Here is a 54926-nt window from a genome sequence, read left to right as displayed (position 1 = left end):
GTGCAAGGCCATCACCATAACCCACATGGCCGAACCTGGTGGAGTGGAGGAAGAGGCAGTGATCGCCACTGAGGAAGACCTCAATGGACGTCCACTGGCCTCCATGGAGTTTCCTAATGAGGAACCATGGGAATCTGAGGCTCACACTGAGGCCATAGAGATTCCATTGAATCTACTTCTACCATTCATGAGCTCTGATGAGTATTCTTCCTCTGAAGAGGATGAAGATGTTACTGAAGAACAAGTTGCTAAGTACCTTGGAGCAATCATGAAGCTAAAAGCCAAGTTATTTGGTAATGAGACTTGGGAGGATGAACCCCCATTGCTCATCAAAGAACTGGATGACTTGACTAGGCAGAGATTACCTCTGAAGAGACAAGATCCTGGAAAGTTCTCAATACCTTGCACCATAGGCACAATGACCTTTGAAAAGGCTCTGTGTGACCTAGGGTCAAGCATAAACCTCATGCCTCTCTCTGTTATGGAGAAACTAGGAATTTTTGATGTGCAAGCTACAAGAATCTCATTAGAGATGGCAGACAATTCAAGGAAACAAGCTTATAGACTTGTAGAGGATGTCTTGGTAAAAGTTGAAGACCATTACATTCCTGCTGATTTCATAATCCTAGAGACTGGGAAGTGTATGGATGAATCCATCATCCTTGGCAGACCCTTCCTAGCCACAGCAAAAGCTGTGATTGATGTTGACAGAGGAGAATTGGTCCTTCAAGTGAATGAGGACTCCCTTGTGTTTAAATCTCAAGGATCTCCCTCTGTAATCATGGAGAAGAAGCATGAAAAGCTTCTCTCAATTCAGAGTCAAACAAAATCCCCACATTCAAACTCTAAATTTGGTGTTGGGAGGCCATCATCATGCTCTAAGTATCTGTGAGGCTCCATGAGAGCCCACTGTCAAGCTATTGACATTAAAGAAGCGCTTGTTGGGAAGCAACCCAATTTTACTTATCTATGTTAAATTTTTATTTGTTATTTTATGTTTTCTGTAGGTTGATGATCATGTGAAGTCACAAAAACAACTGAAAAAGCAAAAAAATAGAATGAAAAATAGTATTAAAAATAGAACACCCTGGAGGAGAAACTTACTGCCGTTTAAACGCCAGTAAGGGTAGTAGAATGGGCGTTAAACGCCCAGTCTGGCACCATTCTGGGCGTTTAACACCAGAAAGGGGCACAGACCTGGCGTTTAACGCCAAAAAAGGGCAAGAAGCTGGCGTTAAATACCAGAAATGGGCAGCAACCTGGCGTTTAACACCAGGATTGGCAGAAAAGGGCGTTTTGTACGCCACTTGGTGTAGGGATGAAAAATTCTTGACACCACAGGATCTGTGGACCCCACAGGATCCCCACCTACCCCACCTCTCTCTCTTCTTCACCCATTCACCAATCACCTCAATACCTCTTCCCCAAAAACACCTCACCTATCAAATCCTACCCTCTTCTCCATAAACCCTTCACCAATCCACATCCATCCATCATAAAACCTCACCTACCTCACCATTCAAATTCAAACCATTTTCCCTCCCAAACCCACCCTATATGGCCGAACTCTAACCCTCTCTCCACTCCTATATAAACCCATCTTCACTCCCTCATTTTCACACAACATAAACACTACTTCTCCCCCTTGGCCGAAACACCAACCCACCTCCATCTCCTCCATTTCTTCTTCTTCTACTCCTTTCTTTCTTCTTTTGCTCGAGGACGAGCAAACCTTCTAAGTTTGGTGTGGTAAAAGCGTTGCTTTTTATTTTTCCATAACCATTTATGGCACCTAAGGCCGGAGAAACCTCTAGAAAGAAGAAAGGGAAGGCAAAAGCTTCCACCTCCGAGTCATGGGAGATGGAGAGATTTATCTCAAAGGTGCATCAAGACCACTTCTATGAAGTTGTGGCTAAGAAGAAAGTGATCCTCGAGGTCCCTTTCAAGCTCAAAAAGGGTGAATATCCGGAGATCCGACATGAGATTCGAAGAAGAGGTTGGAAAGTTCTCACCAACCCCATTCAATAAGTCGGAATCTTAATGGTTCAAGAGTTCTATGCCAATGCATGGATCACCAAGAACCATGATCAAAGTGTGAACCCAGATCCAAAGAAATGGCTTATAATAGTTCGGGGAAAATACTTAGATTTCAGTCCGGAAAATGTAAGGTTGGCATTCAACTTGCCAATGATGCAAGGAGATGCACACCCCTACACTAGAAGGGTCAACTTTGATCAAAGGTTGGACCAAGTCCTCATAGACATTTGTGAAGAGGGCGCTCAATGGAAGAGAGATTCAAGAGGAAAGCCGGTTCAACTAAGAAGGCATGACCTCAAGCCTGTGGCTAGGGGATGGTTGGAGTTCATCCAACGCTCAATCGTTTCCACTAGCAACCGGTCTGAAGTTACTATAGACCGGGCTATCATGATCCATAGAATCATGATTAGAGAGGAAGTAGAAGTTCATGAGGTTATATCCCAAGAACTTTACAAGGTGGCGGACAAGTCCTCCACTTTGGCAAGGTTAGCCTTCCCTCATCTCATTTGTCACCTTTGTAATTCGGCTGGAATTGACATAGAGGAAGACACCCTCATTAATGAGGACAAGCCCATCACTAAGAAAAGGATGGAGCAAACAAGAGATCCCACTCATGGACAAGAGCATGAGGAAATTCCTCATCATGAAATTCCTGAGATACTTCAAGGGATGTATTTTCCTTCACAAAACTATTGGGAGCAAATCAACACCTCCCTAGGAGAATTAAGTTCCAACATGGGACAACTAAGGGTGGAGCACCAAGAGCATTCCATCCTCCTTCATGAAGTTAGAGAAGACCAAAGAACCATGAGAGAGGGGCAACAAAGGCAAGGAAGAGACATTGAGGAGCTCAAGCACTCCATAAGATCTTCAAGAGGAAGAACAAGCCGCCATCACTAAGGTGGACCCGTTCTTTAATCTCCTTGTTCTTTATTTTTTGTTTTTCAAATTTTTATGCTTTATGTTTATCTATGTTTGTGTCTTTATTACATGATCATTAGTGTCTTAGTGTCTATGCCTTAAAGTTATGAATGTCCTATTAATCCATCACCTTTCTTAAATAAAGAGTGTTTTAATTGAAAAGGAAAAGAAGTGCATGAATTTCAAATTTTAAAACAGTTTAATTATTCTGATGTGGTGGCAATAATTCTTGTCTTCTGAATGAATGCTTGAACAGTGCATATTTTTGAATTTGTTGTTTATGAATGTTAAAATTGTTGGCTCTTGAAAGAATGATGGAAAAAGGAGAAATATTATTTGATGATCTGAAAAATCATAAAATTGATTCTTGAAGCAAGAAAAAGCAGTGAAAAGCTTGCGAAAAAAAAAAAGAGAAAGAAAAAGCCAATAGCCCTTTAAACCAAAAGGCAAGGGTAAAATAAAAAGGATCCAAGGCTTTGAGCATCAGTGGGTAGGAGGGCCCACAGGAATAAAATCCTGGCCTAAGCGGCTAAACCAAGCTGTCCCTAACCATGTGCTTGTGGCGTGAAGGTGTCAAGTGAGAAACTTGAGACTGAGCGGTTAAAGTCATGGTCCAAAGCAAAAAAAGAGTGTGCTTAAGAGCTCTAGACACCTCTAATTGGGGACTCTAGCAAAGCTGAGTCACAATCTAACAAGGTTCACCCAGTTATGTGTCTGTGGCATTTATGTATCCGGTGGTAATACTGGAAAACAAAATGCTTAGGGTCACGGCCAAGACTCATAAAGTAGCTGTGTTCAAGAATCAACATACTTGACTAGGAGAATCAATAACACTATCTGAATTCTGAGTTCCTATAGATGCCAATCATTCTGAACTTCAAAGGATAAAGTGAGATGCCAAAACTGTTCAGAAGCAAAAAGCTAAAAGCCCCGCTCATCTAATTAATACTAATCTTCATAGATGTTTTTGGAATTCATTGTATATTCTCTTTTTTTTATCCTATTTGACTTTTAGTTGCTTGGGGACAAGCAACAATTTAAGTTTGGTGTTGTGATGAACGGATAATTTATACGCTTTTTGGCATTGTTTATAGTATGTTTTTAGTATATTTTAGTTAGTTTTTATTATATTTTTATTAGTTTTTATTTAAAATTCACTTTTCTGGACTTTACTATGAGTTTGTGTATTTTTCTATGATTTCAGGTATTTTCTGGCTGAAATTGAGGGACCTGAGCAAAAATCTGATTCAGAGGCTGAAAAAGGACTGCAGATGCTGTTGGATTCTAACCTCCCTGCACTTGAAGTGGATTTTCTGGAGCTACAGAAGCCCAATTGGTGCGCTCTCAATTGCGTTGGAAAGTAGACATTCTGGGCTTTCCAGCAATATATAATAGTTTATACTTTTCTCAATATTTGATAGCCCAAACCGGCATTCCAAGTCAGCATAGAAATTCTGGTGTCAAAACGCCAGAACTGACATAAAAGCTGGAGTTAAACGTCCAAACTGGCACAAAAGTTGGCGTTTAACTCCAAGAAAAGTCTCTACACGTGAAAGCTTCAATACTCAGCCCAAGCACATACCAAGTGGGCCCGGAAGTAGATTTCTGCATCATTTACTCATTTCTGTAAACCCTAGGTTACTAGTTTTCTATAAATAGGACCTTTTGCTATTGTATTTTCATCTTTTGAATCATGTTTTTATGATTGAACCCTCTTTGGGAGGCTGGCCATTCGGCCATGCCTAGACCTTGTTCTTATGTATTTTCAACGGTGGAGTTTCTACACACCATAGGTTAAGGTGTGGAGCTCTGCTGTTCTTCATGAATTGATGCAAAGTACTACTGTTTTTCTATTCAATTCAAGCCTACTTCTTCTCTAAGATATACATTCATTCTTCAACTTGATGAATATGATGATCCGTGACACTCATCATCATTCTCACCTATGAACATGTGCCTGACAACCACCTCTGTTCTACTAGCAATGGCTTGAATGCGTATCTCTTGGGTTTCTAATCTAAGATTGGAACCTTCGTGGTATAGGCTAGAATCAATTGGCGGCCATTCCTGAGATCCGGAAAGTCTAAACCTTGTCTGTGGTATTCCGAGTAGGATCTGGGAAGGGATGACTGTGACGAGCTTCAAACTCGCGAGTGTTGGGCGTGTGACAGACGCAAAAGGATCAATAGATCCTATTCCAACATGATCGAGAACCGACAGATGATTAGCCGTGCGGTGACAGCACATTTGGAACATTTTCACTGAGAGGACGGGAAGTAGCCATTGACAACGGTGATGCCTAACATAAAGCTTGCCATGGAAGGGAGTATGAATGATTGGAAGAAGGCAATAGGAAAGCAGAGGTTCAAGAGGAATAAAGCATCTTCATACGCTTATCTGAAATTTCTACCAATGAATTACATAAGTATCTCTATCTCTATCTCTATCTCTATCTTTATTTTATGTTTATCTTTTAATTATCACTTCTCCATAACCATTTGAATCCGCCTGACTGAGATTTATAAGATGACCATAGCTTGCTTCAAGCCGACAGTCTCCGTGGGATCGACCCTTACTCACGTAAGGTATTACTTGGACGACCCAGTGCAGTTGCTGGTTAGTTGTGCGAAATTATGACAAAGTGTGATTCACGTTTGAGAGCTCCAAGTCTTTGGCGCCATTGTTGATGATCACAATTTTGTGCACCAGCCGTCTACATAGAGGTTCCATTTTGTAGGAGTTCCCGGGGTGTCAGCGTACTCAGCAATGAAATCAGCAAAATACTGAGGCTTGATGGTCGTCCGAGCTTCATATTGAAGATCAAACTCAGATAGCTCAACTGCACACTGTATAATTCTTCCAGCTAAGTCTGTCTTCTGTAGAATACCTTTCATAGGTTGGTTAGTCCAAACCTTGATGGTATGAGCTTGAAAATATGGGCAAAGTCGTCGAGAAGTTAGTATGAGAGCGTAGGCGAATTTTTCTAGCTTTTGATAGTTCAGTTCGGCCCCTTGTAGGGCTTTGCTGATGAAGTAGATGGGTTGTTGCCCACTTTTGTCCTCTCTGACTAGTGCTGAGGCTATTGCCCGACTTCCCACTACGAGGTATGATATGAGTGCTTCTTCTTTTCGTGGTCGAGTAAGGATGGGTGGTTGTCCCAGGAATTTTTTGAAATCCTGGAAGGCTTGTTCGCACTCTCTGGTCCATTCAAACCTCTTTCCCTTCCTTAGTGTGGCATAGAAGGGGAGAGATCTTATGGCCGATCCGGCTAGAAATCTGGACAAGGCTGCCAGTCTTCCGTTGAGTTGTTGTATTTCTTTGACGCAGGTCGGACTTTTCATGTTGAGTATAGCTCGGCATTTATCCGGGTTCGCCTCAATTCCTTGTTGTGTTAGCATGAAACCCAGGAATTTGCCGGCTTCTACTGCAAAGGTACACTTTGCGGGATTAAGTCGCATGCCATGCTTTCTGATGGTGTCGAACACTTTGGCGAGGTCGGACAGTAATGACTCCTCACTTTGTGTTTTTACCAACATATCGTCTACATATACCTCCATGAGTTTCCCGATATGGTCTGCGAAGACCTTATTCATTAATCTTTGGTAGGTAGCTCCTGCATTTTTGAGTCCGAATGGCATGACGACATAACAGTAATTTGCTTTTGGGATTAGGAATGTGGTCTTTTCTTGATCAGGTAGGTACATTGGGATTTGATTATATCCCGAATAAGCATCCATGAAGGAAAGGTACTTGTATCCAGAGGAGGCATCTACTAGAGTGTCTATGCTTGGGAGTGGATAGGGATCTTTTGGGCAGGCTTTATTCAGATCGGTGTAATCAGTGCACATCCGCCATTTCCCATTTGACTTTTTCACCAATACAACGTTGGCTAGCCATAGTGGGTACTTGACTTCTCTTATGAATTCTGCCTCCAGTAGAGCTCGTACATGTTCTTCCACAGCTTGGGATCTCTCTGGTCTGAGCTTCTGATGCTTCTGTTGTACTGGCCGAGATCCTGGGTATACTGCCAGTTTGTGGCACATTAGTTTGGGATCTATGCCCGGCATGTCTGCGGCCTTCCATGCAAAGAGGTCGGCATTATCTCTTAGGAACTGTATCAGGGACTCCTTTATGTCTCTTTTCAAAGTTGCCCCAATATTTGTGGCACATTAGTTTGGGATCTATGCCCGGCATGTCTCTTTATCCGGGATATCTCCGATCTGGACTTCCTCAATCTCGTCCTTCGGTTGTGGACGAAGTTTTTCCTGGCCTCGAACTCCTCCGAGTTTGATACTATTGATTTCTTCTCCTTTGCCTCTAAGGTTCAGACTTTCATTGTAACAGCGTCGCGCCATTTTCTAGTCTCCTTTTATCGTGGCTATCCCTTCCGGGGTTGGAAACTTCATGCATAGATGTAGAGTCGAAACTACTGCGGCAAGCTGATTTAGCGTTGTCCGACCTATCAGGGCATTGTAGGCTGAGCTCACGTCGACTACAATGTAGTCTATGTTGAGTGTCCTTGATCGGGTTCCCTTTCCAACGGTTGTGTGTAGTGATATATATCCAAGGGGTTGGATTGGAGTATCTCCTAGTCCAAACAAGCTGTTCGGGTATGCTCTGAGCTCTTTCTCTTGTAGGCCGAGTTTGTCGAAGGCAGATTTAAACAAGATGTCCGCTGAGCTTCCTTGGTCCACCAACGTACGGTGGAGATTAGCATTGGCCAATATGATAGTAATGACCATGGGATCATCATGTCCCGGGATGATGCCAGTCGCGTCTTCTTGGGTAAAAGTAATAGTAGGGAGGTCGGGTGATCCTTCTGCTCCCCCAACATGATATACTTCCTTAAGGTGCCTTTTGCGGGATGACTTGGAGATTCCTCCTCCTGCGAATCCTCCATTTATCATGTGAACGTGCCTCTCCGGGGTGTGAGGTGGTCGGTCAGCTCGTCCGACCTCTTCGTCCCTTCTTCTTTTTCTGGGTTCATCCGTTTTGTTGGCTACGTATCGATCTAGTCGCCCCTCTGTTACCAGTTTTTCTATGACATTCTTTAAGTCGAAGCACTTGTTTGTAGGGTGTCCATAGATTCGGTGGTACTCACAGTATTCTGTCCGATTTCCCCCTCCTTTTTTGCTTTTGATTGGACGAGGTGGTGGAATCTTCTCGGTATGGCATACTTCTCGGAAAACGTTCACAAGAGATACCCGAAGAGGGGTGTAATTGTGGTATTTTTTAGGCTTCTCTTCGTGTTGATCATCTTTTTTCTTGGACTCTTTATCCTTATCCCGGGAGGAGTAGGAGAATCCGGATTTCGAGGTCTCTTCTAACCGAGAATTTTCTTCCATGTTGATATACTTCTCTGTTCGTTCTTGCACTTTATTTAAAGATGTTGGGTGTTTCTTTGATATAGAGTGACTAAAGGGTCCTTCCCACAGGCCATTGATGAGACCCATGATGGCTGCTTCTGTTGGTAGGCTTTGTATGTCCAGGCATACTTTGTTGAATCTTTTCATGTAAGACCGAAGACTCTCCCGATCTTCTTGTTTGATTCTTAATAGGCTTGGGGCGTGCTTGGCTTTGTCCTTCTGAATGGAAAATCTGGCAAGAAAATTTTGGCTAAGTCATCAAAACTTGTGATGGATCTGGGAGGTAGACTATCGAACCACTTAATAGCTATTTTCGTTAAGGTTGTCGGGAAAGCTTTGCAACGAATAGCGTCCGAGGCATCAGTGAGATACATTTTGGTTCTGAAAGTGCTGAGATGATGGCTTGGATCCGAGGTGCCGTCGTATGAAGTCATGTCGGGGGCTTTAAAATCCTTCGGCACTTTGGCTTTCATGATCTCTTTGGTGAAGGGATCCTGATCTTGGTGGAAGTTATCTTCGTCGTTGGGGCGAGTAGTTCTGGTCTTGAGGTCGGCTTCCAGTTTTGCGAGCTTATCTTCTAGTTCTCGGCGACGCCTAATTTCTCTCCGGAGGTCCGTTTCGGCTTCGCATTGGTGTTCGGCTTCCTGTTCGAGCTGTTTAAGCCAATTTTGTTGTTCTTGGAGAGCTTCTAAAATTTCTGTATTTGGAGAATGCTTTTCTCGGTTTTGCTGAGATGTATCTTTGGGTGTGGTATCCGCGTTTTTGTGTGGTGTCCTGTTTTCTAAATCAGAGTTGTGATCATTGTCAATGTCGTCCGACATGGTGATGGGATGACTTCCAGGTCCCCGGCAACGGCGCCAATGTTCCGAGGGTTACCTGAAACTGAAGGTTGATCTCGGATGAGATCTGCTGTGGTGGCCGGAGCTGTCGTGTCCGAATTGTTGGATCTGGTGGCCGGAGCTGTCGTGTCTGACCTGTTGGAACTGGTGGAGCTGGAGATGCTGCTGATCCTTCGTCACCGGAGGGTGATGGTACCTGCGAGAGACTCCGATGCTTAAATTAGCATGGGCTTTAAGCAGGTTTTTTAGTAGAATCAGAGTATGAGTTATACATGGGTGCTCCAGTGTATTTATAGTAGTGTAGGCTAACCTTTCCGGATAAAATAAGTTAGTTATCTTATCTTATCTTCTGAGTGAAGTCATCTTATCTTTAAGGGGAACCGCCCTTATCTTTCTAGGCTTTAGTTGCCTTTAGATTGGGCTATGTCCCTTTATTTGGGCCTGCTTGGGCTCCTTGTAGCGATTTGGCCGAGATCTTTAAGAAGAGGTCGGGAATTCCAGACCTGAAGAGGTCGGTCGACTTGTCTTTAATCAGCCCGGGTCGTACAGCTCGACCCAGGGTATGAACAATAACCATCACTCATGTTGTTAACATAATTTGCTCGTTACAACCTAATTCGTCCCATATTACTCAATAACTATATCTATTATTCAAACAATAGACGTTGATCCATTACCTATAACTCGGCTAATGAAACCTTTACCTTGGCCCGAAGAAGTTGTAACTCGGCCCATAACTCAAAAACATAATAACACTCAACACAACAGCATGATGACTCCATCATATGTCATCGCCAACAATTCAATGAAATAGTCAAAATAGATGCTGAGAATATCACGGTAACCACATCACAATCGTAGCTTATGATTTGCTAATCGAATATATTCGAAATGCTTAGTCTATATAAGGTAACATTAGGTCAGGGTAAAAGACATCCGAAAACCTAATACTCACTCAAGTCACTCTAGACTCTCTTCTTTGTATTATTATTGACTTGAACGTCGGAGTACCTTTTACAAGTACCAACTCCGTCTGGTGCTCTTTGGAGTCTGGCGATAACTCATCATGGAGAAGGCAGGACGACATCTCCCTTGGCTGCTACTTAGGAGAAAAGCAATGGTAAAACAATCGAGAAATTGTCAAAAACTTTGAAGGAAAAGGAAACTAAGTTGACAAAGATAATTGAGGTTGTTAAAGCGAAAGATCAAGAGATATCCGAGGTTAAGGGGGCAACGTCAAAGTTTGGAGGAGAAAATGAATTCAGCCGAGGTTGATAAAGCGAAGATGGTGGCTAGGATAAAAGAATTGGAGAATGAAGTTTATAAAATATTTTCTTAGGAATTTGACCGAGCTAGTAGTTAGATTAGATTGCTTGAATTCGAATTGCGATCCTTAGTTAAAAGGATGAATGACCACTCAACCAATCTAAATTAATTTTTTGATCTACCTTCTACCTTTTAGTTTAGTGTCGTAATATAGAATGGGTCCTCGTATCTTAGCTTGACCAGTTCAAATAATTTCTATTGCTGCGTTGTTAGAAAATGTGGGTGAGAGGGTTGATAGGCTGCTTAGTGAGTCAGTGTTATCTTGTTTGACTATTTATCCTGAATAATAATAGCACGTTGCCGAGTAGGGGTGGCAATGAGGAGGGTAGGGGCGGATTTTTGCCTTACTCGACCTCGTCCCACCCTACAATAACCTGCGTAAAATTCGTCCTGCTCCTACCTACGAGTAATAAAAAGTTAAATCCTAACCCGTCATGTCCCTACCCACTCCTATAATGATTAAAATCTAACAAATAAAACTGAGTTTTAAAATATATATAATATAAATTCGCAATCTAATCCTATCATATAGTGCGAATCGGATTTGATCCGATCTGATGACTCTGCGGATCGAATAATATTCGCAAAATTCAGATCGGATGCGGATAATTACCGTGGATATGCGGATATTATCCGATCCATGTACAGCCTAATTAATTTGATCCCCCAAATTGACTTCCGAACGACATACTAATCCTTCGACTTATTTCTGGGGTGAGTCAACAGTCAAACTGCTGATGTGACACAACTAATACCATGTGTCATCATCACTAACCCCCATATCATCACTAACTCCCACATCATCATCATCCTCATACATCCCTTCTCATCCCTAATCCCCTGAGCCATCACCACAACCATCATCCCTAATCCGCAACCACATCACCACCGCTTCCCTCCTCGACGAATTCCCCACCTTTTCTTATTCCTCTGTCAAGGATCTCCGCAAGGAGAAGTAGTACGCCCTTTAATGCGCCATCTCACTACCGTACTCTCTTTCGGCTTTGGGTCCACACCTTCCACATCCACAACCTCTGCTCGCTTTTGTTCCGGCTTCAGCATCCACTCTGTCTCTGTTCGGCTCTGCTTCTTCTGCTTTCACTGCGACAGTTCTTCACTCTTACCCGAAAACACGCTCTACTTGTTCTTCTTCAATGGGCAAATCTGATGATTGTACCAATTTTGTTCTTTTGTTTTTTATTTTCAATAAAAAATGAATAATATGCTTGTTGTTCATCAATGGCGGATCTGAGTACAGCAACTCTGTTCTTTTTTGTTTTCTAATGTGAAAAAAAAAATTGAATGTTGTTGTCCCTGTTAACTTCCGCAACTCTTCCTCTACAACCATTTTGCGGAGCTAATTTCATTTCCAGGACTGGTAGAGAGTCGCGGGAGGTTGATGGAGAGGGAGGCGGCGTTGTCGATATGGGTGCGGGAGAGGATGGTGGAGTCGTGGAGGTGGCAGTTGAGGGTGTCGAGGAGGGAGTAGAGGTCGCTCTGTGTCTTGATTTTTGTGTTGTATGGTCGCTTTCTGTCTTTTAGTTTTTATACGGTAAGGGTCTTTGGATGTAATTTGAATTAATTGCATGTTTTTTATGTTGGAAAAATTTTAAATGATTAAAAATGAAAAAATAAAATGCTTTATGAATTTTTAAGAGGTAAAGAGAAGATCCAGAAAGAAAACCAAGAAAAAAAATATTGAATTCATCCCCCCCCCCCCCTTTCAAAATCAACAAGAACCCCATATACTTGGTGACTTGGTCCCAGAAGCTGATTTCTGAGAAGTTATTTAACAAAATAAAATGTTAAACTCATTCAACACATTTTAATCGCGGTAAAAATTAATAACAACCTTCTCTTCTAAATTCTAATACATTCAAACATCATCTTTATCAGGTCAAGACCACTCCAGTTTCTTCTCCACCCATAGCCCCCATAGGTAACTGATTTAGCTAGCCATCACAAACCTCCCCCATTATCAGTCGATCAACCAAGTACCAAGATATTAATCAATTTCAAATGTACTGAACGTGCCTGTTATTGGGAGATTCCAATCCAGTAAATATTGATTTTAAACAAAAGACAATTACAATAGCGAAAAGAGGATTGGTTTGTCACAAATATTATCGGAAAACGAGCAAGAACAACCAATGCTCTTCTCATACCAATCCCATCAAAACCAGCAGAAGCAGGAGAACCATAAAGCCCCCCTCCCTCCCAGAGTGAACAAATGATATCCGAGATCATGCACCATGCAACTCCATATTAGAAACCTCTTGATTAGAAATTATACACTCAAAAGATGTAGCAACCATAAAGCAAGCAGCAGCAGCAACACAACTCTATAAAAGACATACAATATCTCATTGATTATCCAATAGTAAACAAACCATCTTCCTTGTCAGTACAGCATTGTCAAAGGACAAGGGTATTTGCACATACCAGCTTCACACTGTATTAGTGAGAAGCATAGTAGTTATTTTCATTTGGAGTTACTCAAATATCAAATTTACAAGAGTATCAACATTTTAGTTATTTCCTTGTCTCAGCACCCTCAAGATAGACAGGAACAGGTTCAATGTGTCAAGATAAAGATAGATCTTGCAAACATCCTAGATATATTAATGTGCACTAATCTTGAAATTTGGAAAACTAGATACGAAAGTACTGCATTATCATATGATGAATTAAGAACTCGAACCTGCATCATGCCGACCACGATCAGAGTGAAGAGGCAGCTGAACAAAAATGGACCAAGGTAACTGAAGTTAAAATGAAATTATTTATGAATTCTTAAAGAGAAGATATCGAAAGAAAATCACAAAAGAATATTGAATTCATCCCCTTCGAACCAACAAGAACCCTATACTTGGAGATGATTTCCGAACCGTAAATTATTTTTACTAACTAATTAAATATACTTTAATTTTGAATTATTTTTTTTTTAACAAAATAAAATGTTAAATTCATTCAACACTACATTTTAATCACGGTAAAAATTTGTAATAACCTTCTCTTCTAATACATTCAAACAAACATCATCTTAATCAGATCAAGACCACTCCAGTTTCTTCTCCACTCCTAGCACCATAGGTAACTGATATATCTAGCCATCACAACCTCCCTCTTATAAATCCATCAACCAAGATATTCGTCAATTTCAAATGGACTCAACGTGCCTGTTATTGGGAGATTCCAATCCAATAATACTGATTTTAAACAAAGACAAATACAATAGCCAAAAGAGGATTGATTTATCACAACGATGACTGGAAATCGAGCAAGAACAACCAATACTCTTCTGATACCAATCCCATCAAAACCAGCATAAGCAGGAGAACCATAAAGCCTTCCACCCTCCCAGAGTGAACAACAAATGATATCCGAGATCATGCAGCATACAACTCCGAATTAGAAAGCTCTTAATTGGAAATAATACACTCAAAAGTCAAAAGATGTAGCAACCAGAAAGCAAGTAGCAGCAGCAACACAATTCTATAGAAGACACATAATAATATCACATTGATTATCCAATAGTAAACAAACCATCTTCCTTGTCAACACATTACTGTCAAAGGACAAGGGTATTTTCATATACCAGCTTCTTACTGTATTACTGAAAAGCAAAAGAAGTTATTTTCATTGATTTTACTCAAATATCAAATTTACAAGAGTATGAAAAATTAGTTATTTCCTTGTCTCAGCACCCTCAAGATGGCCAGGAACAGGTTGAGTATATCAAGATAGAGAGTGACCGAGGCTCCAATGTACTCATCATAGGTAAATCGCTTGATCAGGTTTTCAGTGTCATAGACAACAAAACCAGAGAAAATAATGGCACCAACTCCACCATAGATAGCATTTGCTGTTGAGCCGAGGGGGAAGAACATCTGCATGAAAAAACAGCAAGTCTTAAACAAGATAGATCTTGCAAACATGCTAGATATATTAATGTGCACTTATCTTGAAATTTGGAAAACTAGACAAGAAAGTAGTGCTTTATCATATGATGAATTAAGAATTCGAACCTGCATCATGCCGACCAGGATCAGAGTGAAGAGGCAGGTGAACAAAAATGGACCAAGGTAACTGAAATCCTTGCCCTTCTTGGATGCCCAGAAGGCATAGCCAGTTAGAGAGGAAACCACTGCTGAGGTCAAAATCAAAGCTTCAAGGACAATTTTTCCTGCAAGCATTCAGTCAAAGATATAATTTTATCAGTATAAACAGAGAATAAAAAAGTAACATGCAGCACCTGTCAACAAACAAACCCTCACTACTCAACACAAATATGAAACCAAAGGGGAAAAAAAAGGCATAGAAACATGTTATTCTACATGAATGGAGGAGAATGATACGAACCATCTGTGTTGGCACAAGTAACTCCAACAGTTAGACTTATTGAAGCGGTGAAAAGCCCAAGCAAGACGTAGTTGTGGGGATGCTTCTGCTGGTACTTGAGTAGAGGGAACAAGACTGCAACAAAATTCCCAATTGATTTGCAACAACAGATCAGCAAAATAATCCAAGCAAGAGAACAGAAACATAGGTAAAGAACATGGTCCTACAAATTGCAATAACAGATCCCTTTCATGTTTATCACAACAGCTTAGATCAGCATATCTATTTTCTAATTTGTTTTCCCGCAGCTTCTAATAATGAACAGAATAGAAGATTCTAAACCCTAAAATCAGAATTAAAGTGGAAAATAGAGAGAGAAGCGTACATATGAAGGGGAGGAAGAGGACGAAGAAGAGGAGGCCAGGACTGCCCCTAAGGAGAGCGTTGATGGGAGTGTAGAAGACGGTGATGGAGGATACGATGGTGGTGAGCACGATCTGCGCGGAGAGGATCCCGTAGACCTTGCGGATGAATCCCCAGCGGAGCTGGTTCTCGCCGACACTGAGACCTGGGTAGAGAGTCTCCCCTGACTCGACGTCGTAATCCTCCCGCTTGCCGGTGCTCACCGCCGTGTAACCGTGCATCTCTTGCTCACCACGCATTTCGGATTCCTTCTTCTTCTTCTTCTTCTTCTTCTACTTTTCCACCGAATGAAAGGATCAACACAACGGAAAGTTTGTTGCTAGCGATGACCGACGTTTACTTCTATACTTCTCGACGCCTCCAACACGTTCGATTATATTATCAACATAATCGACGGTCATAACTCGTAACTTAACTATGCTTGCTCACGTCGCTATCGTTTTTGTTTGTTTTTATTGTTTTTTCATTAAGCCCAATATGCAACAAAAAGTAAAAAAAAAAAAAAAAAAAAAAAAAAGCTAACTTACTGGAAGCTAGTGCTACTACTGATGCTAGTCCGCCAATGCAATCTTATACGGTTCATCGTATATTTCATGGAATTTAATTTTGATGTATTATTATTGTAAAATAACTTTATACGTACATCTAATTACGTAGTGTTACATCAGTAAAAATAATTATCTTTCATATTAATCACGTGAATGATCATCTAATATAATGAATGTAATTCAATGATTACATAACGGTATAAAACGTTTTACACTCTCAGTGCATCAAAATTAAACTCATATTTATAACCTAGAAAACATATATTTAAATTTACAAACATTTTTTTTTTGTAGATTTAAACTTTTCAATTTGAACTCTATTTGTACTCTAAATTTTTCAATTCAATCTTGTTCTTGTGTGACTAACCTGGACGTAATTCGGTGTCTCAGAGTCAATGCCGAGTTGTTTCCTTCAACGCTGAGCTATAGACTTGAACGATCCGAACTCTTCGTCCAGAGAGATATCACGTCACGGAGAGTATGAACAAAGAGGGAGTGTATCTGCAAAAGGCACTCCGATACTTAAGTTAGTACTGAGAATTCAGCCTCTCCTTTGAAGATAAAATATCATACCTTTATAGGTGAGATAAAATAGGTCGGTTACGTTTCTATTGATCATCTGAATTGAAGAGCAGTTAATAGGTTTTAATAAGTGATAATGTCTGGTCGGACGTTTTTATTCTAGGATGTAGTCCGTTGAGTCTGATTGTAACGTATAACGCCGAGTTATAACGTAAAGTGCCAAGTTATTGTATATAATGCCGAGTTATGACATCGGATTTGTAACGGCCGTATCATAGCCCCAAGCTTAGCTTGGGAATACGTTTTAATGAAGCAGGTTGAGCTTTTAATGAATCATAAGTCGGCCATTGAGTGAGTTCATAACTCGGCCATAGGATTAGCCTTGGAGCCCCTAGTTCAAGATGCTTTATTAAAACAAGGAATAAAATCTTTTGAATTTCAGACGTTATTTGAAGTTAACGTGTATTGGATAGTGTAGTAGTATTTGTCCTTGATTGTGTCTTTGGTTTTTTCAATGTAATTTTGAACCGTTGATTTAATAAATACAACGATTAGGGTTTTTCATAGAACTGAATAGTTAATTTGAATAGTTGTTGAGACGATTTTGATAAAAATAAATTGGTTGGGTGAGAATATTGCGTTAGTTCACCTTTGTTTGGTGATTTGATTGAAGATTGAGTTTGATTGTGCATGTGTAAATGATGCGACTTTGAATTGAAGAATTATCGCGAATGGATAATTGATTGAAGATTGTGTTTGATTGCGCATGTGTAAATGATGCGACTTTGAATTGAAGAATTATCGTTATTTCACCTTTGTTTGGTGATTTGATTGAATATTGTGTTTGATTGCGCATGTGTAAACAATGCGACTTTGAATTGAAGAATTATCGCGAATGGATAGTTGATATAGATCTGATGATAGATTTGACAATGACTAATAATGATTGATATAGCTCGGATAATGATTGATATAAATATGAAAACAGAGATAATAGATATAGATTTGAAAATAGAAAAACAGATATAAATCGGCCAATAGATATAACAGATATAGATCGGCAAATAGAGATAACAGATGTAGATCGACAAATAGAGATAACATATATAGATCGGATAATAGAGATGACAGATATAGATCAGAAAAACAGATATAGATCGGCAAATAGATATAACAGATATAGATTGGCAAATAGGGATAAAAGATAAAAATCAAAAAATAGAGATGACTGATATAAATTAGCAAATAGAGATGACAGATATAGATCAGAAAAACAGATATAGATCGGCAAATAGAAATGACTGATATAAATTATCAAATAGAGATGACAGATATTGATCAGAAAAACAGATATAGATCGGCAAATAGAGATGACTGATATAGATCGGCAAATAGAGATAACTGATATAAATTAGAAAATAGAGATGACAGATATAGATCAGAAAAACAGATATAGTTCGGCAAATAGATATATAAGATATGAATTAAAACATAGAGATGACAGATATAGATCAGAAAAGCAGATATAGATCGGCAAATAGAGATGATAAATCGAAAAATAGAGATGACAGATATAAATTATCAAATAGAGATGACAGACATAGATCAGAAAAATAGATATAGATCGGCAAATAGAGATGACTTATATAAATCGGCAAACAGGGATAATAGATATAGATCAGCAAATAGAGATGATTGATATACATTGAAAAATAGAGACGACAGATATAGATCAGAAAATAGAGATATTAGATATAAATCAGAGAATAGAGATATCAGATATAGATTCAAAGAGAGAATAGATATAGACGGCCCTTTTTCGGACCTTAATGATTTATTATAACAAAGGTGCAGGTAAGTTTGAAGCCACTAGAAGGAAATGGAGCCTATAGAAAGAAGGGTGTTTATTTCTAGGCCCCACGGTGGACGCCAATTGTTCTTGTGTGACTAACCTGGACGTAACTCGGTGTCTAAGAGTCAATGCGGAGTTGTTTCCTTCAACGCCGAGTTATAGACTTGAAAGATCCGAGCTCTTCGTCCAGAGAGATATCACATCACGGAGAGTATGAACAAAGGGGGAGTGTACCTGCAAAAGGCACTCCGATGCTTAAGTTAGTACTGAGAATTCAGCCTCTCCTTTGAAGATAAAATATCATACCTTTATAGGTGAGATAAAATAGGTCGATTACGTTTCTATTGATCATCTGAATTGAAGAGCAGTTAATAGGTTTTAATAAGTGATAATATCTGGTCGGACGTTTTTACTTTAGGATGTAGTCTGTTGAGTCTGATTGTAACGTATAACGTCGAGTTATAACGTAAAGTACCGAATTATTGTATATAATGCCGAGTTATGACATCGGATTTGTAACGGCCGTATCAAATCTTATATAATTCTACAAAATAAATTTATTTTTACTTAAATACAATATTTAGTTTTTTTTATATATTTTATAATATTAAATATTATTTATATATTATTAATAAATTAAATTATTAGCTTCTTGTGAACAAGAGAGGATTTTGATTCAAATCTTCACTTATTTATCATAAGTATATATAATTTTTTTATTTTTTTCAGACATGCACATTATATATTATATATTAAGAATATTTCTATCCTTAATGTTAAATTTGTTTATATTTATTGTTTATTAACTCTTAATATGCACAAGAAAGCATATGCTTCAACTCTTAGTAGAAATGAAAGCTATTATTGAATCTATAGTTTTCTCCGATCATGATATACATACCCCACAACCAACATAAAATCGAGGTTTCATCAAATATGACCATACATGAATATTGATTGATAAGATATGAGCAGCGATTTAAAACACTTGACACACTCAATGTTTGATTGGTGATAGCAGCGTTTCAGCATAGACCTCTGCATCAAACCAACCCTTCCCACTGTGAACTTTTGGATACTTAAATGATTGGTCTCTTGGGTCATACAAAATTAAATCAAACTCAAACATTAACAAGACTTCACCATTATCAGAAATGCAATATGGCCCTGAATATGAAAAATCTTCAGGATTAGGCAAATAAGGAATAGTCACCATTTTTACCCAAGACTCTCTTACTCCATAGTCCTTCATCAGCCACAACACAAAATAGCTTTTTTTGTAGTCATAATTCATGCACAGACATCCCTTTAACGTACCCAAACTAGGTTTGGAACATTCTTCCTTCTCATAATGAGGTGGCAGAATCTCGTTGTATGTTTCCTTGTGTAGATCCAATGAAACAATGATCCACAAAGAAGAATTTGAATTACCAACAGCATAATTGGCGTCCCAGTTGAGAGTGCCACTCACGAATTTTCCCGAGGTTTGATAGGGGGTAACACCATGAGGGAAGTCTTGAATCTTTCTCCAAGATTTTGAGGCCATGCTATATACCTTCACATTAGTTTCAGCGAAGAACACATTAGGGTCACAAAACACAGCCACCACCTTGTAGTCATCGTTCTTTTGATCATAACCAAGGCCAAAATTGGTAAAACACCCTGGCCTCCAGTTATTACACAAAGGTGGTGACTTCTTGGAGACTCTAGTTGAAGGGTTCCAGAGAAGAACAGAGTCTCCTTTAACTGCAAAACATAGCAAGCCATTGCAGGAACCAACAATTCCGTCATGGCGGAACTTGTTCTTAACTGGGTAGTTAAGGTCCTCGCATATGGTTGATGGGTTATGGAACAGAGAAGTCAAAGGGCAAGACTTGAGGTGGAACTCTGCGGTTGTGTCAGTGAGTATGATCCTCTGGCGCGTGAGGTTGGTGCTCTGTGTTGACAATTGAAGGTGCTTTTTAACGAAGTAAGGGTCAGAAATGAGTGACATCCATGACTTGCATACGCACCTGAATTGTAGAAGAGACCTCACAGGGAGCCTCGAGAGAATCTCTTCAATGAGTTCATCAGGGATGAAAGGTAGTGGTGGCAGTGAAACTTGATTAGGCGAATGAGACATAGTTTGATTCTTAATGTGATAATGCTGATAATTAAGATTCTACTGTTGGGATGAGCTAGTGATCATTGATCAATGCCATGAGTTCATTTTTCTACACTTTTCTATCACTGAGAGATTCATATTTATAGATGAATAATGAATTATAAAGATTAGGTTAAATATACAGAGGAAGGGATATTCCCATCATGACCTAATGAACTGTAATTGGATACACACTACATAATGATAATATCAAACTAAAAAACAGCAACAATTTTGATTTTTTTGGAGGATTATTTTTCTGTGATAATGGATGAGATAAGTTAAACTTATCCACTAACTGAATTCGATGTTTTGAGTGGCGGTGACCGAGTATGCCATTTGTTCAAATCACTGACTATTTGACTCTTCATCCACTAGAGGATGACAAGCATTGGTAATTTGCTACTAATATAGTATACCAGATCAGATAAGCATGCATCATTGAGCACCAACACAGTTATGCCACAGGGTATGTCACCAGTGTTCTTTTCTTTATTCATTTTTCTTCTCTGGATAAGCTGAGATACATACATGTATCAAGCGAGGATCCTGTGAGAACCTCAAAAGTTCCATGAGCAAACGACAAAAGCAAGAATGAGGAGGAAAAAAATCCAATCTAGAATTTGCTTTCAGAATTTTCGGCCGCATTCAGTTTTTTTTTTCCCCGCACCTTGTTTATTTGTCTTAAAACAACTGGTTGTCTAATGTATGATTTTCATCCAGGAACTATAAATATCACATCCCTTAAACTTTTTTAACCTTTATTTGAGGACATGACATGAGATATGGTACACGAGAACAATGTAAATATTAAACAACTGTAAATAACTATTTTAAAAAAAATTAAATTAATTATTAAAATTAACATTTTATTTAAAATAATTAATTTTTAAATTTAAATTATTAGAGTTACACAAAATAATCTCTTTTATTCCATCTCAACCCTCTTTTATTCAAGCTATCATTCATCCCAATGGTCTTCTCATCCGCTATTTAACCTGACACGCCTTTACTAGTTAGGGGTGTCCGCGGATCGGATCGGATCAGATATGACCGAAAATTCGATCCAATTCGCACAATTTCCATCGGATCGGATCGGATATGATATGCGCGCTTTTTAGTGCCGGATCCGATCCGATCCGATCCGCACATTTGCGGATCGGATCGGATCGGATATTGGATATATCCGCATAATTAAACCTTCTCTTTTTTTAATTATATTTCTATGTAAAAAAATTCGATAAAAATATTTCTTTCATACTTTTAAACTTATTTATTTCTAAAATATTTTTAATCAAACTATTTCTAAATAACAAAAATAAAATAATACAATATATGAATAATAATTACTAACTAAAACATAAAAACAAGTAAATATAATACCAAATATATATATATTTAATTTATTTTTTAATTATTATGGTGCGGATCTGCGGATCAGATACGCGGATGTAGAGCAGATATCGGCGATCCCATCCGCATCAATTTACGGATCGGATCGTATCTGCAATTTTCGGATCGGATGTGGATATTTACTGCGGATCTGCAGATACGATCCGATCCATGAACACCCCTATTGCTGGTCAGCCCGACGTGCCTCCTCCTCCGGTGGTGCTCAGCCAAAAGCGCCTTCCTTTCACCTGCCCATCCATTTAGGTGAAGACTGGTTTTATCTTCGCCGGTTTCTCCGCACTTTTTTACTACTGATTCGACACCATTAATTAACGACAGCAACAAGTTTCCACTTGCGTCTCTCCTCCGGCACTCAGCCCAACGCACCTCCTACCCATCCGCCCATCCACTTTGGTGAACTGCCTTTCTTTTTGTCGATTTTTCTGCACTTTCCTACTGCTGATTCAACGCTATTGATCAATGACGGCAACAAGCTTTCACTTTTTTATTTTGATTTTTTCTTTCTAATGAGATCGATTGATGGGTTTCTCTCAAATATTGCAACACAAGACAGAGTGTATAAAAAAGGTATAAGGGACTGTTCACGACTCCAGGACTGTCGCTTTGAATTGTTTATTTTACTAAGTATATGCCTATATGAATATTTTTATTTTAAAGTGGATGTTTATTTAATTTAGATTAAATTTAAATATATATAATAAAATTTATTAGATATTTATTTTACAAAATATGTAAATAATTATTTTTATTTTAAAATAGATATTTATTTAGTTTGAATTGAATTTAAATAAATATAATAAAATTTACTTAAATATTTATTTTTCTAAGTACGTAGATGCGTTTTTTTTTTTTTCTCGATGTGGATGGTTGTTATAACCAACTGGAAAAACAACCATTTGTACCCATGAACTTTACGAACGCTGACAAAAATACCCATTAAAGAAGGAAACTAACGTTGTATCCATCAAAGATGGAGTCCGTACGACAAAAGTAGCCAAATCCTAAATTTATGTTGACTTTTTAATAAAATTCCAGAATTACCCCCACCATTATCTTCAACCTCTCCTCTCTTCTTTCCCAAATCTCAAACACCTCCATTACCTAAAAACCCTAATCTCAATACCTAAAAACCCCAAATTATCATTTTCCTAACCCTAATCTCAATACCCCTTTCAACAAATTTCAACCCTCTCTTTATTCAGCAATTTAACCTTTCTTCTTCTTCTTCTTCTATGGCTTCAATGAACTTGTTGGGTTTCTCTCTCTCCCCTCAAGAACAACACACTACTACTACTCATCATCATCAAACTCGTTTTGGGCTATTCAATCCCACTGCACAAGATGATGTAACTGCTGCTGATGATGGAAACTGCTTCGATCTCACTCCTTCCACTCATGCCGCTACTACTCTCAACCTCCCTCCTTTTTCCATCTATCAAGAACCCTTCAACAATCATCATCACCTTTCTACTCATCAAGGTTTAATAATTTCTTTTCTCTTTTAATTTCTCTATTATTATTACAAATTACTCTTTTTTTTTTTTAATTTTTCTTTATCATCATAGATTGGAAGGAGAATAACTACATCAACCAAAACCTGCTATTGGAAACTTCATGCAACAACAATAACAATGTCGACAACAACCACCATCACCATTACCAACAACCCAAGCTCGAGAACTTCCTCGGTGGACACTCCTTCGCCGATCATCATTATGATTACGGTGCCAACTCATCGGGAGACTACCTCTTCCAAAACTGCTCTCAGCCGGAAGTTACAGCAGGAGGAGGAGAAGGCTCTGCCGGCGGCAGTGGGGAAGCACAAACTCAATACACCATCAACACGTGTTGGTGAAGGAGGTGGTAAAATTGATGAAAAGAATAAAGAGAGGGTTGAAATTTGTTAAAAGGGGTATTGAGATTAGGGTTAGGAAAATGATAATTTGGGGTTTTTAGGTATTGAGATTAGGATTTTTAGGTAATAGAGGTGTTTGAGATTTGGGAAAGAAGAGAGGAGGGGTTGAAGATAATGGTGGGGTAATTCTGGAATTTTATTAAAAAGTCAACATAAATTTAGGATTTGGCTACTTTTGTCGTACGGACTCCATCTTTGATGGATACAACGTTAGTTTCCTTCTTTAATGGGTACTTTTGTCAGCGTTCGTAAAGTTCATGGGTACAAATGGTTGTTTTTCCTAACCAACTAAACCGCGTAGCCAACTATTAAGTAGCAGGGGCAAAGACGCAAAGTAGTCTTTTTTATTTTCGGCAACTAGAAATGTGTGTGGGCTTAGGCCTAACATCAATAGTGTAATTGGATTCTAAAGTGTACGAATTGAAACACCAAAACCAAACATCAATAAGGCTGTGTTTGGCTTTAGAAACAGAACATGACATTGAAATGGAGACAATAGGACAGAGACATTAAAAATTATTCTTTGTGTATTGTGTTTGGATACGATGGACAAGACACTAATGTAATGTCTAGTATTATGTTTGGATACACATGGACAAGACTAAAATATTATATGAAATGACTAAAATAGTCCTGTGATTCCAAATTTTCTACATCAATACAAATTAATTTAATAAAAAATGAGAGTATGTAGGAGTACAGACGAAACTTGAAAAAAATATTTGAAGAGGTAAAAAATTTTAATAAAAAAATATATTAGTATTTATATTAAAATAAAATTTATAAATATAATTATTTTATTTTAAAATTTATTATTAATATGTAGGAATACATATGGTTAAGATTAACAAAAAAAATAAATTTGAGTTTGATTAATAAAAAATTTTGTTTAAGTTAATAAGCCAAATTAATTTTAAATAAAAATTAATTTTAAAAAAAATCTATTTTTACATGAAAAAACAATTAGTTTTTGCATATAAAAATATATTTTTATTTAAAAAAACTATTTTTTTATCTAAAAACTGATTTTTCTTTATAAAAAACTGATTTTTTTTTAAATTATATAAAATCAATTACAATTTATAAATTATTTTTTAGCATTTTAAAAGATCAATTTTACTTTTGCTAATATTTATCTTTTAAAAGTTTTAAGATTAATAATTTTTGTTATTATTTTTATTACAAATCAAATAATATAATATAAGGTTAAAATGGTATTGAAGTAAAACGATAAAAAGAAAAAAATTATCTACCCCTAATAAAAAAATTCTACAAAAAGGAGAGAGTACCTGAAAAAAAAAAAAAGAGATAGAGGAAGAACAGGAAAGAAAAAAGTATCTCTGAACAACGCAATAGAAAAAATAAGAAGGGGTAATAGTGGAAAAAAAAGAAAACAAAATTTATAAAATTGTCCGTATCCACTCTTCCAAATCCCGTGTCTATCATTGTCCTTCGTGAAAGAGTGGACATAAAAGTATAAAAAACTGTCTCGAAGACAATATATCCACTGTCCACTCATGAATATAACAGGATTTCAGAGTCCATGAGTACTCTGCAAATCTGACACAAATAGAGGAGACGGGGGATTGAGTGAGAGTTCTCTCAGACACATATCCACAACCACAAAACATGCAGAATCAGATACAAGAAGCGCTCATACTAAAATAAAATAAGAGATAACATATAGCTCCAGAAATAACCTTATGCTCAAGTGAATGTCTCAAATCCGATCAATAATGCTCAGCAAGAATCGAATTAACAAGTGCAATTGAGTGGAATTGCCACTCAGTATATTATATTTGAAGAGCTTCTTTTTTACAACTACTACAAACTGTTCCCTCTCATTGGCTTTACAACAGTGCTGCTGCCACTGTAAGCACAAGCTGGTCCCTGCATACAATTTCTCTGTTTTGGTGGAATTGCTTCCTTGGAAGAATTCAATCGATTGAAAATCATAAGCAATCGATTGAATTACATAAATTTTACATTTAATTCATTGTTCAATCGATTGGTTACTATGACCAATCGATTGATTTATGCAAAACCATGCTTACCAGCAATATACAATCGATTGTTTATTGATAAACTGAAATTCAATCGATTAAGTTAAATTTCAATCGATTGGTTTGATAGTCCAATCGATTGGTTTTCAGCGAAACACGATTTCATGACTCCTCAGGAACGTCTCGGATCGAATGTAATATTTTAATCGATTTGGATCCATGGAGGATATAATTGTTGTTGTTTTTGTATTTGATTGTTAATGAACATGATAGATTTATGATAAATTAATTATTTATAAAATAAAAAATTGTTTTTATAATTATATAAAATATATAGGGTCAATTTATAATTAAAATTAGTTAAAAGATTATGTAGCAATTGTTAAAAAATCTTAAAAAACATGTTTTCTACTTGGACTACTAAATAGTCCAAAGTTTCCTGGACCACCGAATCCTGAGCCATGTCTCTACTTCCAAACACTTTTTAAACAAATGTTATCCATATCTCCGTATTTTGCCCCGAAAACAATCGCTACCTAAAAACATAGCCCTTTTGATTTTCACTTTCTGAAATATGATCTTTTTGTTAATTATGAATCATGTGAAGTATATTCGAACACAGACATTAAGCATGTTCAATAAAAAAAACACACAAGCATTAAGCACGTGCGTACAAGGCAGTAATTATTCTTTCTTAGTTGTTATTTAACTTTTAATTTTTGTCAATTTTTTTAAGGATTTATTATTATTTAATAAATTTAAATATTTAGTTTTAATGTTTAAAAAATCAAAACAATTATTTATTATTTATTTTTTTAAAAAACTAAATAAAAAATAATATTTAAAGGATATCTAATTCTACTGTAACAAAAGGACAAATCCTAGAAGCACAATGAAGATTCAAACATTCTCTGCAACATATCCGACAGCATCCTTGTAATTATTCCACAAATCAGTAACCATATTAGAAACCATGTTTGCAATTTGCTTAATTAGCTCTTGAACCTGTTTCACCAGTGACTCTTTAAGTTTCTCTCCAAGTCCTCCAGCCACGGATCCGGTAACCGCCACTGACCCTGCAACGCTATCTTTGAGAATACCGAATGCTTTAGAAATTAGATAACTTATTGAATTCACCATCTGCTTGAGGATGAAATCCAAACATGCCTTAGTGACTTCTGCAACTTGTTGAAATATTCCTTGTGAGCCCTCACCAGATTCTTTGAGACTTTGGATCAAAAGCACGATGGTGTGAGCGATCGTGTTGAAGATCAAACGCGTTAACAAACTCCATATATTTACTACCAAGAATGCAAGTAGTTTAAGAAGAAGAACCAACATTATCAAAGCAAAGAAGGAGCAAGAAGGATTTGAGTTGGAGGAGTAAACTTAGCAAAGAAGTTATGATCATTATCAAGGCTTCACATACTTCAATTGAAACTTGTTCTCGGTGACTTTGAAATTTGAAGGTTTCAAAGTCGTAATTTTATGAATAGTTAAATAATGTAACAAGTAAACTCTGGAAGCCAATTGGTTTAAGAAGTTTCCGTGAACTAGCTGATGATGTATGTATTTGTTGATGGTAATTGCCTTATCGGTTATGCTTACGCAACATACATTTATTAGCAGAGTGATGCTAGGTAGCAAAGAATAATTACAAGTCATCTAAAAATTTTATTTTTTTGATAAGTTAGTGACATACACTTTTTTATTATTTATCATTTTGCTATATGTTTGGAGTCATTAATATTCTTTCCAAAATCAATTTTAGTTTCTCTCAAATCAAATTCTTAATATTTCTCAATCACATTATTATCCATTAAATGCAATAATTTTCTGTAAAAATTATGAAAGTTAAATTAAAAATTTTTAACAACTTTTATTATACAACTTATATTTTACATATAGACTATTAAAAAATAAAATATAAAATATAAACAAAAATTTAAAAATAATTTTTTAAAAATAATTATTAACTCGTCATATTAAAATCAATAAATAAACATACATATGAATATTAAATAAAAATATTAAAATAATTAAAACCATGACCTATACTAATGTACATATGAGATAATTTGAAGAATACAATAAGACGTATAGTTTAAAATTTGATAATATTAACTATAAAAATTTATTAATTATAGACATCATAGGTATAGGTATGAAATTATGAATATTATGAGTATAAATTATGGATGTTATTAATATGAAATTATGGATATTATATGTATGAATTTATGGATATTATGATTAAATTTATCAATTGAATAAATTAATTTAAGAATTTGACATTTTTTTTAAATTCAATTATGATAAAATTTAAAAACATTTGTTTTAACTTTATAGTTACTTATGCAATAACTAAAAAATAATACGTGTATGGATGTAATAATATCTAATAAACATGAATTTAATTTTTAAATGTTAGTTGTATGTAATTATGGATGTTATGTATATGAACATATGAATGTTATGTGTATGAATATAGTAGTACAATATAATTATAAATACACATAAAAACACACAAAAAAAATCAGTTTATTATCATACCTCATCAAAACTAGTGTGATTTTTCATATTCTCAAAAATTGGTTGACTGACAACAACCTCATCGGGTGAGTCCGTTTGTTGTTCAAATTCTTCATTAGCACCTTCTACCAAAGGTACCGTATTAAGGTCGAATTCAATCGCCATACTATTTGTAATGATAAAGATGACTTCTTGTAAAATTCCTTGGCCTATTCTAAATTTCTAATTGTGCTTGCAATAGTATTAGAGTTGTGAATTTTAAATGAAAATAATTGAATTAACAGAAACAAAACCATATTAGAATAGCTTTTAGATTTTGTATCTCCATTGAATGATGATAAATGATTTAACAAAAATAAAAAATCAATTACAATTAACTTATTTAATACAAATTATCATTACCATTCTTTATAATTATTATTAGTCTTTATTATATTCTTAAATATAAAAATCAAATCATAAAAAAAATATTAAGTATTGATTATAAGAATGCCTAATAGTAAGGGATATGATATTATAATTAATGTTATTAATAAATAGAGCTGATAAGAATATAATAAGTGAATTGATAGGAGAATGAAGTTAAAAATAAAACTATTATTAAGTTATATAAATAAAGTAAATTATAAAAAATTTTAGCTCAAAAATTTTTGTTACCAAACTTTTTTCGTATTAGAATTTAAAAGCTTATTTTGGAGGATATGCATGACCATTGAAGTATAAACCACCAATTTAGTGATGATATTGACAATTTAATCTCTAAAATCACATAAACACATGACCTTTTAAGAGAAACAATATTTTATAAAATACCTCAATTCGAAAAGGATAAGGTTCAGTTTAGAGTATTTTATTAAGTAAGCGTTATTCTTTAAAATGCTAGTTATTCTTTAATTTTCAGTTTTTAGTCTGGTTTTTTAAGAATTTATTATTATTTAATAAATTTAAAGAAAAGTATAAGTAGACAATGAAAATAATAAATAATGTAAATAATAGATATATCTCCAATTTAATAGGTATACAGATGATAATATTTATTATTTTTAATTGGATGGTTGTTTTTTTTTATTCGATTTACTCATGTATTAACTGGATGTTCAATTCATTAGGTGTGCAGATAATTATCTAATATTAAGGTTTAAGAGGTAATTTGGAGTGGAGTATTCAATTACTCATTGTTCATATTATTATTTACAAAAATCATTGTCTACTTACAAAAATTCCAAATTTAAATATCTACTTTTATATATTAGTTATTCAAAAAATCAAAAAAATTACTTATTTTTTATTCTCTATCTCCTCTTAAGATTGAATAAAGAATAATATTTAAAAAATACCTAATTGCCCATGCAAAACAAAGAAACAAACAAGATTTCACCCTTTTCTCCATAACAATGTGTTCCTAGGCTCTATAGCTAGCACGGTAATTGAGATCTTCAATTAGCATGTGCTTCTTCAATCCTACTTGGGGCAGCCAGGCCATGTAACATCATTGGGAGTGAGGGTCACAAGAACTGGATTCCTCTCAAAGAAATTGGTTGGCCTCAGCTCAAATCCGGTGCTCAACAATGGCATTATTGGGAAGTTTTCATGTTGCCGTCCGATTCGGTGTTGGCAGTTTTGGTGTCAACGGTCCAATAACTCTTCCTCTTGGAGCTTCCGTCTGTTACTCTAACCGTCTTCAAGTTAGTCTGCCCAAAAGAGTTCTCCACGCCGTCAATGTCAAGGTCAAGATGGTAAATGTAGAAGTGGTCGTGGTATATTCCCACGCTGTTTGCTGACACCAATGTTCCGTGTTCGTCTTTCTTAATCGCACTCTTGTGCTTAGCTTCACTCGCTTGATTTCCAATATACCCGACAGTGCTATCTGCATACATTAACAATGTAACTAGTTAGAGAGCTTACAAGAGCTTACAAAAAGAGTAAGTAATGCTACTAAGACAAAAAAATCATAAATAATATATAAAAATGTATATACTTAATTCGAAGTCACTTTAGATAAAAATGTTAAAAACATTTTTTTTAAGATGTCTTTTAAATTTAACACATACAATCAATTAAATTATGTTATTTTTATTAAAATTAGACCAAATAAATCAGTTTAGCCAAAAAATTAATAAATTAAATTTTCAATTGGTATAAATTAATATTTTTTATAAAAAATTAGTACAATATCTTTATTATAAAATATAACTAAAATGGCCCTATTATATATATATATATATATATATATTTTGAAAACTCTAAATCCTAACCCTATGATAAGTATTGTAGTTATTTTTTATAAAAAATAATATTAATTTAGACCGATTCAAATTTTGATTCACTATTTTTCGGTCAAATTAATTTGTCTGACCTAATTTTGACAAAAATAACACAATTTAATCGATTATATATGTTAAATTTTAATTATTAAAAAATATCTTTAAAAAAAGACATTCTAGACGTATTTATCAGAGTGACTCCCTACTTAATTAACATTCTCAATTATAAAAAAATATGGATCACTCTTCTTTAATTAATTGATACAATTAATTTTTTTATAAACATTTTTTTTATTTAATTATACTAAAATCAATTTAAATTTTATGAAAATTAAATTCCAAAAATCTAACCGTTATTATTAACTTATTACATTCACAATTATACAATTTTTATTTTAAATAAAAATCTTAAATCCTTATATCATTAATCTTAAAAAAGTATTTTTTAAATTACTACAACTTATTTTATAAAAAAATTCTAAATCTCAAATTTGTTACTCTCAATTTATTAAAAGTAAAAAACATAAAAAAAACGGTTGATTTATAACTTGCAAAATAAATAATAAACAATAATAAATCAATTTCAATTTGTGAATTATGGATCGATGTTATATGTCTGAAACTATAAATATTATGCATATAAAATTATTGATATTGAATTAAAAATATTTTAATAATTTTTATTATATAACTCATATTTTATATATAGATTATATATTATAAAATAAAAAATAAAAATAAAATATAAAAAAATTATGATATAAATTATTAAATATAATTATCAATTAAAAAATATTAAAATAATTTAAAATTATAATCTATTAAAGCACATCTAATTAAGATAATTCAAAAAGGAAAAGTATATAGGTAGACAATGAAAATACTAAACAATATAAATAATGGATATATCGGATGTTCAATTCACTAGGTGTACGGATGATTATCCTAATATTAAGATTTAGGGATAAGTATTGTTTTGATCCCTAACGTTGAGGGTCAGAATCGAAACCGTCCCTGATGTAACTTTTGATTTAGAATCATCCTAAACGTTTTATTTCGTATTGAATCGTCCTTTTAACTTTTATGGACAAAAATACCCTCCACCACTATCACTTTTACCACCACCATCAGCATCTTTACCACCACCAAATATGTAACACTCTCACTACCAAAATGTCACGCTTTCGGCTGCGCCAATCTGATAAGAAAGAAGTATTACGGTGACTTCATATACTCAATAATAAAATAGGAGCCTTTGATTCGAAACCGTAGCGCTGTTCTCTTTGAAAAGTCGGAAAAATACTTTATCTTGAAAACAAACAAGCATATACATATATACAAAAGTTCTTACATAAATAGCTTATGAATATAACATACATACAAAACATACAATTCCTGTCCCTCTTACAAAAATATAATAATGATGGAGAGGGATAAATAAATAATAACTAAAACAATAACATCGAATAAACAAAATGCAATAAAACTCTTCGTGAGCCTCGTCATCCGTCTTCTCTTGAAAAGATAAAGTTGTAGGGGGATGAGAACCTAACCACATGGTCTCACCACAGAGTTTTCAAAATTGTCATAAGAAGATATTTAATAAGAAAATCGTTTTCAAACTCAGTGATTATCGTTGTCTTATGAATCCTTTGAAAATCGATGGTTTAACCACCAAAAATTTAAAAAGTTTTCTAACAGTATGAATGACCAACCTATTCCAAGCATGAGTTCATTAAGTCTATGCTGAACCAGCTTGGTACTTCATACTTTACTAAACCACAACACAAACCAAACATGGCTTCAGACCCAAACAACTCAATCAACATTCAATTCACTATAACTCAACCAATTTCAGTCACAAACACAAGTAAGGATGTTCAAGCACAATCAAGCAGTTACATCAAGTAGAGCAATTAGCAATTAGACAGAATTATTCACATAGGCAAACCAAGTACAATATGCACACCCAAACAATGTCACATAGATGCATATGATGAATGCCTGCTCTATGACTGATGAGTCTCATCTGTCGGTTATCAAGCCAACCCACAAGTCCGGTTTGCTAAACCTTTGGACTGTCCCTTGACGCGCATCCCCACGAGTCTATGTATAGCTTTTTCTATATATATAATTTACTAAAAATATTTTATATTACTATTTCTATTGATAAAATTAAAAAGAAATATATATATATAATCTCAATCAAAGTAAGACAATAATATATAAAAATTACCACTTACAGTTTTGTATCATGAAAAGGCTATTCGACGATTTTTTCTATTTTCAAAATCATCTATAATTAAATTTGTGTCGAAAATAGCTGCTAATTCTTTTTCTATATAGATGACCAAATTGTCTGCAAGAAATTCATCAGCCATCTTACTTCGGAGTCTTGTCTTAACAATTTTCATTGCTAAAAAAGCTCTTTCTGTTGTTGCTGTAGACACTGGTAGAGTCAATGCTAGATTAAATACAATTCATTTGTTCTATTTTTGTATGACTATGTCTCTTTATTATTAGTTGATTTAGTTCAATAATTTTCTTGAAATAAAAAAAATAAAAATAGAACCTTTTTTGAGAAAGAGGAGTGAAGAATCACTTGTTGAACTACTATCTTTTTTTTTAATCTGCAAAAAAAAAATAAAATAAAATAAGAGTCAAAGAGGTAAAAGATAAGAAGATTAAAGAGATAAAGATGAAGAAAAATAGGAAAAGTTGTTACCTGAAATTTTAGAAAGTGAAGGCGCCAAGGCGGGAAGGGGGAGACTGGTTGTACCAACAAAATGGGAGGATTGAGGAGAGGTTGGAAAATAAAAAAAGGGGATGGAAAATGGGTTATTAGGCTGGGTTTTTTATATGAATTAAAAGGGGGCTGGGAAAGTTATGGAACAAAAAGAGAGGGGGGAGCTGGGAAATAAAACAAGGAGGGACTAGACTATTTTTTTTTTAAATAAAAATTAAAATTTTGGGGGCCATTGTCCCCCTTTAATTTTATGTACTTCCGCCCCTATATATATATATCAAATCGCTTAATGGGGGTACTATTTTCGAGAATTTTTAAATGTCCAGTCACCCTTACCACTACAAGAATTTGACAAATTAGCGACGAATTTTTGCGAGAAATATTTTTTATCACTAATTCGTCACTAACTTGCGTGGAATTAATGACGCACTAACGACAAAATTAATGAGCGGTCACAAAATACCCGAACTTGAGAAAAGCGACTGATTAGCGAGAGATTTACGAGTAAGTTTGTTTCTCGCAGATTGGCTTTTGTAGCTAAAAAAGAGCGGAAAAAATTTTCTCGCTAATTTGTCACAAATTAATTAGCGATGACAATGTTCTAGCAAATCAGTCACTTAGGGGTTCGATAAAAAAAAATAGCAAGGGATATTATTGTCACTATTCCGTCGCAAGTGTTTGATATACAATTAGCGAGAAACAGTTCACACACTAGTCCGTCGCTAAATAAACTTTGTGCGAAAAGGCTAATTAGTGAAGAACAATGTTCCTAGCTAATCCGTCACAAAGACTTAAATGCATTCTGCGATGGACAAGTTCCTAGGTAATTTGTCACCAAAGTTTTTATTTTTAGCGAGCAACTAGTTTTTCGCTAATTTGTCACATAATATTATAAAAAGTCAAAATTAGGGTAGCGACAGAAAATAGTCGTCGCTAACTTGTCACAACGGATAAAGTGTTCCTTGCTATAGTGGAAATATGGATATTGAGTGCCTAGGACCTAAGTAGCGAGAAATTTGCGACCGTTTAACAACTGACACACTTCGTTCGCTGATTAGCGGGCAAAATATATTTGTCGTTAAGTTGTCGCAAGTTTAATTTAGCGAGCGACTTGGCAACGGCAATATCGTCGCAAAGCAAAAGCTATATCCTACCTATTTTGTAGCAAATTACTCGCTAATCTCGTTGGAAATCCATCGTAGAGTTATAACAAATCCAAAGCTAACTAAGAAAATGTTAGAAGTAACTGGTCGCAATTTAGTCACTAATCAAAAGCTTATTTAGTGAGGAATTAGCGACCACTTAACAATTGATGGACTTTCTTCACTTATTTCATGTTGCTACTAATTTGTGAGAAAACACGTTAGTCCTTATTCCGTTACTATTTTAACTAGCGGCTCACGTGACTGTTCAGTCGTTTTTTTATTGAGTTTAAGAAATTAATTTTATATTTTTATTTTTTAAAATTATAAATTTAATATTAATAATTAAAAATATATTATAAAAAAATAAAATATCTTAAGTTATTTAATATATAAAATATATGAAATAAATAAATTTATATAATAAGATAATAAAATATAAGTAAATAAAGGTTATTTATCTTTTTTATAATAAGGTAGTAAAATATAAGTAATTATACCAAAGGAGAAAATGAAGTTCAAACCAATATACTTACCCATTACCTTAGTCCACTTCTCCAGTAAGTCATGTTTGTTTTCCTGATGTATATATTATATTCGTGATGTCTACAAAAAATATATTATACAAGTATTCATTAAACCATAATTTTATATAATTTACTATTATTCATCAATGATGATATTATATTATAATTTAATAATATACTATTATATATTATATTGTATTAAATTATATTTTTTTATTTTTTTTTATTTAATTCGACGATCCGACTAACCCACTTAAAAGAAGTAACATACAATTAATTTAAAGGTGACTTTATTCATTCTATAAATATTTTGAAAATTCTTCCTCAAATTGGTTTTTTGTTCGATTAAAAAAAATATTATACAAATCAACCTGTTTAACTCGTTGGTTATTTTAATTTACACATAATTTACCGTAAAAGAGCTTATTTATTACACTTTAAGAAAGAACTTATTTACTATATTCATAAAGCATTTTTGTTGAACTAAATTAAAAAGACGACACAAAAGAGAGTTTATCCTGAACTAATTAGAATAAATTGAAAAAAAAATATTTATTTTTATTTTTTTCATTCAAAAAAGTTAAAAAAATTATAATAATAAAAAGTATAATTATAAAAATTTGATACAAATAATTAAACAAAAAATTAAAAATTAATTTGTATCTCTTGTTAGTATTTTTGTGTCTTTCTTATTAGAAAGGATACAAAATACACAACTTTCGTATTTTTGGACATAATGTCTTTGTCCATGTTTTTAATATTGACTTCACGGTAGAACTACGTTAAAGCAAAATAATTTTTTTTTGGATTTAAATAGAACACTTTAAACCTTAATTAGGGATCAAAACAGAATTAGACCTAAATGTAGTAAGACTAATTTAGTATACTTTACCCTAAATGTTATATACAATGTTCTAAAAACCGAATCAAATTAGTCGATTCAATCGGATTAATTGAAAACCGATCACCTAGTCAGTTCGGTTAAGACATAAAAATCATCCTGAAAAAATTTGTCTGAAAATTGATTGAACCAATAATTAACTAGTGAACCGTTATAATTGGTTTTTTTTTTAGATTTGGTTTGGATATATGTTTAAACAACGCTGTTTCTCTGAGAAAGAATAAAAGAATAATAATTGAATTGAATGATTTGGTGAAATATTTTTTGATGAGTTAATTTTGTTGAATGTTAGTTTATTTTTGCTGTATGTTGATGATGAAACAAAAACAATCACAAAGTACAACAAACATAAGGCAAATTATTTAGTTAATTTATTGAATATTGATGTGACTTTAACTTCAATTTAGCTTCTATTAGTAAGGACACAACAACATTTTTTCTTTTTTTTCTTCTATTAGTTTTTGATATACTTTTTCTATCAATGAATAATATAATATCTTTTAACGAAAGAAAAATCTTGAGGTGGGAATTTTTGGTGATTTTTATTTTCTTAGTCCTGAGAAATGTGTATCCCAAATCAAAGAAATTGTTGGCACAATGATCAAGATATAGTGTTGCCTAAATCAAACTCAGCCTCACACTAAGAAAGTTTATTATTAGAATAAAAGTTATATAATATTAGTTAAGCCGTAAATTTATAATAGGGTTTTTTACTTAAATAAATTTTATAAAAAGCAAAATTACTGGATTCCCCTAAAATGAATTCTGCAACGTGATTACTCTCTTACTATTATTATATAAATCATTATAGGCTGTGCATGGTTATATAAAACGTGAATCATCTCAGCCTAGAATGATTAATGCATGAATTGGTAAGGAAAAGAAAGCGTAAATCGTGCCAGAATCTCTAGGGTTAAAAGGATAGAGTAAATCATTTTAGGCTGCTAGGTTTCACGTGTTGTTGGGCTAAACCTCATTGGGTTGCCACGATTTACACCTAAATGAGACCCTCCTCAACCTGGCGCGATTCATGCTTGTTTCAGCAACACTCACTGGTCTAAAACGATTTATGCTCAAGTTAGTAACCCCAAGGTGGTAAGGAGGATTTACACAGGCATAAACTCTATAAATAAACGAGTTTGAATCTGATGAACCACACTGGAGATTTGTTGAGTGTTGGGAGAGATGACGGAGAGTATTTTCTTGTTAGTGCATCACCGGGAAAAAATTGATTAAAACACAAGTGAGGATGTAACTTTTTCTAGCAAAAAGCAGATAGGTGTGTTTATAACTCCGTCAACGACGTTGATGGAATTGCATAGTAGTATATTACAGAAGGCTGGAAAGTGTGGTAAAAAAATGCGTGAAGCAATTATTTTTTCGTATTCAGATATCATCGAGGCAAGGTAGAAACAATAAAGATTTATTTTTTGACTCATCCCTGGAGTTGAATACCCCCCTCAAGAATTGTTTTTTATCCAATCCGGAGGAATCAATAGAAAAGGCAAATCCCTTATGATACACCAGATTCTCGAACGAAGAAAAGGATCCAATGACTTGGAAAGAATTGAACGAGGAGCCGTATGAGGTGAAAATCTCATGTACGGTTCTGTAGAGTGGCAGTAAGGGTGACTTATCTGTCAACTTTTCCACTCCACAGGATAGACCTCAACAGAAAACTGAAGAGTAACGGCAGCAAGTGATTGAGTTCAGTAGTTCCTCATATAAAATTATTGACTCTAGAGATATAGTCTTGCTATTGCTAATACTAGTACATCGGAGAATTCTGAATTGGTTAGTTTAAATAGCCCCGGACTGTGGAACAAGGGAGTATCCCGAACCTAATTGAAAGATTTCGTTGAAATTGTTCGTTTGGAAATTTCCGGAAAAGCTAATCATAGGTTCTTCTCCCCATCGGAATAATAGACCGATCCGGCAGAACAACTCAAAAGATAAAGAAGTATCGTTAATTGTTATGTTAAGTTTGGGAAGTACGCGATGTTGGGTGATGACGACATGCGAGTTATATTTCACAGTCAAGCAAGATTTCCCGACCTAGGCGCGCTGGAGTTGTTTGCCAGAATGGTTGATGTGGAGGGTAGCAGTGGGGGATCTGCTCCGACTCCGCCCACTAGTGTCATGGAAGGGAGTTCCACCGCCATTCCAACAGGGCAACTGGTAACTCCCTTTGTCTCGTCCCCATCTTTTGCTGCTGATTTGCCTGTCCCAGGTGATGACTTGGGTGATGGGCGTAGCTTTGGACAGCTTGCAGCTGTGATGGGATCTGTACATGTAGTGGATGGTGCACCCGTATTCATGGAGATAAGAGAGAGAGATCCGTTTGCGGAGGCTATAGGTGATGATGGGTCAGATTCGGAGCCACCAATTATTGGTGATGAGAGCGACGGCGAGGAGGAAACTGTTGTTGCCGAGGGAGCTCAAACCCATGCTAGCAGTCAAACACAGCAGTACCCTCGACACTTTTCCACATTGGATCTTGAAGCAATGAACCAGGCCGCAAATGTAGATCAGCAACACCCTATTATTCATAAAGACAGGCCTAGCATGATTGGCACGGACGAGTTTGAGGTCGGACAACAGTTTGAAACAAAAGACGAGGCTGTACTGACAATCAAGAGTTATAATATTTGTCGTGGTGTAGAATATAAAGTGTTTGAGTCTGACCAATTTAAGTATCATGGGAAGTGTGTCCAGTTCAGGAATGGTTGTAACTGGCTAATACGTGTCACTATGAGGCAGAGGAAAGGCTATTGGGAAGTCAGAAAGTACAAGGGACCACACACATGTCTAGCAACTGAGATATCGAAGGATCACAGGTAGCTCGATTATCATGTCGTCTGTGCTTCGATTATATCGTTGGTGATGGCTGATGCATCGGTCTCCGTTAAGGTATTATAGAACGCGGTGTCTTCAAAATTTGGGTTCAAGCCCAGCTACAGGAAGGTTTGGATGGGCAAGCAAAAGGCCATTGCTCGGATATATGGATATTGGGAGGAGTCTTACAACCACATACCATGGTGGATCACCGGGGTTCAACTGTATATGCCGGGCACTATAGCGGTTTTGCGCACTTCACCAGTGAGGATAGGTAATACGGTAGATGCGACAACGGTTTTCTTTCATCGACTATTTTAGACGTTTCCTCCATGCATTGAGGCATTTAAGTTTGCAAGACACTGATATCCATCGATGGTACTCATTTATATGGAAAGTATGGAGGTACTCTCCTAACGGCTATTGCCCAAGATGGAAACTCGAACATTCTCCCAGTGGCATTCGGGTTGGTCGAAGGTGAAAACACAGATTCGTGGAAGTTTTTCCTCAGTCACCTTCGACAGCATGTCACCCCTTAGCCTGGCATTTTAGTCATATTTGACCGGCACAATGCCATCAAGGATGCCCTGCTTGCGGATGACGGTGGATGGCTCCCCCCCTACGGCATATCGGGCATTTTGTGTGCGACACATCATGGCTAACTTCGCCCTATCATACAAGTCTAAGGAAGCCCAGAGGATTCTCGTGAATGCCGCATATGCAAACACTGAGGAGGATCATCGGTATTACATGGATATCTTGCGGAAGGAAGGTCCTGCCATGGTTGATTGGTGCGGAAGAATTGGGTTGGAGTTGTGGACCCAATATCGGGATGGTGGTCGTCGATATGGTCATATGATGACTAACATCTCTGAGTGTATCAATGCCGTGCTTAAGGGTACACACAACCTCCCTGTGGGTTCGCTATGCGCCTCCGACAACTAACACATGTGTGAACCAGTCCCACACTTTGCCGGCTTCATCACACGCTTCCTCCGCTACGTGACCGGGACAAATGCATCTGGGGGCCTGCTAACAGGGGCAGCTGCATGCTCCGACAGTACAGGCGGTGGGTGTTGTCTTTATCCCCCGATGGCGGATGCCGGAGTGCCTCCCAAAGCAAACATACCTCCTTGATAACCAGTCGACACTTCATTGAAGTCGACGTTGAGATCCACCGCAGCATCCTCAAACTGTGGCCTATAATCACCAGCTGTGCTTCCAAACTGGGCAAAGTCTGCAAAAAACTCTGAACCAGTGCCAGAGACCTTCTCCATCTAGTTCGGGCTACCGAAGTTCGAGAATAACGTCGCCGCATCAGCTTGGACACCTCCACTCCCACCCTCAGTACTACAATAATGGAATAAAGTCTCCTCAACCCCTCCATCATCTGCATCACTCTGATCCCCAGCATAATGCCCCCTGGAACTACTACCACCTCCCCGTCCTAATCCACCGCCACCTCCACCACCTCCTCCGCCAGCACCACCATCCCAACCCCACCCAGATCCACTCGCACCCCCACCCCAACCAGAACCACCACCACCACCATCCCACCCAGATCCACTCGCACCCCCTCCCCAACTAGCACCACCACCGCCACCTCCTCCCCAACCATCTCCACCACCCCAACCCCAACCAAGCCCACCCCCACCATGCCCCCAACCCCCTCAATGACCTTGGTGGCCAGCACCACCATCATCACCCCTGTCACCACCATCATCACCCCCGTCACCGCCATCATCATCGTGATGCACTAGATCCTCATCCAACCTAAAAGCATCTTCAAATCTTGCTCCAACAGGATGGCTGTATCGAGTCCCAACACGAGCACAGGTCGCTCTCTGCCTATTGTCAGGCACATTTGGTCCCTGCTGCCTAGCAGGTGCAGCAACATGACCCCGTACTGGAGCATCTACGGGAACTCCACCTGCCCGAGGATCTATGAGTAGACGATCATGTGAAAGGAACCTACGTGCTACACAGAACCACCACTCGAGATATTCAGCAGATGGACGGGGTTTGGAACCAACTGAAACGAAAGCACGCTCTAACGTCTCATCCCAATACTAATGCCATGTGGCGAATACCTCATCCCAATATATGACTAAGATCCGGGGAATAACTTAACAAAATAAGATTATTTTTCTTCAAAGTCAGTTACAATTTAATTACAACAATGAAGTGATGATTATTATTAGCGAAAATATCAGAAATTAGCGGAAGTCAAAGGCTCAAAGCACAGTAGATTTAGAACGGTGCCGTTTTAGCTTTCAGAAAAAAAAGATAGAAAGAAAAATCAAAAGGCCCTTACTCCCTTACCCTCAGCTCTGTGATAGTGTGACCTCACTCCCAAAATACTCTAAGACCAGAACGTTGCTTGACTTGCTCTGAACACAGCAGAGAAGAAGATGCAACCTCCATCTCGGTGCCATTCTTTAACCTGCCCAGCCACCACCGCCGTCGCGTCTGCTCCGCTGCGGTGCGCGCTGCTCCAACGTCATCCAAACGCCTCTATTCCATCTATGTTCATCCCTTGTTCCGTCGCGTGTTCGAGACTTCACTCAGCCGCCGTTTCGCCATTGTTTAACCTCTCATCCGCCGATGTGCATCACTCCGTTCAGCCATCGCCATCGAGTATGAAAGCTTCAGCTCCCTCTCCCTTCTCTATTGATCTTCAGAACATGTGAAAACCAAGGTGATTTCTTTTCCTTTTCTTTACTTTATTAATTATTCAGTTATTGCTTTAGTTGGTTTTTTGTTTGAATTAGTGAGTTACTGTTTTAGTTTTTGTTGTTTCATCTCCTGTGATTTTCTGTTCTTGAACTAGTTAAGTTGATAATTTGTTAAATTATTGGATTGGATTTGTTTTAATTTGCTATATTGTTAGGTTGTAAAGTTCTTTGTGGTTTTCTGTTTTAATTTTTATTAAAAATTAAATTCTTCTTTAAGAAAAAATAAATTTACAAAAAAAGCTTTAAAAGTGCTAAAAAGCGCTAAATGCCACAAAAAAAAAACCCGCACAACGCCCTTTGCAGTTTGCAAATATTTTAAATTAAAAATTAAAAACTCCACTATCCCACTATCTCCCCTTCTGCCATTTAGCCACCGTAAAAAAAGAAAAAAAACAAGGATTGCTGGTAGTTGAGAAAGAAGGATTGCTATACTGTGGGTGTCCTTTGTTTAAAGGAGGAGGTTCGCCGAAGGAGATCCGATCAACAACACCGCTGAAGGAGGTCCGTTACTCCCTCTCACAAATCGCAGGTTCTGTTCATCTCTTCCGAAGCTTGTTCTTGTCGTTAACTTAAAGATGATTATGATAGTAAATGTATTTCAGGTTTTCTTGAATTATCGCATCTTCTTTGAATTAGATTTTGTAGTTGCTGTGAATTTTTCTATACCTTTCAAATCATCTCTTCCCAAACCCAAAGCCCTAAGTTCATCGAAATCATTTTTTTTTCTGAAACCCTTAAAATTTACAATTATATTATCCACTAAAATACTCAGATGATTAAATTATAAATCCCATTTTACAAACATACACAAAAGATGCAAATATACAAAAGCTGCAAAGTCGATCCCTACCTTAGTTTATAGTTTCTTGGCTGATATTAAATCATAGAAGTTGACTTTATCAATTGATAGGATACAACAAAATTAAAAATAAAATGTGAGTTGATTCAATTAGGAATTGATGTGAATAAGTACAAACAGGCCGCAAGCTAATTCCACTATACGTGATATGTATATGATCTAAGAAAAAAAAAAAAAAAAGAAATCCACTAATACTGAGATATGATCTACGCAACCTTAGACCCCAAACATGGCTCTTTTGGTGGCCCATTGATCGAGTTCAACATCATTACTGAGTAGTTCAAAAGGATTATATTTTATTTTATTTTATTTTACTGGACTCTTTTTCTTAGCTAAGAAAACTATTAGTTACTTTGAAATTAATTTTTCTTTTCCATTCTCACTTCAGAACATGTGGTCTACCCGTGCTCCTTAATTACTTTGATATGAAATGTATGTCACAATTTGTTATTAGATTACGTTAAAGAAATATATATCACAATTTGTTATCTGATCTTAATATTAATATACAATTTATTAGCATAATTTTTATTTGATCTTGATTTATTCTTGCCAAATAGAAGATCAATAATTAAAATTAAGAAAATCTTTTATTCACGACTCACTACAAACCAAGATGTCTTTTAATACCATTAAAACAATTAAAATTTGATCAAATGTGATAAATTAGTGTGTCAAATCAGTATGTTGTTAACAAGGGTGAATTTGGAGACTAAATGTGAATTATAATTATAAATTTGGATGTTAAGTTTGAGTAAATTAAAATTTGATGAATTAATTTAAATGCAACACACTACAACAAATTCAGGCTGAGGCAACCCTTTAAAAACGTTGCCTATAATACGGAAAAGTGTTACCTTTGATCAAAGGCAATACTTTCCAACAAAATGCAACTCTTTTTGGGGGTTGGCTATACGGCCGTTACCTTTGGTCTAAGACAACGCTTTTATGTATCAAAGGGAACCCTTTTTATGGTAACATTCAAAAAACGTTGTCTTTTCTGCAAAAAAAAGTAACTCCACAAAAGGGTTGCCTTAGAGGACCCAAACACAACACTTTAGATAAGACTTTATGACAACACCTTTTACGAGTTGTATTTTTCTAATATATAAAGCAACACTTTCCAGATTTTTTTAAGTTGCCTTTTCATATACCTAAAGCAACACTTATATAAGTTTTTTCTAGTAGTTTTTTCATATACCTACAATAACACTTGTCCAGGTTTTTTTTAAGTTACTTTTTTCATAGACCTAAAGCAACACTTATCTAAGTTTATTTGCAGTTGTCTTTTTCTAATACCTAAAGTAATACCTCATTGAGTTTTTTTTAGATTTTCTTTTTTTATATTTAAAGCAATATATTTTTTACCTTTGTTATATGTATATGACATTTGAAGAATATATAGCACACACAAATAATATTTAAATATTTAAATTCAATTTAATCAATATAGGGAGAATAAGCTAATAATATATATTGCATATATATAGAAAGGTCTTCCAAGTGCCAACTAACATACTTGCTAAGTTACCAAGTCAAATAAATAAACATAAGTAACAAAATACATATTTTTCCTGATGTGCGATATTACAAATTTGGCAATGAACCTTGCATGTGTATTTCATCACCAATAAGGCAGTAATCATCACACTTACACTCCTTGAAAAACGAACCTAATTCTAAATCTTAGCATACCAACTAATAGAAAACTATAACTGAACTACTTTCTTGAGATCCTATGGTGCTATTCACAAAATTCTATGGTCACAAGTAGGATATCAACTTGTTTCCATTTGTTCCCCACCTTGCTCACCATTTGATTTTGTTGCTTCAGCACCATTGACATCTTTAAGGGGTGGTGGCAATGTTCTCTTCACAATCTCAACTATTTCTGTGAGTTCTTCATCCGAAAAATGAGTATCACAACACTCTATGATCTATGTAATAACAAAGCACACCAAAACTCTAATTAGAACTACTCAAATAAATGCTAAACACAAGTGAAGATAGACAACAAACTCAAAAGCATATCACCGAGTTCATCAATTGTCAATGTCAAACATAAAAATGACATAACATAGCAGAGTGATTCTATGGCTTAATAATTCATGCACCATCATAATTACTTTTCTCATTTCAAAACAAATGCAACCAATCAAGAATTGACATACCCCAAATTTACATTGAACAAAGAACTTAGAAGACAAGGTTAGCTACAAGGTCTCAGATATGGGTTCAAGGATGACTAATCACTTTTTCTTATGAGTTTTCGAATCATACTAAGATGAATTCAGAGCTAAGAATTTTCCATAGTATTTAGAAGTTATGTAATAATGTCAAGGTACCTATTAATTCTAAAAAATATTCTATTGCTTATATGTTAGTGTGTTACTGCTAACCAGTTTACTAAAACGAAAGACAAGGTTTGGTGGGCCTGATGTTGATTATGTTGAGAATCTCAGCTTTTGCTAGATCATGGCTTTTAACACTTTCCAAGAACTCATTGATGCTCTCTCTTGTTTGATCACGAGCAGCAGTATCAAAAGTAAAAGGACTGCTTTGTAGTTGAAACAAGACAGACAAAAAGAAAATCATACCATGTTCATCCAGTCTGATAGATGTTCCCCTACAGAAGCTAGAGCCTTTTTGCGGTGCCTCAACCCCATATCCAAAGTTGCCTCCAAGTCAGTAAGGCGCAACGAAACCTATATCCAAAAAAGGAAATTCTTGACCCCTAAAACATCATTGCAAGAATATGCAAAACTCAACAGTTAAAACTTAAAAAACAACATCCCACTGATAAATCTTAAACCAGATGAAATTAAATAAGGGGGTTAAAAACAAGGAAAGAGTACTAATATGTCAATAACGATAAATAAGGTGCATATCTACACCCCTAAACTTCGAAATTAAACTGAGAATATGCTTGCTACAAAACATCAAGAAGAAAAATAAATAAATAAATACCTTTTGCAATACAATCTTGAATTCGAGGAGTTCATTATATGATTGTCGAAGTTTGTCACTATTGGAATTCATTTCAATTAGCTCATGTTCATGTTCAGCAAGTTGTATCTGGTTAAAGTGAAATCAAATAGAATTTAAATCAGAGCACACTCACCAACTTAAATAGTAGTAGCATGTCATTGCTGGCAGCTTGAGAACATCAAATACAAAATCTTTCCAAATAATTGAATATTATACACACACACACAGACACGACAAAAAAAAGGGACATAGAAAGACACCTCTAAATCCTCCAAGTCAATCTCTGGTTGCAATGCAGTATGAGAAGACATTATGCCAGCTTTATTGATTTGATCCTTGAAGAATCGTAGCTTCCGTGACATTTCCGCACATTGCTTTACCTGTGATGAGCGGATAATTTATACGCTTTTTGGCATTATTTTTAGTATGTTTTTAGTAGAATCTAGTTACTTTTAGGGATGTTTTTATTAGTTTTTATGTTAAATTCACATTTCTGGACTTTACTATGAGTTTGTGTGTTTTTCTGTGATTTCAGGTATTTTCTGGCTGAAATTGAGGGACTTGAGCAAAAATCAAATTCAGAGGTAGAAGAAGGACTGCTGATGCTGTTGGATTCTGACCTCCCTGCACTCAAAGTGGATTTTCTGGAGCTATAGAACTCAAAATGGCGCGCTTCCAATTGCGTTGAAAATTAGACATCCAGGGCTTTCCATCAATATATAATAGTCCATACTTTGGCCGAGTCTAGACAACGCAAATGGGCGTTGAACATCGGTTCTACGCTGCTGTCTGGAGTTAAACGCCAGAAACACGTCACAAGCCAGAGTTGAACGCCAGAAAAGGATCCAAAACTGGCGTTCAACTCCAAGAAGGACCCCTACACGTGCAACATTCAAGCTCAGCCCAAGCACACACCAAGTGGGCCCCGGAAGTGGATTTATGCATCAATTACTTACTTTTGTAAACCCTAGTGACTAGTTTATTATAAATAGAACTTTTTATCATTGTATTTTCATCTTCGGATCAAGTCTTGGTTACTCCGGTTCCCCTCTGGGGCCGAGACCAATGAACTCCATTATCACTTATGTATTTTCAACGGTAGAGTTTCTACACTCCATAGATTAAGGTGTGGAGCTCTGCTGTTCTTCAAAGATTAATGCAAAGTACTACTGTTTTTCTATTCAATTCAACTTATTCCGCTTCTAAGATATTCATTCGCACTTCAACCTGAATATGATGAACGTGACAATCATCATCATTCCCTATGAACGCGTGCCTGACAACCACTTCCGTTCTACCTTAGATTGAATGAGTATCTCTTGGATCTCTTAATCAGAATCTTCGTGGTATAAGCTAGATTGATGGCGGCATTCATGAGAGTCCGGAGAGTCTAAACCTTGTCTGTGGTATTCCGAGTAGGACTCTGGGATTGAATGACTATGACGAACTTCAAACTCGCGATTGCTAGGCGTAGTGACAGACGCAAAAGGAGGGTGAATCCTATTCCAGTATGATCGAGAACCTCAGATGATTAGCCGTGATGTGACAGAGCATTTGGACCATTTTCACAAGAGGATGGGATGCAGCCATTGGCAAGGGTGATGCCTCCAGACGATTAGCCATGCAGTGACAGCGTATCGGACCATTTTCCAGAAAGGATCAAAAGTAGCCATTGACGACGGTGATGTCCTTACATAAAGCCAGCCATAGAAAGGAGTAAGACTGATTGGATGAAGACAGCAGGAAAGCAGAGGTTCAGAGGAACGAAAGCATCTCTACACGCTTATCTGAAATTCTCACCAATGAATTACATAAGTATTTATATCCTTGTTTTCTTCTCTATTTTCGAAAACTCCATAATCAATTATTATCTACCTGACTGAGATTTACAAGGTGACCATAGCTTGCTTCATACCAACAATCTCCGTGGGATCGACCCTTACTCACGTAAGGTTTATTACTTGGACGACCCAGTGCACTTGCTGGTTAGTTGTATCGAAGTTGTGACAAATTATGAATTAAGATTAGAGCACCAAGTCTTTGGAGCCATTACTAGAGATCACAATTTCGTGCACCAACCTGCCAAAAGTGGATTGTGTTATCCATTAATAACAGAATGGACAACAAATAAAAAATATTATTTAAAAAAAGAAAAAAGAAAGTCATTACTTCTGAAGATAGATAACATATATCTAGTTCAATAAAATTATAAACTAAAAATTACAGGAAAGCATTAAACAAATGTTAAGAGCATAAAGAACGTCAACAAATTGAAACATAAATAAATGGATAGCAACATAAAGAACGTCTTATGAGCAACAAGAACAAGATCCACAGAATTCCAATAATGTTAAGAGCAAGGATAGTTCAATATATTATGTATGCACATGAAGATGGGAATTGCGAAAGTTATTTATGTTATGAGAAGCACTAACATTGTCTTTCTTAGTTTTCAAAATACAGCACTAACATAGATACATAGTAGTAACAAGTGCAGAAAATTAGCATTAGCATAATAAACAAGGCAAAGAAAAGTTCTAACATTCATTCATGGTTATGCTGAGTGAGGTTCCACCAATTGACCTTCCTTTACAACTTTGCAATGATCCAACCCAACAGAATCGAGATTTAGATGTGAGAAAAGGTACCGAACTTGATCGCAGCATTTTGAAACGACACCTTCATCGATTTGTTCCATTTTTGAAGAAGAAATGTTCCATCACATCTTAATTCTAAGACAATGTTAAGCTAATATACAAAGGTATTTGTGAGAATAAATAGCATGAAACTTTGTAGTGCTTTTTTAAATTAAAAAAATAGAAAAAATGAGGCTTAATCATCCATTTAGTATTCAAATTACAAAATGGATTTTTTAAATCCAAACAATTTAATAGTAAATAACTAGCAACAAACCTATGGCTAGTTGAAACCAATGAACATGCCAATTAATCACCATACCATGACTAGTAAACACCTCTAAAAAGTTATTTTACAATTCAAAACACAATTACACAATTTCTATGTAAAATTTGCACATACCTCAAAAACATTAGAATACCTCAGAAGGTTTAATACCCCATAAAAACACTCGCAGTCGAAATTGAGGCAAGCCATATGCTCCAGCGGCCAAAATTCCCAAGCAACACCACATATTACCTCAGCATCTCCCTACAAGACAACAATGATGATATATATGACATCAAATAGCATTCAAAATAAAATTAAAGAAAAAAATAGACACCTTGAAAATTAAAATTTTAATAGTGTCACAAACTGCTCTTTTTGTTCCTTCTTTCTTATTCTTTTCCCTTTAACTTGAATCCTACTGAAAAGCAGTGAAAAACTTAAAATTCAACAAAATATCAATCAAGCCATTCCAAACAAATTGAAATTCCAGACTCAAGAATCATAATAGCATGCGTAATTACCTATGAACTAAGACAAATGCTGATAAGAAAATTCTAATTTTAATATAAATTAACCTAATTAGCAAAAATAAGTTTGAATAAATAAAATTACTAAGTAAAAATTAAAATCCAATAAAAATGTAATAAATTAAATTAGATAACAGCAAAATGGGTTTTTGCAAAAATCTGGAAATTGAAGAACACAATAACAAGGCAGGGGTGACGAGGTTACACTTGAGAGGCGGTCGCTGTGTTGCCAGAGCAATAGACCAGCGGAGGGGTGGTCGCTGTGTTGCGTCAAAGCTCGCCAGCGGAACAGAGGTTGCTATGGTTCTGCATGCATCTCCGGTTCGCAAAGAGGAGGATTGATAAACCCATATTTTATGATATATTTTGTGCTTAGTTTGAGTGATTTATTCAATCCTTCACCCACTCATTCATATTAATTGCATGGTTTTACTTTCCCTTCCTTATTATGTGATGTATGTGAAAAACATGTTTCCTATGCTTTAAAATTAATTATTTTAATTACCTTTATTTTCATTCGATGCTGTGATTAGTGTGTTGAGTAGTTTCAGATCTTCTAAGGCAGGAATGACTCAAAGGATGGAAAGAAAACATACAAAAATGGAAGGAAAGCACAAAACGGAGTTTTTGGAGAAACTGGCATCCACGCGATCGCATGGACGACGCGGCCGCATGCCAAGTGCGAAGAAGCAGCGACGCGGCCGCATGACTGACACGACCGCGCGCCTTAAGAAGAACACCTATGACGGGGCCGCATGACTGACGCGACCGCGTGACAAGGAAAACTCCCAATGACGCGACCGCGTGACCCACGCGGACGCGTGACAGAGGCCACGCACCAGAAATTGTAGAAAACACTCCTAGCGATTTCTGAAGCCCTTTTTGGCCCAAATCCAAGTCCAGAAGGCATAGACCAGAGGTTATGAAGTGGGAGAATGCATCCATTCATGGAGAGTCTCCACTTTAGTTAGTTTTCATGATTTAGATTTAGTTTAGAGAGAGGTTCTCTCCTCTCTCTACTCTCTTTAGGATTAGGATTTAGAATTAGGATTTTATTCACTTTCAGGATTATCTCTTTATCAGGTTCAATATTTCCTTTTATTTACTTTTGTAATTTAATTTATGAATCCTTCCATGTTACAGATTACTCTTTTGAATTAATGTTATTTGAGGTATTTCAGTTTAATATTGCTCTCTTTTATTTATGTTGCTATTATTCCCAATTTGAAGACATTTTTATTCCAGAAGATTTACTTTTCTCCTTTTGGTCTTGGTTAAGAAATCAGTAACTCAGGAATTATCAAACTCAAACATGATTGATAATTGTTATCTTTGTTAATTGAATTGAACTTCAATAATCCCAGTCTTTTCTTAGGAAATAAATAGGATTCGAAGATCAAACCAATTAATCCCTTGACCTTCCTTTATCTTAGTAAAGGTTAACAAAGTGGAATTAAGATTCGATTCTTATCATCATTGATAAGGATAACTAGGATAGGACCTCTAATTTCTCATACCTTGCCAAAAGTTTGTTTACAGTCATTTATTTATTTTACTTGCCATTTAAATTGCTTGTTCTTCATTTACTTTATTTGCCAATTACATTACTTGTTCCTCATTCTCAAAACCCCAATTTACAATCTCCATAACCAATAATAAGAACATACTTCCCTGCAGTTCCTTGAGAAGACGACCCGAGGTTTGAATACTTCGGTTATCAATTTATTTAGGGGTTTGTTACTTGTGACAACCAAAACGTTTGTACGAAGGGATTTCTGTTGGTTTAGAATCTATATCTACAACGCGACTATTTTTATGAAATTCTTTACTAGCAAAAATCCCAACGTCAAAATGGCGCCGTTGCCGGGGAACTGCAATCGTGTACCTTATTATTGGTTATTGTAAATATTTTCCTTTTACTTGTTTATTTGTCTTTATTTTCCCCTTTTTATTTCTATCAGCTACTATGAATTCTCACCCTTTTCGCTTTGAGTTTGGTTCTAATGTTATTGAAAGGAATGGAAGTTATAATAGGAACATGCATCAAGGTCAGACCATTCAAAGATGGATGGAGCCAAGAGGATCTGATCAACCCTTTAGGCAACAACACCCTCCAAGATATCATGGACAAAGACCATTCTACAATGCATACCAGGCCAATAGACATGGTGGACAACCTTGTAATTACCAACAAGCCCCACCCTGTGCTTATAGACCATCCTCTCAACATAACTCCGAACCACCACACTCACAAGCTCCTTTTCACCATTCACCGCCGTATGATCCTCATTTACCCCGATTCCAATCAAATTACTCCCAAATGTCACCACTTTCCCATGCACCATATCCAAATCTATCACCCCGAGAATCAGAGGTTCGCCTCAAGGAAACAGTGGCTCGACTTCAAACAACCCTTCATCAACTGGAGCAAGCAGTAAGTCAATTATCTTCTAGGTGTTCGAACATTCAAAAACCTCCCATAGCCCCATGTGGAAATTCTAACGAAGAGCGTAGCATGAAGGAGATACTAGAAACTCCAGTGGACAAGACAGAGCATGGCTTCGTACTAGAACAAGTAGAGGAAGTTGTCATTGTACAAGAAAAAGAGTTGGTTGAAGACTTAGGAGACGCTGAACTTCCATGGGAATCCAGAGTTGTGGAAAATTCTATCAAGGACGTTACAATTGATGCTAAGGAGGACAGTGCCCAACCCCTATGTAATGAGCTTGCATCTGCGAGTGAATTCTCTGAGATCGAAGAATCTTCCCCAAGTGAATACGAAGATGATACGGAGGTAGATTTCTCTCAACCTCCAGTTTATGACTTAAGTGATAAGGAAGACATAGATGGCTTTGATCAGGACATAGATACATTTGAAGAATCCTGCAAAGAAGTGGAGAAATTCACAGAAGAGCACAAGGGAGTAGAACTCACAGAACCACTGGAACCACCTATCCCAAGGCCATTACCACCCAATACAAGTTTTAAGTGGGTACAATCCTTAACCTTTAACTGTATTTTTCCACTTGAATATGCTTTGCTTGAAACAGATGGCCAGCTTAGAGCTCTCTGCGGCTTTAAGAGTAAGCGGGAAACGGCTCGTACTCAGAGCTAGTGCACAAGGTTTAATAAGGTTCTACGCTTCAACTCGAAGTGCACGGATTGGCATCATAATCAATCAGATGGATCTCGGAAAACGTTTGGTTATCCTGGTGAGAATCTAATTTCTAAACCGCCCAGATGGAAAAGTATAGACAAAGACAAAGGCGGATTTAAAAGCAAAGTTTGAGATCTTGGAATCTATTCTGACATTCGTCACCCCGGGAGCCTGACAATCTATTTGAAGCTGCTCAGAAGCTTCACGTGCCTAGTTTGGGACCCCGAAGGCTATTGGCATTTCAAGCATTGGTGGAGATTTCTGGATGAATTTAAGCATAAGCCACCATAACAGGAAGCTCATCCAATGTCCAACTTAAGGACTTTAACTAAAAGTGCTAGGTGGGAGACAACCCACCATGGTATGATCGTTCCCTTTTCATTTTTTATTTAGTTTTATTTGTTTTCAAGTTTTATTTCATTTTATTATATTGAACCTGGAGTTTTGCATCGCATTCATATTAATCATTGCATTCTGCATACTGCATAATTGCATACCTGCATAAAAAAAAGGGTGTGCGACGCGACCACATCATTCATGCGATCGCGTCAAATTGAGAAAAACACTTCCCACGCGACCGCGTCATCCACGCGGCCGCATGGCCTGGAGATCGACGTAAAAATCCCAACGTCAAGGATGCGAGAAAAGAGAAGAAGAGGAAGAAGGAGAAGAGAAAGGAGAGGGGTTTATCGCCGGAGGTGGTTCGGCGCAGAACAAGGAGCGCACCGCGCCGTCGCCATGGAGAAGCCTGCGTGGAGAAGAGTGATAGTGAGGAATTGTTGTGTCGATCTAGACTTTCTCTCATAGAAATAAGAACTTCGTTGCAAGCATAGCTCCCAACCAACAAACAATTCTCACATAAAAAATTTTGGTTGTTGTCACAAGTACAAACCCCAATAAGAATTAACTGAAGTATTTAAAACTCGGGTCGTCTCACAAGAAATTGCAATGAATTGAAGTGATCAATTATTGGCTATAAAGATGCAAGGGGGTTTGATTTGGAAATTGACAAGAAAATATAAATGACAAGAAAGTAAAATAACAAGAATTAATAAAATGAGAGGAAGAACTCTTGGCTAGATTTAGGTAATTGAGATCACCAATTCATTGAGACCCAATGACTCAAGGTCACCCAATTCCCTTAGCCTAGGCCAAGAGTAAAGAAAACTACTCAAAAACTAGTGAAAATATTTTATCAAACACCAAGTGTGCAAGAAAAGTAAACATCACAAACTGTAAGAATTAATGAAACCCATAACTAACATAAGCAAGAAATCAACAATAACAATCAAGATCAACATAAAAGAAACATGGAAACATAAAATTACATTAAAAGAAAGGTAGATCCAACAAGAGTGCATGAACATAAAACAACAAAATAAGAAAATTAACAACAAGAACTAGAGGAATAAAGATGTAACAACAAGAAATTAAAAGGGAAAACTAGATCAAAACAATAATTAAAAGTTGAATCTAAGAAAATTAAACCTAAACTACTCTAAATTCTAGAGAGAAGGGAGAGCTTCTCTCTCTAGAATTCTATCCTAAAACATGATGAAAACTCTACTATGACTACTTGGTTCATTCCCCCCTTCAATCCTTGGGTTCAATAGCATCATAAATGAGTTGGATTGGGCCCCAAATGAGCTAGAAATCGTTGGCCACGTTTTGCTAAAAAAATGGTCCACGCTGATCCTACGATGCGTGCGCGTGATGCACGTGTGCGTGTCCCTTAAATGCAAGGCAACTATGGCAAATTTTATATCATTTTGAAGCCCAAGATGTTAGCTTTCCAACGCAACTGGAACCGACTCATTTGAACATATGTAGCTCAAGTTATGATCGATTGAGTAGGGAGAGGTCAGACTTGATAACTTTGCGATTCCTTCATTTCTTCATGAGTTCTCCCACTTTGTATGATTTTCCTTCATTCCTTCAATCCAATATTTGCCTTCTAAACCTGAAATCACTTAACAAACATATCAATGCATCGAATGGAATTAAAGTAAATTAAATTTAGCTATTTTAAGGCCTAAAAAGCATGTTTTTACACTTAAGCACAAATTAAGGGAGAATTACAAAATCATGCTATTTCATTAAATAAATATGAGAAAAATTGATAAATTCCCCCAAATTAAGCTCAAGATAAACCACGAAATTAAGGTTTATCAAAGAGCACCGCGCCGTCGCCGTGGAGGAGAGCACCGCGCCGTCACCATGGAAGAGCTACTGTCGCCGTTAGCGTCGTCGATTATTAGAGCTGACAGTGGAGAAAGGAGAGAAAGGAATTATGCGTGGGTGTTACTAGCTTCAGTGGCTTGGTTATTTAGGGCTTAGGGTATTCTCTTTTCACTGATAAACAAATTTGTTTTTTAAGTTATTATTTGATTATTTGATAGGAAAAATAATTGGTAGAAAAATGATTAAAAGCTTTTCTCTAAAATTTTTAAGGGGTAAGTACGATTTTGGTCCCTAAAGTTTTGTGTCAAAATTGAAATCGTCCCTCTTGTAATTTTGGATTTAAAATCGTCTTTAACGTTTTTTTTTCGTATTAAAATCGTCCTTTTATTTTTTTGGACAAAAATACCCTCACCACTACCAACATAATTACTTCCTCTACCACCACCACCACCAACACCAACACCACCGCCACAACCTCCACCAACACCACCACCAGCACCACCACCAATGTCGCCGCCGTCCCCCTCCCCCTCCCCTCCCTGCCTCCCCTCTCCCCCACCCCACCCCGCGTCCCTCCCCCTCCCCCTCCCTGTTTTCCCTTCCCCGCACCCCTACCCCCACCCCACCCCGCGTCACCCCCCTCCCCGTCTTCCCTTCCCAGCACCCCCACCCCCACCCCGTGTCACCTCCCCCTCCCCGTTTTCCCTTTCACGCACCCCCACTCCCACCCCGCATCCCTACCCCTCCCCGTCTCCCCTTCCCCCCACCCCTCACCTCCACCTCCACCTCCACCTCTACCACCATCAGAGAAGCAGAAACAGAAAGCAGAAAATCAACAAATCCAACACAAATTTAACATAAGCAGAAACAGAAAGCAACAAATCAACAAATCCAACACAAAGCCAAATCAACAAATTCAAGCACAAAGAAGCAGATGCAGAAGGTGAATAGCGGCGGCGGCTGGGTGGTTCCTTTC

General features: G+C 36.4%; 3 protein-coding genes across 3 annotated transcripts; 1 reads left to right on the top strand and 2 right to left on the bottom strand.

Moving 5' to 3' along the window:
* Positions 1 to 13965: 13965 nt before the first annotated feature.
* Positions 13966 to 15816, bottom strand: LOC107637881 (BI1-like protein). The gene is made up of 4 exons (XM_016341148.3): positions 15216 to 15816; positions 14852 to 14965; positions 14518 to 14675; positions 13966 to 14379 (listed from the first exon to the last, which is right to left on the bottom strand). Exons 1-4 carry the CDS (start codon positions 15490 to 15492, stop codon positions 14173 to 14175), a joined length of 756 nt encoding a protein of 251 aa, XP_016196634.1. The 5' UTR covers positions 15493 to 15816; the 3' UTR covers positions 13966 to 14172.
* A 3201-nt stretch (positions 15817 to 19017) lies between these two features.
* Positions 19018 to 20867, bottom strand: LOC107637869 (F-box/kelch-repeat protein At3g23880). The gene has a single exon (XM_088502022.1). It carries the CDS (start codon positions 20295 to 20297, stop codon positions 19173 to 19175), a length of 1125 nt encoding a protein of 374 aa, XP_088358148.1. The 5' UTR covers positions 20298 to 20867; the 3' UTR covers positions 19018 to 19172.
* Positions 20868 to 37759: 16892 nt separating this feature from the next.
* Positions 37760 to 38602, top strand: LOC107613809 (uncharacterized). The gene has a single exon (XM_016315971.1). It carries the CDS (start codon positions 37760 to 37762, stop codon positions 38600 to 38602), a length of 843 nt encoding a protein of 280 aa, XP_016171457.1.
* The last annotated feature ends 16324 nt before the right edge of the window (positions 38603 to 54926 follow it).

This window comes from Arachis ipaensis, chromosome B1, assembly GCF_059453495.1.
Source record: "Arachis ipaensis isolate K30076 ecotype BB chromosome B1, ASM5945349v1, whole genome shotgun sequence".
NCBI classification, from domain to species: domain Eukaryota; kingdom Viridiplantae; phylum Streptophyta; class Magnoliopsida; order Fabales; family Fabaceae; genus Arachis; species Arachis ipaensis.
Note: the sequence above shows the minus strand (reverse complement) of the source record. Positions and strands in the feature narration are given on the sequence as shown.

What these genes read in the sequence shown, in the direction of transcription:
- LOC107637881 (XM_016341148.3), bottom strand. Translation starts at nt 15,492, where the DNA reads ATGCGTGGTGAGCAAGAGATGCACGGTTACACGGCGGTGAGCACCGGC. An exon ending in CCTCTTCCTCCCCTTCATAT is followed by an intron (nt 14,966 to 15,215) that starts GTACGCTTCTCT and finishes ATTTTGTTGCAG; the next exon opens with TCTTGTTCCCTCTACTCAAG. An exon ending in TACTTGTGCCAACACAGATG is followed by an intron (nt 14,676 to 14,851) that starts GTTCGTATCATT and finishes GAATGCTTGCAG; the next exon opens with GAAAAATTGTCCTTGAAGCT.
- LOC107637869 (XM_088502022.1), bottom strand. Translation starts at nt 20,297, where the DNA reads ATGTCTCATTCGCCTAATCAAGTTTCACTGCCACCACTACCTTTCATC.
- LOC107613809 (XM_016315971.1), top strand. Translation starts at nt 37,760, where the DNA reads ATGTTGGGTGATGACGACATGCGAGTTATATTTCACAGTCAAGCAAGA.